The sequence below is a fragment of the Larimichthys crocea genome, chromosome XI (genome assembly GCF_000972845.2).
Source record: "Larimichthys crocea isolate SSNF chromosome XI, L_crocea_2.0, whole genome shotgun sequence".
Classification (NCBI taxonomy): domain Eukaryota; kingdom Metazoa; phylum Chordata; class Actinopteri; family Sciaenidae; genus Larimichthys; species Larimichthys crocea.
In genome coordinates, this window is record NC_040021.1 from 23597530 (window position 1) to 23669618 (window position 72089).

The 72089-nt window shown below is 40.0% G+C and overlaps 4 protein-coding genes across 7 annotated transcripts in view; 3 read left to right on the forward strand and 1 right to left on the reverse strand.

Annotated features, from left to right (window-relative positions):
• Window positions 1–5641: 5641 nt before the first annotated feature.
• On the reverse strand, window positions 5642–31827 carry znf16l (zinc finger protein 16 like). Of its 3 annotated transcripts, XR_002041830.2 has the most exons (5): window positions 30899–31820; window positions 30098–30307; window positions 25774–26590; window positions 8947–9096; window positions 5642–8287 (listed from the first exon to the last, which is right to left on the reverse strand). XR_002041830.2 is itself a non-coding variant. In XM_010753019.3 (3 exons), exons 1-3 carry the CDS (start codon window positions 31647–31649, stop codon window positions 25884–25886), a joined length of 1668 nt encoding a protein of 555 aa, XP_010751321.2. In that variant the 5' UTR covers window positions 31650–31820; the 3' UTR covers window positions 24299–25883. The 3 variants fall into 3 exon arrangements, 2 of the variants coding, with proteins under 2 accessions (XP_010751321.2, XP_027139685.1); XM_010753019.3 differs by lacking the exons at window positions 5642–8287; window positions 8947–9096 and having other exon boundaries at window positions 24299–26590; XM_027283884.1 differs by lacking the exons at window positions 5642–8287; window positions 8947–9096; window positions 30098–30307 and having other exon boundaries at window positions 24299–26590; window positions 30899–31827.
• On the forward strand, window positions 10137–12058 carry LOC113746890 (uncharacterized). Its single transcript, XM_027284324.1, has 3 exons — window positions 10137–10245; window positions 10398–11061; window positions 11916–12058. Exons 2-3 carry the CDS (start codon window positions 10521–10523, stop codon window positions 12056–12058), a joined length of 684 nt encoding a protein of 227 aa, XP_027140125.1. The 5' UTR covers window positions 10137–10245; window positions 10398–10520.
• A 2231-nt stretch (window positions 31828–34058) lies between the features above and the next one.
• sh3tc1 (SH3 domain and tetratricopeptide repeats 1) lies at window positions 34059–52524 on the forward strand. Of its 2 annotated transcripts, none has more exons than XM_010753020.3 (19): window positions 34059–34266; window positions 35742–35813; window positions 36762–36892; window positions 40091–40196; window positions 40537–40677; window positions 42702–42900; window positions 43021–43097; window positions 43368–43563; window positions 43660–43790; window positions 45063–45089; window positions 45195–46547; window positions 47012–47152; window positions 47233–47454; window positions 47570–47750; window positions 48055–48205; window positions 48973–49095; window positions 49788–49938; window positions 50207–50403; window positions 50756–52524. In XM_010753020.3, the coding sequence occupies exons 1-19, from the start codon at window positions 34185–34187 to the stop codon at window positions 50972–50974; spliced, it is 3900 nt and encodes a 1299-aa protein (XP_010751322.2). In that variant the 5' UTR covers window positions 34059–34184; the 3' UTR covers window positions 50975–52524. The 2 variants fall into 2 exon arrangements, with proteins under 2 accessions (XP_010751322.2, XP_019112900.1); XM_019257355.2 differs by having other exon boundaries at window positions 43491–43563.
• A 10165-nt stretch (window positions 52525–62689) lies between these two features.
• Window positions 62690–72089, forward strand: part of htra3b (HtrA serine peptidase 3b) — a 14445-nt gene continuing 5045 nt past the window's right edge. The window contains exons 1-4 of the mRNA XM_019257354.2: window positions 62690–63440; window positions 67170–67269; window positions 67386–67518; window positions 68664–68753. Of these exons, the coding sequence (XP_019112899.1) occupies window positions 63026–63440; window positions 67170–67269; window positions 67386–67518; window positions 68664–68753 (738 nt within the window). The 5' untranslated portion in view covers window positions 62690–63025. The remainder of the gene's footprint in view (window positions 63441–67169; window positions 67270–67385; window positions 67519–68663; window positions 68754–72089) is intronic.

A 72089-nucleotide genomic window follows, 5' to 3' on the forward strand; every position in this document is an offset into this window, starting at 1 on the left:
TCCTCATCACTAAATGTCAGATCAGATCCTCTCCCTGTCTCTGCAGAGCTGCAATGGGCCCATTACCAAGAGTCTGAATCAACATAGAATAATAGACAGCTGCTTCATGTCCTTTTCCATTTTCTTTAAAATTTTATCTAGGACCTCTGCATATGGGGAAACCGATGCGCGGGCCCAAACACCCCCCCAACAATGTCGGAGTTGCAGGTACCTAAAAAGTGGGAAGTAGGGATGCTGAACCGCTGCACCAACTCCCCAAAAGATTCAAAGAGCCATCAGAATACAGATCCCCCAAAATGACCACTCCCTTCTCCTGCCAATCTTCCAGTAAATGGGACATTTATCGATTCATAATTAGGATTAACCAAATATTGAAGAGACATTTAGAAAAGGGTCAATTTAAATATTCGAGCAACTGGTCCAAATTAATTTAAGATGAGCGATTATTGGATGTGTTTTTGCTTTTTTACTCAATTTAGTAGATAGGACTTGCATAGGTGACAGAGGGGCCACTACAGCTGTTCCAGACAGTACACGGAGGGCTCTTTCAGGAGGGAGGGACCAGTGGGCCAGGTGCCTTAATTAAAAGCATAATAGTAAATAACATGTTTGGTAGCCCTAAGCCCCTTTTATCAGATGGCCTTTGGTAGCTTATTGTGGCTCAAACGGGGGCGCTTACCGTTCCAAATAAATATCTTAGATATTCTGTCAAACCTTTAAAGTAATAGTGGGGAATTCTAAGGGAAGGGACTGGATAAAATAATTAAGTTTGGGAACACAGTTCATTTTCAAAACATTAACTTTACCTGCCATGGACAAATAAGAGTTGCCCATCTTTCAACATCACAAGAAATTTTTTGTAATAATGGGTCAAGATTGACTTTGACCACATCTTTAGGTGTTAGAGAAACGAATACCCAAATACATGATACCTTGCTGAGGCCACTGAAATGCCCCTGGATGGAAGGCAGTGGAGGGGCAATAAGCCGTCAAGGGGAGTGCCTCAGACTGGACCAGTTTACCTTGTACCCGGAGAATTTTGAAAATAAGTCTATATTCCAAGAAGACATGGTACAGATCTGCTAGGGTCGGACACCAGTAATAAGATGCCATCAGCGTAAAGCATCAGTTTATGTACCATCCCACCCGCCGTGACCCCCGGAAAATCAGTCGCCCCACGTATGGCTGCTGCCAGAGGCTCAATGGCTAGCAGAAGAGCAAAGGGGATAGGGGTGATCCCTCCTGGTTCCCTCCCCAACATAAAATAATCTGAAACCAGCCATTGGTCTGCACTGCTGCCTCTGGTGCTTATATAATACATGAATCCATCTTATAAAAGTATTACCAAATCCAAATTCTTCTAAAATTTTGAATAAATACCTCCATTCAACCATATCAAACGCCTTTTCGGCATCTAGAGAGACTGCAGCAACCGGGGACTGGGTGTCAGCCACCGACCACATGACATCAATAAGGCGTCTAATATTATCTGAGGAGCTCCGACCCCGTATAAATCCCACTTGGTCAGTATGAATCAGTGACGTAATTACACTATCTAATCGGTTTGCTAAAATTTTCGAAACGATCTTAACATCAATTTGCATTAATGAAATAGGACGGTAATTTTTGCATTCATCCAAATCTTTCCCTTTCTTAGGAACTAGACTTTCTTAGGAACCTGTCTCAGAGTTGGCGGGAGTATCCCCCCCTCTAGCGCCTCCTTATACACCTCCAGTAAAGGTGGAGCTAACTCTGTCGCAAAACTCTTAAAGAATTCCCCAGTAAAACCGTCAGGTCCAGGTACTTTGCTTGACGGTAGAGCCATTATTACCCCTTTAATCTCCTCAATAGTAATATCAAGGTCTAGAAAATCCCTCTGTTCATCTGTCAATTTTGGGAGTCCTAGTGGTTCTATAAATTTATGAATTTCTTCTTCAGTCGAGGTAGATGTTGAACTATAGAGGTCACTATAAAATTCTTTAAAGGCCTGATTAATATCTACAGTCGCAGTAAGCAGGTCCCCAGCCGGCGACCTAACGGCAGGAATAGTGGAAGCCATCTCCCTCTGCTTTATATACCTGGCCAGCAACTTTCCTGCTTTGTCTCCTGACTCAAAATATGTTTGTCTAGCCCTAAATAGATTAAATTCGACCTTCTGGGATAGTATGGTATTATACTGATATTTTAACTTTGTCAGTTTTCTCATGCCATCTTGTGTCATTTGTTGCTTCAACTCTGTTTCAGCCTGTTTAATTATATTTTCCAATCCTAGCAACTCCTGTGTTTTAATTTTCTCATGATATGACGTACGTTGGATGATACGTCCCCTGATCACAGCCTTCAGGGCTTCCCACACAACACCTGCTCATGACACAGATTGCCAATTGATCTCCAAGTAATTATTTAATTCTGTCCTTAGCCAGATTTGCAAATTCTCTGTAGCGTTATAGCAGCCCTTGGCACTTTACGCAACACTGCCCCGCTGTGGTCAAGCGCTGGATCCATTAATAGATTAAAATCCCCACCTAAAACAATAGCGTGATTCCCAGCAATTTGTAATTTACTTTCAAGATCAGTGAAGAAAACCGGATCATCCAGGTTAGGTGCATATATGTTAGCCAGGATCATCTTCTGAGACTGTATTTCAGCCAGCACAATAATCATCCTTTCCGAATTATCCTTAATTTGCTTGAGACATTTAAACTGTAAATGTTTACTTACTAAAGTTATAACACCCCTGCTCTTGCTAGAGCCTATACTGTAAAAAACATGAAACTTTAAGAAACACCACGTCGTAGTTTTTTTCTTAAGCATCGTCATGACCTTTTTTCTCTTAACAGGGTACCCCAGCCCATTCACATTCCAAGTGGCGAGACGCATTAAACCTATTTGTGAGGACATGCCTGCCCACATATTAATAACATACAACCATATATGAGAAACAGTATCATTACACAGTGGTGGTAACTAAACACAATCCCCATAAAACTCGCAAAACAAAGAGTGTGCAATTGAACCTGAACTTTGCACATTTCAGCCCCCACAGAAGTCCCTCCAACGGAGGTCCGACGGTCCGTGAGACTCCACTCGCCGTGACCCCTCACGCGTCGCTGCCGTGGCAAAGAGTCTACACCAGTGTCTTTAATTGAACATTTGAGAGCGTAGGATAAAGAATGAGAACAAATCCCTCGTTCATTACTTACTGCATAGCGTCTATGAAGGCCATGGCTTCCCGGGGACACTCAAACGCCCTCTCACCTTGGCCGGTCTCGATTCTCAGCTTCGCCGGGAACAGCATCCTGAAGCACACCTCACGCTCATGCAGCTTTTTCTTATACTCCTTGAACTTGTCGCGCTTCATCTGGGTGGCTCTGGAGTAGTCGGGGAAAAGCATAATAGTGGTGTTTCCCCAGCTCAGCTTGCCTTTGTTCCTCGCTGCACGCAGCACCGCATCCCGGTCCGACGATCTCAAAAATCTGGCCAATATTGGTCTGGGTCTGTCGCCTGTTGCGGGTCGCTGGCCAGCAATCCGGTGCGCTCGTTCAATCTCTCGTCTCCCTTCTATGTTCAGCAGATTTGGCAACAGCTCTACCGACGCGGTGGTGCGACGTATTTCTGCCAGTCCCCCCAGCTCCTCAGATATTTTTGTTAGTGCTGAGTAAATTTTACTGATATCTTGAGCTATATCATTAGCTTGTTGCTGGTCGGGTTCGCTAGCTTCTTGGTCTTGCATCATGGCGTCCACCCCGTGCGATCGTAGATGTCTTTTAATATCTCCACAAGCCGTGGTCTTAACAGGTTTCGACATTTTTATATACTTTTCCACCCTCTTTAATTAATAGCACATATTCTGGATGTTACTATCTCTGGTGTAAATATTTTAAAGGATAAAGGCAGCGATGCAGTGCGGAGCTCCCTACTCCGTGGCCTCTTCTCGCATCGCGTCACGTGACTCCGACAATATATTTCTTAAGCTAAAACACACACACGCATAATACTTCTGAGCTAAAATAGTCATTTTTCTGACCCCCTCAAAGGAACCCTGGACTGCAGCAGCACACAAGTTCTCTGTGCCTGTCAAAAATGGCTTGCTGGAATCTGCCATCCGCAACACAAAGATAAAATGAAATGGACAACTGTAGTATAAAATATGCTGCTTATATCCTTCTGTCTTTGTGATTGAAACCCTTAACAAATGTGAAAATGACATTATATAGTAATGATGCTGTTACATCTGCCTCTGCCACTCCTACCTCCAGGGGTTAATTGTCCTGTCCCCAGTCTTTGTGTGTGATTGTTTCAGGTGTGCTGGAGACAGAGCAGAGCAGGAACCACTAGCTGCACCCAATCCTGCAACCTACTTACACGGGACTCACACCGAACGCGGAACGGAAGCGGAACGGTACTTTGCCCGGTGTCAACTCACACCGGACGCGGATCAGCCGCGGAACGGCAGCGGAGCGAGCCGGCCGTATTCACGCGAGAATCCTGGACATACCCGAGACCCCGCGATAAACAGTGTATAAAGAAAACAACAACAACAAACAGCTGACTTTGCTTCTCCGACGTGGAGCAGATTATAAAAAGCATCTGTTGTGTCATAAATGATTGTGTGTTGTTCCACTTCAACAATTAGTCTCTCGTTGAGACCCTTTGATCGATCTTTGATCACCTGGTGCCACCGGTCATGACGTAACGTTGATGTGAAGTTGTAAAAAGCTACATGAACTGAGTATTGTGTTTTATTTTGAAAGGGGGCGGAAGTTTATTACGTTGATTCAAGGCCCGGTTTCCTGTCTGGTGCGCAGTGCTCTGTTGAAATTTACGAGGTTCAGCCGCGGCTCGCGGAAGAAATAGAAATCCTGCGGAAAGCTCGCGCCGTGGCGCGGAGAGCCGCTTCTGGGATGCTCCTGATCCGCGTCTGATCCGCGCCCGGTGTGAGTGCTCTCATTGACTAGACTGGGTTCTATTTGCTACGGTGACCGCGGCACTGCCGTTCCGCTTCCGTTCCGCGTCCGGTGTGAGTTGGCCTTTATACTAAGTCCTGCCACTACCACGGTGCCAGACCGTAGCCACTATCCGTTAGTACTGCGCATCAAGCCCTTACACGGGACTCACACCGAACGCGGAACGGAAGCGGAACGGTACTTTGCCCGGCGTCAACTCACACCGGACGCGGATCAGCCGCGGAACGGCAGCGGAGCGAGCCGGCTGTATGCACGTGAGATTCCTGGACATACCCGAGACCCCGCGATAAACAGTGTATAAAGAAAACAACAACAACAAACAGCTGACTTTGCTTCTCCGACGTGGAGCAGATTATAAAAAGCATCTGTTGTGTCATAAAGGATTGTGTGTTGTTCCACTTCAACAATTAGTCTCTCGTTGAGACCCTTTGATCGATCTTTGATCACCTGGTGCCACCGGTCATGACGTAACGTTGATGTGAAGTTGTAAAAAGCTACATGAACTGAGTATTGTGTTTTATTTTGAAAGGGGGCTTAAGTTTATTACGTTGATTCAAGGCCCGGTTTCCTGTCTGGTGCGCAGTGCTCTGTTGAAATTTACGAGGTTCAGTCGCGGCTCGCGGAAGAAATAGAAATCCTGCGGAAAGCTCGCGTCATTGACTAGACTGGATTCTATTTGCTACGGTGACCGCGGTGGTGCCGTTCCGCGTCCGGTGTGAGTTGGCCTTTAAGGCAGCTCTCCACGCCACGGCGCAAGCTTTCCGCAAATGAAAAGAATACTCCAGCTAGCCCTTAACAGATGCACATGAAAATATCACGTTCTATAAGCTCTCTTGAATACTTTATTATGTTTCAATATCATATTGACAAAATAAACAGCAAATTGTCTATATACTGTAACCATACAAATGCAGTACCAGGAATATCACTTGTACAAAGCAGGCCAATAATGCTTTGAAACATTAACATGTTTTGGATATGGAAGTGCACATGTCATACCTGCAAATGTTGTGTTGTGCAAATACATTTTACTACAAAATAAAAAGACTGTTCAATAGCTCTTTAGAATTGAGCTTTTCTCAACATTATGCTTCTCATTACACAAGACCTTGAATGTTTTTTCACAGCCTTTGCAAAAGACATGGTATATATTAACAGCTTTGGTTAGTGAGGAATCCTTCTGACACAGTTGTCATTTTTCTTATTCTGTGGCACCTAATAGAAAACATTAAAGTACTTGAAACTTACCCAACATTTCCTCATTGTGTTTGAATGTAAAAATCACTGTATTAAAAAAGGTAGCTAAATAAATTAGTACTTGTAAACCATAAACAAGAAAAGTTAAGACATATGAGTCTCCTGTAAAAGGAACATCTTAGCAGGTATGAAATCTACATCATTATTATTATTCCACAGCACATTGTATATACCACAAAAATACTGTTATTTCAAACCTCCTTAGTACACTCCTGAACTGCAGCCGCAGCCAGGTTCTTCTTGCTCGCCAAAGACCACTTGCTAGGACGTGGCATCTGTAACACAAAGTTAACACATCAAAAATGGACAAATGTAGGCTGAAAGATGTCATTATTCCCTGTGCTTGTCATTACAAATACTTAACAAATGTGAAAAACGCATACTACTGTTCTGATTACCTCAAAAACGCTTATGCTTTTCTTTCAGCTATTATTTTGAAATGGATAATTTCACCTTTTAGATTATATTGCCAGAATAAACACGAAATTAACTAAATGCAGGAACCATTATATACAGTACCACAAATTACGTTGACACAAACGTGTGTTCAATGCTTTTGCAATACAACTGTACAATTACACACCAGTATATTCTCATACAAAAATATGAGACAAACACATAGCCATGCTACAAATTTCCATCAATTTCTATCCCCAAAACTGCGAAATATACATTCTGGAAAACATGTACATCAAAAATGTACATGAACATCAAAATGCTCTTGCTCTCAAAACATTTAAAAACTGTTTAGGCAGGCATGTCAATAAGCCTGGGGGTATTTGGATTTATTTGTATTATGTCATTGTACTTTCTGTTCAAATGTGCTGCTGCTTTTGTTATTTACTTTGCATAATAGGGTATGATGTTTGGTATGATGTTTATATTTTTATCTGAGAGACACTTTGTAAGTCTTCTCTGTGAGAAGTGCTATAAAAATAAATTTTACTTCCTTACCTATTTACACTCTCACCATTGTATTAAAAAGTAATTACAATGTTCATATAATATTACAAGAATGTACACACAAATATGCTTCATCAACTGATCTACTCAACTAAATAACTAGATATTTAGTTCAAGAAAAAAAAACACAATATTGAGTATACACACACACACACACACTTGTTATTTAAATAAACACTTGTTTTGAATAGCACTCACACACTTGCACCTAAATAACTTCCCCACATACCACTGTAACTCAAAAGGACATGTACATATTTCACCACAAACAACAACAACACACCCCTATCATACAAACTATCAATACAGCAATTACACATCTTCAAACGAATAGATTTCTTCTTCCTCCTGAACTTGTCAAACGCCTGCACACTAGACATCACCTTGCGTTGCTAACATTGGGTCTGACCCCTCAGCTTGGTTGGAACATGAATCATCATAAGCCACTTTGACGTGACTGTCTGACTTGAGTCGACTTCCAACTCCACAGTTCCAGCACAGGTCAGTTTCCACGCAATGGCGTCAACGTCAGTGGGAGCACTGCCCAGCTGCTCTGACACAAACGTGCTCACTGCAACGTTTGTAAGCCCCAGCGACAACTCCTGCTCATCGTGGAATATAGAGATCTTTCCCCCATACAGCACTATGAATGTTTCCCGTCGTTGCAGCATGTCGCACTTCTCGCAACGATGCCCCTCACTCTTTTCATGTACGTTTGTTTGGCTCCCATGACATATCACACAGTAATATCGTGCAACTACATCGCACTTAATGACACGGCCACAAATCTTGGGCACATCCAGCTCGTCGTCCCATGCCTCCAAAGTGTCAGGTTCCCCAACGTCCTCAATCTCTTTTATTGTACTGGACCAAGTGCTGGTCAGCGTGTTCTTCTCCCCAAACCTCCTTGTGGTCAGACTCGTTATCTGATACGACCTGGACTCCTTGACCATCAGAATCTTATCCTCCCACAAGGTAAGCTTTGTCTGGCCGCTCCTGTCGCAAACATGAAATTGCTTGAGCTCTCGTGGCCCACCATCCCACTGCACCATTCGGCTCACCGCTCCACCAGGTAAAATCTTGACACGCACCGAGGGCACCTGTTACAAACCAGATGAGTAAAAATTTGAATTGACATCCTAATGTAACATACACACTCCTACATCTTGCACATAATCTTATCTATCTAATCAAATGTACCCCTGTGAAAACACTATCAATATCTTCTTCCTTTCCCCACAGTTTAACTGCACATATGCACACTTTCATCACAACATTATATTTCAGTACACCATATATTTGTTTACAAGAACTTGTACTAAAATGTCTTACTGTAAGAAGACACAAATATGACTATTTCAGCTCTGTACTACATTGGAACTATGCATTTACATAATGATACGCTGACTACCTTCAAGACACAGATTCAAAAAGACTTTATACTTGTGCTACAACAGTTACTTCATGACATCAGTAAACTTCATGCCTTTTACAAAACGAAATTACTTACTACTTGCTTACAATTGTAGTTACATCTTCCACTATCATGGATGAATTCCATCATTTCTACAAATGGATAACTTGCCGAAAAAACAAAACAAACAAAAAAAAACACCGCTGACTAAGTCCCTCTACATTTTAACACCAATCTACAATGTTGCCAAATGTTTCCAACACATTTGTGGTTAGGATATCTTTACTTGACAGTGACCTCAGCCTACACTACCAATACGCTTCAGGTCACATGTGCGCCACTTACTTGTTGCTTAGGGCCAAGTGCCAGAACATTTGCCACTGTCATCGGGCCAGCGTCCGGGGGGTTCTCGAGGGGAAAAAAAGCCACGTTTTGGGACACCTCCAGCCCATTGGATGCAGTGCACAAAATATCGTACCCATCTGGATCACTAACCTACACAAACACACAACAAATTTTATTTCCCAACACTCCTCACCACAACACATATCCATTCTACAATCAAATCATGAAAAGCTACTTACTGATAGTTCTTTTCACTTTTGTGAGTTTTACTGGCTTCTTGGTAATAATGGCCTGTTCAAATAACCGCCGCTTCTCCGGCATAAATACTACCACCCGGTGGTATTCCTCTCTGCCACTTTGCAACGTAGCATCAAAGTAGCGAGTATTTTTCTTGGACACCTTCACTGTGGATAAGCTGTGCAAGAACCCAGACACAGACTCAGGGTTCGTACGGTCATGAAAAACCTGGAAAAGTTTTGGAATTTTAAAATTAAATTTCCAGGCCCTGGAAAAGTTATGGAAAAAAGTATTTTGCCCGAAAGTTTTGGAAAAGTCATGGAAATTAATTTAATGTTTCGCCGATTATCTGATTTAATGTGCCCGGTAACGAAATGTTAACTAAATTGCCACGAGTTGACTTTTAAATGTCTCAAATGCAGTCCGCATATGCCCGTTGACTGCCAAACCCTGTGTTGCCAGATTGGGTAGTTTCCCTAGTTTCCGCCAGGCGGATCTTGAACATTTTGAGGGCTGGAAATCTTCAGTAATATCTGGCAACCCTGCTCGGCGCGCTTGTGCTGCAACGGCTGGATGATGGCGTGACATGATTTAGTATGCCGGGAAAGTGTAGCTTTAATAGTGCGTGGCTTTCAAAAGAAAGCTACCAACAGTGGCTGGCAAGGGATGGCGACCAAGGACGTGCCCGGTGCAAGTTTTGCATGAAAAGTTTTGATGTGTCTAATATGGGCGAGGCAGCACTTGTTAGCCACCTAAAAGGCAAGAAACACCAGGTGCTAGCCTCAGCTACGAACAGATTAGCAATAACTGACTTCATGACCACGGTCACAACAGAGAGGCCATCTACCAGTAGCGTCGTCTTGTCAGCAGCAACAAAGCAATCGACAATCAGTTCTGATTCAAAAAACGAAGTCCTGAAAGCTGAAATATTGTGGGCGCTGAAAGTAATGAATTCACACTACTCGTTTAAATCGTCCGAAGACACAAGCAAGCTTTTCGGCGCAATGTTCCCAGATAGCGAGATTGCGAAGAGATTCGCCTGTGGAGAGAGAAAGTGTGCGTACATGTGTACATTTGGGATTGCTCCTCATTTCAAAAAGCTGCTACTGTCAGAGGTGTCGAGCCAAACGACGTATGTCATGTTGTTCGACGAGAGCTTAAACCACCATTTGCAGTCTAAACAAATGGATTTGCACGTAAGGTTATGGGACGGAGCAGAGGTGAAGACAAAATACATCGGCTCGGAATTCCTGGGGCATTCCACTGCAATCGATCTTGTTGAGAAAATTAGCAACGCGCTGGCCGAGACAGGTGTGAAGAACCTCATCCAGCTGTCCATGGACGGCCCTAATGTTAATTGGAAAGCGTTTTCCCTGCTTCAAAAAGAGATGCAGAAGCAAGTGGACAGATCGCTGCTGAACATTGGCTCCTGCGGTTTGCACATACTTCACAACTCATTCAGAGAGGGATGCAAGACTACTGGCTGGGACATCGAGCACACCCTGTCATCCCTTTACTGGTTATTCCACGATTGTCCGGCCCGCCACGAAGATTTTGTCACAGCCACTGGATGCAGCACTGTGATGCTGAAATTCTGTAAGCATCGCTGGCTTGAAAACGTGACCGTGACTGACCGAGCTCTGAAGCTTTGGCCTTACGTCCAGATCTACGTAGAGAGGGTACTTCGAGGCGAACTTCCGAATCCAAAGACCAAATCTTTTGAGACAGTGAAGAACAGTACCAAGGATTGTCTGTTCATCCCAAAAGTGATGATCTTCAACAGCATCGCGAGAGAGATCACCCCTTTCCTTACACTTTACCAGACGGATAAGCCGATGCTCCCCTTCCTCAGCGAGGATATGCTTCAGCTGATGAAAGGTAGGAATCTTCATTTTTGTTGTAATCAGGGCCGGTCCTAGCTATGGGCAATGTGGGCGGCAGCCCAGGGCGCATTCTCCGTGGGGGGCGCACGAACGCCCGAAAAAGGGCGTCGGACATCCCGGGGCGCACGGCGCATCCAGGGGCGCACGGGCGGCCGTTAGGGCGCACGAGAAAATATTCGCCTCGGGGGGGGGGCAAATGTGGCCAGGACCGGCGCTGGTTGTAATGCATGCGTGCGTGTGTGGATAATTCCTGATTTAGCGATCTATCTTTGTGCTTGTGTGGATAATTCCTGATTTAGCGATCTATCTTTGTGTGTGTGGATAATTCCTGATTTAGCGATCTATCTTTGTGTGTGTGGATAATTCCTGATTTAGCGATCTATCTTTGTGTGTGTGTGTAGTTTTTATAATGTCTCAAAGTAAATCAGATGGACCAATGGGTTTACTCCTTAACACTAAATTTAATCTAGGCCTTGTTCATTGCTATGTTTTAATGTGGCTCTAAGACTAAAGTTTGTATGAATAATGTTGCTGCATAGTGTCATGCAAACTTGTTGATGGCAATGACACTTGATAAAGTCTATAGGGAGAAAAGTCTGCCTCCTAATGGACAGTAAATGTAACTGAATTGTTTTGATTTGTACTGTTTTGACTTACGTTTTAAATACTGTTATAAATGATCAGTAATTGTATTTAGCAAGGCAATGGGTTGTTGTTGTTGTTGTTATCATTCCAGTTTGTGTGTTTTAACTTTTATTGATGCCAGATGTAATTTGATTTAGTGCCATCATTTTTCTCGTCTTGTGTTAGTCGGTATATTTACTTATGTCTATTCATTTTTATTTACAGGACTAATGGGGCGATTCTGCAATGACAAATCTCTGAAGGATGTTACATCAGTCATGAAGATTCTGCATATCCCTTTCGAGGACAAAAGCCTGCATAAGGATACCATAAAACCAACCTGGGTTTCTCAGCGGAGACTGTCTTAACCAGCTGAGATCAGACAAAAAGGTGTCGGAGAGGGAAACACTGGAGCTAGAAGAAAGAATGTAAAACATTCTTGATTACCACACTCTCAAAGCTCCAGAGCAAGGCTCCTTTGAATCATCAGTTGTGAGGAGCATGCAGTGCCTTGACCCCCGCGCCATGGCGTCATCAAAAGAGGCGTGTCTGGTGCAAATGAAAAGAATGCTTCACCACCTTGTGGAGGGCCAACCACATTGGAGTCAAATATGTGATGATGTTCTCCGTGAATTCGCAAACTTCTGTGACTTCGCGGCCTTCAAGCAACTTTCAGGAATTTGACCCCAAAGACAGCAGAGTGGACACTCTGCTGTATGAGACGATGGGAACCAGCAAATCCTTTGCCAATGTGTGGCATGTCGTCCGATGCTGCTTGTCCTATCTCACGGGCAGGCCAGTGTTGAGAGAGGCTTCTCAATTAACAAAGGTTGGTGTTTGAAAACCAGAGGAGGCCTCTTTGATTGCTCAGAGACTGATCGTGGCCACGTCCGATCTTGTTTGGTGGGGTTACAAAGTGGCCATCACTAAGAGCTTTTGCTTTCTGTTGCTGGAGCCAGACAGCGATACCACAGTTTCCTTGATGACCAAAAGAGAGCCAGTGTGAAGGAAAGGATGTGGTGCGCAAAAAGAAAAGCTCTTGGAGATGAGCTGGATGAACTGAAAAAGAAAAGGAACAGAGTAAAGGAGGACCATTGGCCGTTGGAAAAGTCAGCCAACAATTTCGCTGACAAAGCTGAATCCACAGGCAATTGACATTATGCCAATAGAACAGTTTGCGTCGCACTGCGGACGAAGGACAGAGGGCTTCCCTTGAAGAAATTGAAAAGCAAATCGACCAAAAGTTGCTGAGATGTAGGACAAATGTTCTGTTCAATGCATACAAGTGTGCAAGGGCTACGAGGTACCCCCCACTCACACACTTCCACATCACACTCAACAGCAAACACCCGGCACCACATGCGCACCGCAACACAAACACATACACATCAACATGGCTTTCACAGCCGACACCAGGTACAAAACACAAAAACACACACTCACACAGATACAGGTCTCTCACCACACCATCAACATGGCATTCAACAGCAGAACACCAGGTACCACACACACACGCCCACACACACACACACAACATAGCACTTCAACATGGCACTTAACAGCAGAACAATCTCTACCATAATCTTCTCTCTCTCACACTCACACACGCGTGCCACAATTGTGATCGTACTGTGCCGTGTAGGTTTTAGGATTTGATGGGATTTTTTTGTTGTTTGAAACGCCTAGTTTGATAGGTAGCCATTTGTTATCTTGTGTTCTCTGAATTTGGATGTCTCCATTAGGTTTTGCTTAAATTTATTGGAAAGGATGGGACATTTGACTTCAGATTTTTTGCAGTCTATTTTCATTGTTGATATTCAGTGTAGGGCCCTGATGACCTTGCTGCATTTGAATGTAAATGTTGTTGAAGAAATAAATACACTTGTTCTCATGTTCTCTACACTTCATTTCCGCATTTACGATATCATGATATCATTTTAGGGGGTGCGTGTCTTAGTGCCGATGTGCACTACGACAATTATGGTTATGGATAATCTGTGAAAGGTTTTGGAAAAGTCATGGAAAAGTTATGGAAAAAAACTAGTGAAAAAGTGTATGAACCCTGAGACTCTTCACTTGTTTTTTCCACACTGCAAAGTACAACACAATACATTGGCATCACTGAGCAACACTGTACTTACATTTCTTGCTTTTTTTATTTCAACCAAACACATGCAACAACTTGACCAATAAATATGCCTGTCTTAAACAACCAGCACACACAAGAACTTATATATAAACTGTTTAAAATACCCACTCTAAATACGTCCCAAAAAACAGCAACATGCCACTTACCTGACAAAGAACTGCAGAAAAGTACTTCTTCCAATTCCTCCAAACAAATGCAGAAAACTTTCTTACTGCACCTAAGCAGACGTTCACAGTAAGGTCTCCAATAGCTCTGTAACCATACCTGGATACTGAGCACTGTTATATGCAGTAAAGTAGAGAGGCGTGGCCTCCCCACAGGAAGTACAGCCCATGAGGACAAAAGTCTGAAGGGACATCAAACAGTGAAACACATCACACCTCTATGTCAATAACATTTACATGTTCATACAGACAAAGACATAGAATATACAATGCCACACAGGATATAAAGAGACACCACCTGCTGTGCTTGTCTGCTGCCTTACTATAGCTTATTCATATAAACTTGCTACTATATGCTACAAACTTTAAAATTGTATGTTTCTGGGGCTGTCGGTAGTTTAGTGGATTAAGCGGCCGCCTCGTGTGTGGAGGCTACAGTCCTCGCTGCAGCTGGCCCCGGTTCGAATCCTGCATCGGAGAGCCATTTACTGTATGTCACTCCCCCTCTCTCTGCTTCCTGTCCATGTTTAAAGGCATAAAAGGCCAAAAAAAAAATCTTCAAAAAAAAAAAAAGTATGTCTCTGGTCTTCCATTACTGGCCTCTACACTTTCTCACAATGTCTTCCTGTTAACCATACAACCCTTTATAACTCATTTCACCACATCTTTTGTCTACATTCTGCACTGAAAAGCTTACTCAAATATCCACTAGTTGCTATTGACACCTTGGCTTTTATATCATATCAGCCATTGACAAAAACACAGCTCGACTACTTTTACACTGCTGTATGTACGACTACAAAAGACAGCCAATTCAAATTGATAACAAAACTGCCACCAACATGTCAGTGTTATAAACAGTACACTACAAGCAACAGCACTGGCCTCTCACAGGAACTACCACACGTGGAGATAAAAGTCTGGGGAGACTTCAAAGCAGCCACAGTTCGCACCTCAGTGTAAACTTAATTTACATCTCAATGTGTAGAAGTGTAAACAACTACAATGACAGCCAGGATGTCTGGCATGTACATCAAAAGGTGCACAGAAACCTCATGCTGACTTTAGCTTCCATCTAACAGGAGCTTATTTATGATCAGATTCTTGCCATATGAATACAACCTCGCACCTTTTGCCTGAGAATTTGTTGTGTCAGCACTTCCATGCCTGGTCTCATCATTTCCACACATGTTCTTTATGTTTTTCCTTAAACCCATTACAAATCACCATTTCACCACATTTTATGTCCAACTTCTGCACTGAAAAGCTTACTGACGTATCCACTACGTAGTACGGACCGCTTCTGTTTCATAGTATCAGGAACTACATTCCAACACTGTCACAGTCTGCTCTCTGCTCCTCTCTCACCTGCCTCTCAGTACTTTTCCATTCACTCTCCTCTCACCTGCCAGCCACACCCCCCTCATCAGACCAGCTCCCCTCACCTGTTTGACTCACCTGGTTCCCATCACCAATCAAGACAGTATTTAAGCCCTCTCTGCCAGATTGTTGTACATGCTCACGCTAGACTCTCCAGCACTTTTCTCAGGACTGATCTCTCGTTGCCGACTCTGCCTGCCTTGGACTAACCTGTTTCGCTGTAATCCCGGAAACCGACCCTGCCTTCTGTTCCCGACCACGAGTTCAGCTTCTGGCCCCTCTGGATTCCGCCAGCTGGTGACGGCTCGACTACCGGTGGCTCGTTCCTGGCTAGTCTGCTTCATTACCTGTTTACCTGCTTGCCGGACTGGTTTCCCCAGCCAGAGCCCCCGTACTTTCCCCGTGCCCAGAGAGACTATTTCAGTTGTTGCTTTGAACTGTGCTACTTCTCCACTACCAGCTAAGTGTAATAAAAGTGACTCATTTATTACCTTCGTCCAGTGTGCTGCATTTGGGTTCTTACTACACTTGTTACAAACACTCACCTACTTTTACAATACTATATTAAAAAAAAAAAAAAAACATGAAATTGATGACACATTTGCCACCACGTTGTGACTGTTACAAACTGTCAAATTCAAACAAACCCCTGGCCTCTCCCACGACATACACCATGCAGAACAATTACCTGGGCCAATGCCAGTAATGCAAACAAATCACACATCATTGCTACTAACATCTACATGTTAATGTGTTCAAGGTGAACAAAAGTCAATGCCAGAAAGGATGTCTGAATACATCAGCAAGTGCAGTTACACCACATGCTGCGTTTGTCTGCACTTTACCAATTGCTTAATCATCATCATCAGGTTCTTACAATAAGCGAAATGTATTGTTTGTAATCAATTACTAATCTATCAACAAGCTTCTATGCTACTGGAACAATTTCACATATGTGTCACCAAACACAAGCAAATTATAATACACTGATTCAAATACCACCACTCCTACAATACTGTTTCTTGCTGACAAAATAACCACTCAACATTACAACTGTCACACCGCGGTGAAGTCAAGCTGGGTTTTTGTTCTGTCTCCATGTCTTGTCATTCCCTGTTTTATTTTGAAAGGTAACTCTCCTCTCGTTTAGGCCAGGGCTGCAGGATGCGGTAGCCAGATGACAAGGAGGGCGGAGTCTGCTGGCAGAAAATATAGGTGAGCAATCAGAAAATCTCAGGTAACAATTTCTCTAGGAGCCTTGATGATCTACCACGATGCGGTGATAATCTGGCACAGCGCCGGTCCTGGCCACATTTGCGCCCTGGGCGCCCTGATCTGGCAGCAGCATGCAGGAGGCCAGCCTCTAAATACTGCTCGAGAAGATGATGATGATCTGCTTCAGGTGTGTGCAGTCAGCTCCACAGCAAACCACACCCATCTCTGCAAAGAGAGCACATAGAGCCCAACCCCCAGCCTAAACACACCACATGCTATGTCCATACCATCTCTGCGCCTGAGTCCTGTGTCCAAGTCTGGTTCTTGACAACAACACACATTGTAACATTAAATCCCACACAAATCCTTCTGCACAAATATTCAGACACTGAAATTTCCTGCTATATACCATTTTCACAAATCCTGCTTACACATATGAAACACCCTACACTTTACACCATTTCCAGACACACTGTTGCCAATCAATAACACATACATACAACCAACTGACGCATTACTCTGCTATGCTTACACTATACATATGACCAGCAACATTTACACACACTTCCAAATCCACATACTTCTAACAGACACATGCACAGAACACTAAAACGAATACTGCAACTTTTACAATTAATTTACCATTTTGACTCCCTCTACCATCTGATACAATTTCTCAAGAAAAAACGAAATACATTCCACCGTTAACATAATAACACAGCTTATACCCTCGCAAAACAACAGCCTCGTAGGCCCTTACAGACATAACTGTCCTCGAGCAGCCGGGAGGCTGGGTGATTGTTCGAAGGAGGCATAGCCCCAAACTGAAGCCCACGGTACACCACCAACCGCTCCAAGTTTCTAACAGATTTTCCCCGCTCAGCGACACACCCGCTGAGAGGCCAACTCTGGTCATTGGCAGCTCCATAGTCCAAAACGTGAAGTTAGCGACACCAGGGGCCATAGTTAAATGCATCCCGGGGGCCAGAGCAGGCAACATTGAATCTTTTTTGAAACTGCTGGCTGAAGATAAACATAGATACAGTAAGATTGTTATTCACGTCGGCGGTAATGACACCCGGTTATGCCAATCGGAGGTCACTAAAATTAATGTTTCATCAGTGTGTGAATATGCCAAAACAATGTCGGACTCCGTAGTTTTCTCTGGACCCCTCCCCAATGTGACCAGTGATGTGATGTAGGCCTATAGCCGCATGTTGTCACTCCACCGCTGGCTGTCGAGGTCATGTCCAGCAAACGATGTGGGCTTCATAGACAATTGGACACCTTTCTGGGGAAAACCTGGTCTGATTAGGAGAGACGGCATCCATCCCACTTTGGATGGAGCAGCTCTCATATCTAGAAATATGGCCAAGTTTATTAGTTGACCAAAACCATGTCGACAACCCAGAGTTGAGACCAGGATTTGTCCTTTAACGTCCACATAAAACAAATTTCGAGGACTGCATTCTTCCACTTACGTAACATCGCCAAAATCAGACGCATCGTGTCTCAAGCGGATGCAGAAAAACTAGTCCACGCATTTGTTACCTTAAGGCTGGACTATTGTAACTCTTTGTTATCAGGCTGCTCCAATAAGTCTCTTAGGACTTATTCTGAATTATAATAATATAATATTCTGAATGAACTACTTATTGTAGTTCATCCAGAATGCTGCTGCACGTGTTCTGACAGGAACCAAGATCAGAGATCACATCTCTCCCATTTTGGCTTCCTTGCATTGGCTGCCTATTAAATCTAGAATAGAATTTAAAATTCTTCTCCTTACTTACAAAGCTCTTCATGGTCAGGCACCATCTTATCTAAAAGAGCTCATAATACCTTACTACCCCTCTAGAACACTGCGCTCTCAGGACACTGGGTTCCTTGTGGTTCCTATAGTTTCCAAAAGTAGATTGGGAGCCAGAGCTTTCAGCTATCAGGCTCCTCTTCTGTGGAACAAACTACTTTTCTGGGTTCAGGAGGCAGACACGGTCAACACTTTTAAGAATAGACTTAAGACTTTCCTTTTTGATAAAGCCTATAGTTAGGGCTGGCTCAGGTCATCCCTTAGTTATGCTGCCATAGGATTAGACTGCCGGGGGACTCTCCTTCCCTTCCCTTCCCTTCCCTTCATACACATTCACACACCGATGGCGCAGCCTTTGGGAGCAATTTGGGGTTCGAACCACCGATCTTCTGATTAGTAGACGACCCGCTCTACCTCCAAGCCACAGCTGCCCCACACCACTTTCTAATCTGAAAAAATGTGTAAATAGCTAGATAAAAAAGTAAAGCATAATAAAATATATAAATAGCTTAAATAATGGTTAAGATGATGCCCTCAGGTCTTCAGGGAAGCTGTTCCACAAACGTGGACAGTGAGAAAATGATGCCTCACCGTGGATCTTTACTCTAACTTTTGGTATAATTAAAGGGCCACTCCCAGAAGACCTGAGGGTCCTCGAGGGTTCATAGGGTAAAAGTAAATCAGATAAATAGTCTGGACTAAGAACATTAAGAGATTTATAAACCAGTAAAAGAATCTTAAAATCGATTCTGAAGCACACAGGCAGCCAATGCAGACACTTTAAAATGGGTGTAATGTGTGCCCTCTTTCTGGTCATCGTCAACAGATGAGCAGCTGAATTTTGTAGTAACTGTAGTTGATCACGTTTTTTGTTAGTTAGACCAGAAAGTAGAGTGTTACAATAGTCAGTTCTACAAGTAATAAAAGCATGCATTAATGTCTCTGTATTGGCTTGAGAGAGAAACGGCCGTACTTTGGCAATGTTCTTAAGATGATAAAAGGCAGTTTTAGTAATTCAGTGGTCCCTCGTTTATTGCGGGGGATACGTTCTAAAAATAAGCCGCAATAGACGAAATCCGAAGTAATCAGCTTTATTTTTTACAATTATTAAACATGTTTTAAGGCCGTAAAACCCCTAACCACACACTTTTATGCACTTTTCTCAGGCATTAACATTTTCTCACATTTCTCTCTTATTTAAACACTCTCAAAGTTCAAACTTTCACGAGTCACACTGCTAGCGATTGAACATTTATGTAAATCTGGCTAGCCGAACGCATTTTGTACAGTACTCCCTTAGTTAATTAGGACGCAGAACACAATGCACGCTCATACTGTACAGTATGCTGTAAAAAAAGCATGCAAAATTACACTAAAAAAATCCACGAAACAGCGAGACCGCGAAAGGTGAACCGCTTTATAGTGAGCTCAAAGCTAAGATCACAATCAGTCATAGTTTCATAGTTAGTTTCTCTCTCTATGCTTCAGTACCGATAATTAAAACTTCGGTTTTGTCCTGGCTGAGCTGTAAAAAAGTCTCTGCCATCCATACTTTTATGTCTAAAATGCAGTTGAAAAGGGCATCTATTGGCCCTGAGTCATCAAGAGATGCAGCAATGTAAAGCTGTGTGTCATCAGCATAGCTATGGAAATTAATGCCGTGTCTCCTGATGACGTCCCCAAGTGGCAGCATGTAAAGGTTAAAAAGAGTAGGTCCTAAAATTGAGCCTTGAGGAAACCACAATAAATTTCTTAACTATTTGATGAACAGTCACCTATACTTACAAAAAATTCTCTGTCACTGAGGTCAGATTTGAGCCAGTTAAAAACAGTACCAGAGATGCCAATCAAACTATGAAGTCTACCTAAAAGAACTGAATGATCTACTGTATCAAAGGCTGCAGTTAAATCAAGTAGTACTAAGAAACAGGGTTTTTTCATATCCATATTGCATCTGAAATCATCTACAACCTTTACTAGTGCTGTCTCAGTGCTGTGTCAAAAATGTTATTAGAGTTCATAAAATCCTTTCACTGATCAAAAACAAGCTTCTCTGAAATTTTGCTCAAAAATGGCAAGTTTGATACTGGTCTGTACTTACTAATAACTGAAGAATCGAGATTGTTTCTCTTCAGAAGAGGTTTAACTATGGCGGTCTTTAGGCTAGTAGGAAAAGTACCCATCTGAAGAGAATAATTCACAATTGTGAGCAACTGTTTTTCTAAAACACCATAAACTGTTTTTAAAAAGGATGTGGGAATTAGATCTAAAATGCATGTTGAAGTTTTTAGCTGGGGAATAATCTTACCAAGCATTTCAGCATCAACCAGGACAAATTTCTCCAGTGTTTCCTCACACAAAAGCAAAGGTTCTTGGGTATTTTTATTCGTAGGCTGAAATTGACATAAATCCAATCTAATCGTGTCTATTTTGTTTCTGAAGTGGACTGCAAATTCTTTAGATCTGATGTTCGTAGACAAAGTGCTCGGCTTTATAAAAACAGATTTGGTTAAACGATCAGTAGTTGAAAAAAGGATTTTGGGGTCATTGTAGTTGTTGAATATCAATTTTGAAAAGTGTACCTGTCTTGCATGTTTAACCTTTGTGTCTGACAGGGACACTTTTGTCCAATTCTGATTTTCATTTTGTGACTTTTTCATAGGGGTTTTAGCAAGAGCCTTGAAAATTGGTAAAGGTTAATAATTTTTTTTTACATATTTTTGAATTCCAAACCCAATCCTGTATGACACCCTACAACTCTGAGAAAATCGAGTGTCCGGCATATTTACCACATAAATGTACCACATGAAAAAAGGCATATTTGAGATTTTTTTTCCAGTTTTTTTGCATGCATCTTCTAATCCACTATTGAGCTAGTCTGTGTCATGTGTGCACATTGCTATTTTATGCCATTGTCCCATAGACTTCAATTCTTTTTTTTATTTTTATAATGGACGTCTATGGGAGCCATTTCTTTAACCTGACACTACAAAAAAAAAAAAAAAAAAAACATGGATATCAATCTTGCCTTTTTATGGCATCAAACACATTGGACACTTTTCTCCAATGTGGTACTTGTGCCAGTAAAAAATATTAGGGTACAGGGTACTATTAGGGTACTATTTCATAGTTTACCATCAATTTGTTCTTTCTCCAATTTCTTTCTGCATTGCGACAGTTTCTCTTTAGTTAATTTTCAAATTTTTCCACTGAGGTATTGATTTGGAAGTAATCTTTCTTAGTCTTAGAGGAGCCACTTTGTCAATTGCTAACCTTAGTTTACTGTTAAAACTTTCTACAATAAAATCACAAGAGGAAGGTAAAATTACTGCAGTAGTTTTGCTTAAAAGATCAATAAAATTTGTAGCCACTTCAGTGTTAAGATGGCGCTTCCTCACAGTTTGTTCTGAGAAGTCCTGCTTAATAAAACCAGTGATAGTTAAAAAGAAACAGAAATGGTCAGATATTCCTCCATCAACAACTGAAGTGATATCTGCAGATAGTCCATATGTTATGACAAGATCTAAAGTGTGACCTCTGTTGTGAGTCGGTTGATTAATATGTTGATTAAAATTTATACAGTGCAGCATGTTCACAAAGTCCAAAGTAAAAGAGTCTGATTGATTGTCTACATGTAGGTTAAAATGTCCTAATACTAGAATTCGTTTGTGTAGATTTGGTGTAGATAAATAATAGTAGTTCTGAGAAATTTGAGACAAATGAACAGCAATGTTTGGGTGGCCTGTAAACTGTCATGCACAGTATGGGAGGACTGCTAAAAATGATATTCAAAAGATGTGTACTCACCAAATGATATGTCTTTAGGAGTCAATGATTGTGAGAAGATAGATACTGTACCACCACCTTTTTGTTTTTCCTGTATGAATGAGTGTTGCTGGTCCATCGGTGCTAAGCCATGTCTCAGTTAAAAACATACAATCAATATTATTGTCTAAATTAAGGTCATTAATTAGAAATATAGAGATCTAACATTTAAAAGGGCCATGTTCAGAGACAAGTGGCCTTTGGTGATCATCAACAGATGCATTTTAGACTTTTAGATGTGTGATGCATCAAATCTGCATTCATTTTTTGTCAAAGTAACTGGAGAAAATTATTTCCAAAATGTAGTAGCATGGTTTGCAAAGTGATAGAGTGTGGTTTAATGTGATTTGTAGTAAAAGTGTTAAATTATGCATGGAGCATGAAATTACAATTAATTGTTTATAATCATAATATAAGTATAATGAAATGAAAAGTACAATATTTCCCTCTGAGATATAGTGAAGTGGCATAAAATGTTATACATAGTACTGCACTTCCTCTGCAGTAGTTGAGGATATATTCAAAATTATATTCCCTGCTGTTATTTGTAAAAAAATAAATAAATGAAATAATAATAATAATAATAATAATAATAATAATAATAAATAAATAAATAAAAACATTCATTCATGACATTAAGACAACTGTTTATTAGAAAGCAGATTGTCAGTGATTGGTGTTTCACTCGTTTCACTTGCACAAGTAATTTTCTTGCTTTTACTCTTCCACACAGTGCTAAGACCTAGAAACTCATTTTACAGACTAGGTTGAGGAACAGGTCAATTTTTCCTAATGGTGACAATTGGGATGTTATTTTCCTAGTTTTTTTTTTATTTCTGTCATCACACAATGTTTAGTTTTTATGCACACAAACGTATAAAAAACCAACAGTCTGCAACATTAAATTACACTGGTTCAAAAGCATGTACCAATATTTTAGACAAAATAGGAGTCTGAAACAAAAAGTTTTTGGATATACAGGGCAATGGTGTGTTATGCTATTTAGACCAAAATCTTATCTTGGGCTTGTTTTGTTGGGGGTGTGTTGCTTTAGATACTAGTGAGCTACAGTGGTGGCCAAAATTAACACCTGGCAGATCTGAAAATATTGACATTTTTTGCCTCCAAAACATGATTTAATTTCATAATGTTCATGAAACATGCAGATGGTTACTCTGAGCACAACAAATATCAGATGAAGTGAGTCCTACTGATTTTATCCACTTAGAATAGATCTATCCAGTTTATTTTCCAACTCGCCCCAAATTTGCTCTGTGGGATTGAGGTTTGAGGGACAGATTCCTTCTGTCACACGTAGTTCTGACAATAGTTAGAAGAATGTTTATGGTCATTGTCCTCTTGGAAAATAAATCCAGGCCTAATAAGATAACTCCCAGATGCTATTTTGTGTCTTACCAGAATATTGTGGTATACTTTCTTATCCATGATGCCATGAATTTTCACTAAGTCACCTGTTCCTGAGGCTAAAATGGCACCCCACATCATCTGTGCTTATCTGTTGGCAAAAGACACTCGTTTTTATATCTCTCCCCCTCCCTCTGTCCAACATACACTCTTCACTTGTTGCCAAACTGTTCAAACTTGGACTCATCAGTCCACCACACTTTATACTAATCTTCCTTTTTTTTCCGTTTTCGTTTTTTTTTTTGTTAATTTCAGGTGTTTCACTCTACGTTTCTCTTTCAGTAATGGCTTCTTTGCTGCTATTCTGCCAACAAGTCGGTCTTCACCCAATTTCCGACACTATTGTATTATTGTAGTACTATTGTACACTACTGTTGCACCATTAGTCATTGTGGCGTTTATCTCATCACACAGTTCTTGAGAGATCTTTCTTTGGTCCTTAAGACTGAGAATTTTGAGATGCTTTACTTGTCTGTCTGAACGTTTCTTTTTTCTACCTCTCTCCTTTTGGTTCTGGTGTCTAAAGTGTACTTTACAGTGCTTGGACTGCATCTCAAGACACAGGCCTAGCTTTTTTTTAAAGTAAAAATGACTTAAATCTCCTTATGATGGCTCTATTCTATGGTTTATAGACTTAAATCTCCTTATGATGGCTCTATTCTATGGTTTATAGAACATAATGATGACATTGTAGATATTTAATTTGTTTTATTGGTATTTTAATGACCAATTCAACAAAAACAAATGAAACCTCTTAAGTATGCCAAGGGTTCTAATAATTCTGGCCACCACTAACCCTAACCCAAATGGATGGATAGATTACTAATCTGAATCTGCAAAGTAACTGGTAACTAATGTTGTCAAATAACTGTAGTGCTGTATAAAGTAGCATAAAATGAAAAATACTCAAGTAAAGTACCTCTAAGTATCTCAAAATTGTACTTAAGTACTGTACTTGAATAACTGTACTCAGTAATTTTCCACCACTGGTTCTAAGACACTAAAACTCTTTTGGTTTATAACCAGAGACAAGATTCTACGACTCAGAAAAGTTCTTTCCATCACAACCACTTAATGTTTTGTGGCAATAATTACAAAGTGAGCAGCAGCAGAAAACGCAGCATATCTGTCCTGTGTCGGTATCTTCTGCCGTGTCACTGACTTGAGTCACTGAGTCATTATTTAGATTACTGCTGAACAGAGCTGCAGTTATTGAGTGGCTATCACTTTTAAATCTGGCTGCCAAACATAACTGCATTCTTACTCTGTGCTGATCTGCCCTCTCAGCAGCAAAATTAAAAATTAAATGATGTTTACTTTAACTCATTACCTATCTCAACCAAGCTTCAAGTCTATTCAGGCTCATTTCCATCGTAATCTGAAATACGCTTCAGAAAGAGGTTAAAGGATAATTATGGTTAATTACAATTTGGGCAGCCTACAGTTTATCCAGATTAAACAAACAGGTACATTTGGAGATAAAATATAAAGTGAGACTGTGATTGTGACTGAAAATGTTATTAATAATTTTTGACTGCACATAAAACTGTAAGCTGTTTACAGACAGTCTACTCATCTTTGTTTTCTTGCTTGTGCCCCATTGGACAATACAGTACAATAATATTAGAAAGGATAGAATTAATGGGCTAGAATGCAAACCAGAATTGCAACAGGCATTATTCTTTAAGGTTTCTGCAAATTATAGTTCTCCGATGCCACCTCCCCTTAGTTTTAGTTGATCTAAAAACACAATGACCTCCTGCATGCTCCATGTGGTGATGGACTTTGATAAGCTATTTAACAAAATATTCGAACATGAAAATAATTGGTTTGTGCCGAAGCTTTCAACCACCAGTCCCCATTACTTTGCTCTGTTGTAATGTTTTCTGGTGTTTCTGTAGTTTCCAAAGTTTCCAAGGTCAACAATAAACTTCCAGGCTCAGTTTTTAAGCTAAGAGGGACAAGAAGTCCTCAAAACAATTCCATGACAACTGAGCAAACTCCAACTGCTACTATGTGATGTAGTTGGTCTAACTGTTGTGTCTAAGTTCAAAATCACGCAAGCTTGGGCAGATCAAGATCAGGATACCTGCCCTTTTCTCCACGTGAACCTACCCCAGTGTCAACAGATAGCCACATGAGGAAGACAAACGCCTCATGTCCTGTCTCTGACGTATATCTTGCCTTTCTTTTTCCCAGAAAGTATAGAAAGCGTAGCTGCTGGTTTACTGTGCTGGGGTGCAGCGGTGGCTCTTGTAGGTACCCAAATGACGGAAGCTGCGTCCACACTGCTGGCAGCAGTAGGGTGTAGCTCCGCTGTGGATCCTCTGGTGGGTGTACAGGTTCCCCAGTTCCTTAAAGCGCCGGCCACATTGTGGACAGGCATACGGGCTCTCGCCTGTGTGTACCCGTTGGTGTCTCTTGAGTCCAGAGAGCACTGAGAAACCCTTTCCACACTGGGGGCATGGGAAGGGGCTCTGGGCTCCGCTGTGAACCAGCCTGTGACTTTTTAAGCGGGCTGCATGGCGAAACCTCTCCCCACACTCTGGACACATGAAGGGCTTCTCTCCAGTGTGGATACGCTGGTGCTGCCGCAGGTTACCAAGGTAGTTAAAATGGCGCCCACAGTCCCCACACTCATAACCCCCCTCAATTTTAATCTCTTTTTTCACAGGCCCCCCTGCCCGATTGATGCCGGCACCAACACCTACTCCTGTATTGCCATTGTTCTGCACCCCTCCAGACCTTCTGGACTCACTGCTGCTGTCTCCCAGGGTGAGTGCAGCTGAGCAGGTGGACTGCAGGGCCTGGAGAACTTGGGCATCAGCAGAGTCTGAGTGTATCAGTTTGACATGTTCCTCTAGGAACGCAGAGTCAGGGCAGAAGGTTCCACAGAGAGAGCAGATATAGGTGTGGGCGGGGAACTGCTGACCTGAAACCACAAACAAATATTATTTCATCAGCTAATAATAACATTACAGCCACTACTTTGTAGTCCTAGTCAGATCACTCACACACACACACACACACACACACACACACACACACACATAAATGAGATCTATTAATTTGTCTTTTTTAATGTGTAACTATTTGGATATTTAAATTATTAAATTATAGAATAGATATTTAAGTTTACTGTTTCAGTGTACTGATGTTACTTTGGACTCTAAAGTTTCCTCACTACATATTTTTGTCACTAGTGTTTGATAACCACATTTGATAGGGGTCAGGCTCTACTGTCTTCCATAGCATCACGGAAGAGGAAGGGTGCAGGATTAGCAATGTTTGTGAATAACAGATGGTACAACCTTGGACAAACAAAGGAGCAACTCTGCACAAGAGACATTGAGCAGTTAGCCGTCGGCATTTGGCTATATTACCTGCTAAGGGAGTTTTACGTCCCACCCTGAGCCAGTTGGTGGAACGCCTTCAACTTAACAACACTAGAAAGATTTGGAAAGGACCTACAACTATCTCTGGTCACAATAACAACAGTGGGAGGAACTCAGTAACTGGAGTCAGAGAATGGGCAAATAAACTAAATTTGTTCTTCTACAGATTTGTCTCTGCTCACTCTCCCTCCCCCACCCACCAGAGTATAGACCAGACTCTTTATGGCCATTGAACGTCCCCTACCCCTTCTCCTCCCACACGACATCCAGACCATCAACACTGCCCTCCTCATGCCATACTGTTCTCCAATCCACTCCTCAACAGGGACCACCACCAACCCCCCTCTGCAGTCGCATGTTTTTTTTTTACTTTTAAAATGCTTTCAACACAATATAACCATCACTGCTGAGGTGGAAGCTAGAAGGGGCTGGAGTTGACTGCCACCTGGCTGCGTGGACCATCAACTGCCTCACAAACAGACCACACAGTATGTGAGGCTTCATGACTATGTGTCTGATGTGGTGATTTGTAGCACAGGGGCTCCACAGGGTATGGTGCACTCTCCTTTTCTCTTCAGCCTGTACACATAAAACTTCAGACACAACACTATCTTATGATCTTCACTGATAATACAGCCATCCTTGGATGGAAGGAAATGAGCAGGAGTGCAGACGGGTCATCACAGACTTTGTCAACTGGTGTGTTCTCAACTCCCTCCACATCAATGCCAGCAAAACGAAGGAGATGGTGATTGACTTCCGGAAGAAGACACCTCAGACCCTGCATGAGACTATGGTGGACTTAAGCAGCTCCTTCATCAACAGACTGCTACTCCCACCAGGTAAGAAGGAACACTAGCACAGATCCTTCATTCCAACAGCTGTCAGACTCTTCAACACCAGCATGACCATATGACTTTCTTCAGCTTTGCAATCAGCACACCTCTCTGTCATCAAGCCATCACCTCTTCCTATAAGAGTCTGCTTCCTGCTTGGAAGAGAGTTCATTTTTGCACTAGTCTAGACTTAAGTTACAGTACAGTTGAATAGTCGAATTATCTTGTATGACCTTGAAGTTAAACTTCATAAGATCAAGGAAAGATGTGAAGGAGAATTTATAAGTAATCAGGAGAAGACGACTTTGGTGTTCAGAGAATCAAACTGCACTTAGACTAGGCTACGCCATTATGCAATGGTGGATGTTAGTGTTGTGGCCCAAAACTACAAAGTTCAGAAGATGGACTACAAGTTTTCCCATTCCCATTCAGAGTATTCCCATAAGCATGGTAACCCACTGTTAACACCCAATGACAGTACACCTCAGTGGTAACCATTGTAACTCACTCAACTGAATGAAGCCAGAGCATGTGAACATGGCAGCCCCTGAGCCAGTCACCACCCTAAACAACCGCATAGACCGCTTATACCAGCCACCTAAACAGAGCCATCTTTCATTAAAAGCGAGTCCATGTTAGCTAAGCAGTTAATCTGTAGCGCATATGCTCTGTGTTTAGATCCCGCCCTGGTGTGGGTCATGCACATGCATGCTGTAAACAATACCATTGGCTGTAGAGCATCACAATCTGTCAGTATAACCATCAACCCCATTGACCACACATCGATCTCTAAATGATGGAAAATCTGTATTAACACACCTGTCTGCCTCTTTCAATCAATACGGTACAGACATATTGTATATTGTTCCTTTCTAGTCTTCTGACCATTCAAAGTGCTATTACACTACATATCTCATTCACCCATTCACACACATTCAAACACTGGTGGCATTAGCTTCAATGGAAGGTGCCAATTGGGCCAACTTTAGGAGCTAACCATTCATACACATTCAATATCTTGCCCAAGGACACTTCCAGTCTGCACACTTCGACATGCAGACTGGAGGAGCCGGGGATCAGATTGGTGGATGACCTGTTCTACCTCCTGAGCCACAGCCACTCCATGTAACATGCATACACAGCTCCTTGACTCACCAATTACAGTACATGACAGCAGTTCAATGTCATCACAGTAAATCTATTCCCATCCATGGAGTTTAAAATGTTCATATAGCAGGCTTGTGCAGGCTTGTGCCAGGGTTGATTCCAGTTTGGGCAAATGGGTTAAAAATGTGGGGGAGACGAACAAAGCCAATATTCGAGCCTTGAAGCACTGCGATTTATTATTATTGTTGTTGTTTTTAATGAGGTCGGAATGGACAAGGAGATCTTTGAGGTTTTTATTCCTTCAATAGGAGGAGATCAGCCGGCAGTCCAGCAGACGCACAACTGGAGATAGTGCCGGTTATTGAACATGAAATTGTTTCTGGTGAGAATGATATGAAGCAATTGTAGAATGTGACTGTCGGTTCTGGCTGGATTTGGATGTTTATTGAATATGTGCTGGATGGAGCTGAGGCCAAGTGGAGTTTTGATGTTTGTGTATAGAGAATCTATGTCTATGGAAAAAAGGAAGGCATGGGTGGTTACATGGTTTTTTATTTTGTTTACAAAATCATATGTGTCTTGGTGATCAGATTTCAGGAAAAAAAAGTGTGTATAAAATAAACAAATACTGATGGCTGAATGGAGTACTCATGTCTATCTCTATTGGACCCACAAATGATACCCAGACATACAACCTGGTGGTTTCATTCTGATTGTTTAATTCTGATAGTGTTTTGTTTTTGCAAGAGAGCTACAGAGATATAAAACTAAATATTCAGTTCCTCAGTTATTGGCTTCTTAACCTTAAATCCATTGAGTTTCTTAAATTACATGTCGACATCTTTAAATAAAGATGCCTCAGGGGGAGCATGGCTCAAGTCATAACCATTAAAGAAAATATGTTAGAGAACAGTGAGAAGAGTGTAGGGAGAGTCTGTCTGAGGGGGAAAACATAGACTGAGAATATTGGATTCTTCTACTTCTGCTCAGCCTAAGTGCAAATTTGAATGTCAGAGTAATGTGACAGTCATTCATCCAGCTCTATATTTGAATTTTTATTACACTTTTTGACCACCTTTCCTTCTCCCTGTTCTAACCCACCTGTTGCAGGCCTGTCTGTGTTGCCCTCCAGGGGACTCCCTCCCTCCCCTGGAGAGCTCTGGTGCTCCATGGAGAACTCAGAGGGCTGGACATGTGAAAGCGGGGCTTGGGCCTTCTCCAGTCCACCCTCCTCCCTTCTCACTGACTCATCCTCATCTTCGTCTTCTGAGTCACTGGTTGAAGTGTTCACACACTCAGGCTCCTTCATGACTAGGAAAAACATGACCATAAAAAACCTGATCCTCCGGGAAAAGTTGTACTGCAAGAATTTACTGTTTATGTTTTTCCAGTTCTATCATATACTCTTTCCTTTCTTAGGGAGAATTTCACTAGCAAAAGAGCAAAACAGGTCAAAAGTTGAAAATGATAACAATAAAGGTGCGTGTTCTCGTGAGTGGCAGCTGGTCTTATGTGTTTTGTCTATCATTCTTTCAAATGGAGATAACAGCCTCGATTTGTTTTTACTTAAGAGTCTTAAGAGAATAAATGGTGTCTAGCAGTGGGGCTGCAAATTGCAACAAACTAAATACAGCTCACCTCACCCTCCCTTCTTCATCTGTAGATATAAAAGGCTCATTCTGAGATAACAAAAACATAACAATTATTATATTCCAGTGATTATACACTAATGAAAACATAATTAAAAATCAATTATGAAGATTATATTCTATTTCTCCCCATAGATTCTACTCCCCATTTTGCTGGCTACAGTGGTCCACCATAGATTACACATAGTGCATGTCCCCAGTCTAATATAGTAGTGTAGTAGTGCAGTGTGTGTGTGTGTGTGTGTATGTTTACCTTTCAGGTCTGAAGAATACTCCATTGGTGCTATCCATTCGTAGTCATACATTCGTTTGCTGCCAGAAGGAAGCATACTGAAGATGTCATCCGTGGTGGACTCGGGGTCTCCGTGCCCAGGTCCGGTGCCAGCCATATTGCTGTCTGGCCACAGGTTAAGGGAGTGCGGGTCCGGCTCTTGGCGAACCTCCCTGTCGCCGCTGGCTGGGCCACTTTGATCTCCGTCAACTTCAGTACAACCCCTAGAGTTCTTGTCTTTCATGAGATAGTCGCAGATAGCATCTATATTCTCCTTTTTCACACCAGGCATGACGGCTTTGGCTCTCCTAGGCTCGGCACTGTTGACTTTGTTGACGGAGCAGAAGTCGAGTTTCTTCAGGCCAGCATCTGCAGACGGCTCCATGTTAGTAACGCTAAGTACAGGGTCCCTGCCATCCCTCTGGACTGTACCCAGTCTGGACTTAAGTACCTCAATTTCCTCGGTTTTCTCGCGCAGCTCCATTTTCAGGACTCGTATCCTGATGCTGACCATTTTGCGTATCTCAGACAGAGCTGTCTCAAGCACTACAGTGATGTTTCTGCCGAGGTGCTCCGTAATGTCGCTAACCGAACAGAGCAGCTCCTCGTCGGGCTCTAGCTCCAGGAAATCGCCGTCGGCTCGGCTCGCTGACCCGTGAGGCTCCATAAAGGCCCCGTGCAGTTCAGAAGACCGGTTCGTTTCAGTGAAGCTGTGGTTTCTTTTGCGACTCATAAATTAGCTTAGCCTTGAGCTCTGTTTTAACAGTTTGGCTAGCTAAAGGCTACCCAGCAAGCTAATGTTTAGATGATGCTGAAGACTATAGTCAGGTCCGTCAGTTAGCGAGAGTAATACCGGATGTACAAGAAGTCTGTCTTCAAAACAAAGGCATTATCATTATCTAACAACTGCTTGCGCTTTGCTTTATCAGCTTTACTTTTGTTTTGAAGGCAGTGAATGGAAGTATCCTTTTTGATATAATTTACTTGACAGATATACAACAGTTGAATATGGCTGAGTGTAGATGAATTTTCAAGTAGCGGCCTCTACAGTATAGAGTAGGAGACTAGCTGTGACAGTTACATCAATGTTGTGTTTTTTAATATAATAATAAATAATATACATAAACCATAATCCATTAATACAACTATTTCTAGTTGTAAGGTTGTAAAAAAAGTTTATGATATTTAATAATGCACATGAGTTTCTGAATGTCCATTATATACCATTAGGATTGCAGATGTATTTCATTGAAGACTAACTAGCTAGCTAGCTAACTAACTAACTAACGAACTAACGCACCTGCTTAACTGTGTATAATTAATCAACAATTGATTTATCAAGCATTAATACAGTCATTAGTTCTAAACTGTTGTGGCGAAATTGCTGAAGTCAAAGGTCAATGGTGAGGTCAGGAAGGAAGAACGTATTCAGGAGCCTCTGATGTCTTATGCTGTAATATTTATTGATGCTTGGCCAAGGAGAATTAGAGACACTCTCAAAGTTCATCAGAAGTGCTTGAGTCGGTCTCACATTCTGCCCAACTCATCCTGGTGGATCGACTTTAAACCCCAAGATAACACCACAAATACTACACGCCCAGAATTAGTCAGAGAGAATGTTTTTACCCATGGAGGTGTTATTGTCAGCATATTCTAGTCTGGAGACACATGTCTGTTCACGCAGATTGGAACGTCAACGGCCAGCTATCTATTATGTCTAGGAAGGCAGCAACAGGTCTCTGTGACCCTGGCCACCACAGTGTGGTGCCAAACAACTAATACTGCTGAGGACCTCAAGGCCCACACGTGACCTTGTGTAACCTAAGGATAGAAAATTCCATAACATAAACCATTATGTAAAGGGTCACAGTTAGGCTGTATTTCCATTTTGAATGAACTCATGAAAGCTTGGTTGTGTTTTCAGCTTGCTCTGTTTCCTCCAAGTGGCAAATAAATACATTTATTAAATAATAATAATAATAATAATATTAATAAAAATAAAAAAGAGGTGATGCAGCTTTAAGTAAATTATAAGCTTGTAAAATAACTGACAGGTGTCTAAAAAGTCTGGACTCAGTGACAAAAAATAAGGAGCTTTTAAAGCAGGGATCACAATTCACACCCGTATATAGACGCTTGTACTTTGCACTGCAGTGTGGAGTAAAAGTTGTAATAAAGACAATAAGCATTATATTACTCTAGACACTTTGCAGAATGTGTATTGGTGGTGAGCCATTGCATATCATGCGATTCATTCTCTGTGTTTGTCTGTTTGCTGCTGTTATAAAATCCTGAGCATTGCACCAGGTTTAGAAAAACACTGCTGCTGACAGAGGAACTGACTGGAGGAAAGGAAATGCTGAGTCGGTTCCTGGCCTGTTTGAGGGAAAATATGCACTCTGGCTTATACACTGACCCACACAACCAAAGGACACTTGTGGAGGACACTTTAAAAAGAGAGTATTGGCAAGAAAAAGTCATTTGGTTATATTTAGTATATAAGTCTAGCTGGTCTTTAGAGATTTAATCAAATGTAGGCCTGTGTCACCCCCACTCAGCCTATTTAGTGATTTGGTAATGGTAATGGTTTTATTTGTTCAGTGAGTGATCATTAACCTGAAAACAGCACACAAATTTCGAGGCGTGATTGGAGGGTTTTTCTAGCGGAATGTCACAAAAAGTTAACAATGCATCCTGTTTTTTAATTGATAGACAGACCTGCAGAATTAATATCTATACAAACACATACATAAAAGTAATAACAAAAGTCATGACAAAGTCGAATTCAGTAAAGGTAACTTGCTCAGAGTGTAATGAGTGAATTGTACTTGTAGAACATTTAAAGTATATATTTCTGTTCTGCTATGGCACACATTTTGTTAACTAGCTCTACATTCAATTTCAAAGGATATATTTATTATCATATAATATTTAAATGGCCATTATACTTTATTCAAATATGAATTACAACAATATATTAAAACGCCCTAAATAATATATAAACTTGTGAATGTTATAACATTTTGTCCCAAAGATAGAATTTTGGCTGTAATCTTAATATAATATTTATCTGATAGCTGATTTAGCTTATCAGCTGAGGTAAACGTTTACGTCAGTGAGACCTTTATTTTGAAAAGATGTAGCCGGATATTTGGTTTTAGCTTAAGACTTGTGACTCTTGTACTATGAACAGCGCAGAAACAGCCACATGCTGTGGGTGTGTTGACAGATCATCGGGGACCGGGCGTACTGTACGGTTGTATTGGTCATGTCAGCCATGAGGAAGATGTCCACAGACGGCCAGCAGCACCGGGAGATGGCGGAGAAATCAAGCCGGCACAGCAGAATTGGTATCTGCTCGAATTTTATAATACTCTAATATTTGAAATAGGAATTTCAGAGCCAGAAGGATATTTTGTATTGAAGTTGTTGGCTAATGTTAGTAAAGCATGACTCGAACATTTGTGTCTTAGCGTTTGCTCCTCTATAAGATTTTTTTTCGGTATGATAATTACTTATTTTGTTTTAATAGGGTCAGTGTAATACGAATGGTAAAGAAGCGTCTGTGTAATACACAGCACACACACACGCTCCTGCCTTTATATATAAGAAAAGCACCAAACACTTGCCCTATGATACCATTTAAATATATATTTGTAAACATATAACATAACATTTCATTTGTACCTTACAAGTGAGTGTCAATTTAGGGGTTCCTTCCAAACTTAAACCAAAACTTGTTAAATAGTGATGGATTACAATGATTTCCACTCTCTGCATAACCCTTAAAATAAAATAAAAAATGTTTATTATCAATTAAAATGTATTCAAGGTATGAATTAAAGGATGGATTTCATATGATTTGGTACATTTATCTTGACTAGACTTTGAACAATAATTTAAGTCTAATAAGTAAGATCACTTACCTTTTTTTTTTTTCCTTTTTTTTATATCTCAACTGATGGACACGGATAGATTAGCCTATACTACAATAAACATACATTAAATTTACCTATACTACAGTAAACCTATGCTAAAGTTAACCTATGAGCTGAATCTGTATTTAAATTAAACCTGTGCAAAGAAGTTAAATATGTGTACAGTAATTTGACATGTGCAAAGAAGAAATTAAGCATGTGCAGATAAATTAAACCTGTGCTAAGATCTTTACAAATCAAATTTACAAAGAAAACTAAATAAAAGAATAATAGAATAATTTTTATATAAAATAAGAAGCAGTAGACACTGACTGAAGATCACAGCATTAGCAGAGGTAGTGCAAATTAGTACATAGCTGTACCGGAGGTACCTGCTAACATGTCCTCTTGTTAAACTGAGATTTAAAGTGAGCACAGAGAAACATTTCTCTTTTAATAAATGAATATGAAAACAAGCTCATTCTCTATAGTGAAGCTCAAACATGAGTCAAAAAACAAGAAGAAAAGCACATTCTTGGATGGATGGGGACTTTAATGTATTACAATCTATCGCATTGTAACGCTATACAAATCCCATCAGAATACCTAAAATACATTTTTATTAATGGGCAAATTAGTTGAATCTTAATGCAAAAAGGTCACATCTGGAAGCTGTTCAGTGTTCAGGGATTTAAACAGGAAATCTTCTTCTGCTCTAACAGTATTAAAGAAAGAGAGGGGGGCAGTTGGTTTTGTTTGGAGGTCTTATGCTGCAGTTGTCATTTGAAGAAGATTTTCTGAGATAGTACTTAGTACTAAAAGCCACTTGTGTAAAATGTAAAAAAATAAAATAAATAGTGTATGCCTACATGTGTGACTTCAACAATGCTCCTTCACATTTCTAACAGTGCGTGGTTTCTCCAGAGATGCTGCAAGTCTGAAGGGATCTCTGCAAACATGTGAGGAAAATTTCCCAACAGGTATATTAAGAGCAGTGGTGCCTATAACACATTACATGCAGGTTTAATTGTTAAATGTTCACTGAATTTCTTTACAGTCATTAGATTTTTATATTTGTCATGTTCGAGATGAAATTACTTTGAGTTGTACTGTTTAACAAGTCACAAGAGAAAACTCATGACCTGCACAAGTGACCTTAGTAGAAAGTCATGTGAGAGAATTTAAAATGGGTTATACCTTGAACCTGTGAGTTCCTCTGAAGTCACTTATTAATCTGTGAGTCAGTTACACAGTGTCATCCTCAACTCAAATAACTGTAATCACTGGAGTTTACATGTAGCTCAGTGTCAGTTATTTTCCAATTAAATCATGTGTGCGGCTTGGTCTTGTTGAAATCCATCGCTAACATCCATCAAAGCTTTCTAATTATTCATCACACTGACCACATAACAATAATGTAATTGTTTGTTCAGAACTGTGCTAATATCATTGGTGTATATTTTCTAATGAATGATGTGAACTGCTTTAGATCATTCAGCATTATTTTACTTCCCTGTTTTAATAATGTGTTTATTTCTGGCAAGAACAACCATTTCATTAAATGTTATTATATAAAATCATTGTTTGCATTTGAACAAAATGTACCTACCATTGTAACACTTTGTGATTTTGATTTTGTGGATCTTTTTATTACACCAATTAAGAGTTTTTACCACAGCAGCAAAAGCTATCTGCTCATTCTATTTTGGCAAACATTAATAAGAAATGCAGTCTCATCTAACTGCTGTTGAAGTTAGAAGAATACCAATCTACTGCACTCATCAGAATCAAAATCGCTTGCTTAAATGCACATTTAAGCAATCGCTGATTGCTTAAATGTGGTTATTATAGAACTGTTACCAGGATATGTAGTGTATTGTAGTGACATTTCATAATGTAAAAATAGACTTGATGTGTTCTGTGTTTAGCTCTACCCATGCTGTTAGATGTGGTCAGGGGTCCTGAGCGTCTTCCTGCAGACGAGGAGTCACAGGAAATGCTGAGAGGAAAACTGCGCATTCTGCAAGCCCACAGCACTGAGGTCAACGCTCTATTCATGGTACAGCGCATGACAGGCACACACCTGGCAACAGCATACTGTTCAGCATTATAAATTATGAATCGGTCTGTATGTGAAGACTATCTGTCAACTTGTTGTGCAGCTCTAAATGTTGTGTTGAAAATGATAATGTTTAGGTTAAAATGATACAAATATATCCTTTTAATAGGCTAGTCACATGGATGCCAATAGTAACATGTTTTCACAAAAGGAAAGTGACACTCTGCCAAAGGGTCTGTGAAAAGTCTTTAGATTCTTTCATTTAAATTAATTTTAAGTTGATTAAATTGTTGTTAACAAAGGGCTTCATAGTTAAACAAACACACATCACCCATAATGGGTGACAACAATATTGTGGTCAATCAAAGATAAGTAGTTATAAAGATGGACAGATTTGTAAAACATTTGAATATGGCAACAAATACAGTAAACAAAAATAAGAAAATACGAATGCACTATTACCAGCCATATTCTGACTGCACTCCACAACTGTTTTAGTCAGTCCTGTCTAAAAGAATAAATTCTGGGCTTTATTTGAGTCTCGGGCCTGGGCTCTATCTTAGACTCGGTTGTCTCCTCTGGTTCCGAGTCTGATGCTATTGCCGAAGGTGGGGCTTGGCAGCTTGGCTGGATGGACTCTCAGTAGTGGGGATGGATGGAATAACAGTAGTAGGACTGGTTTTAGGCTTAGTTTCCTTAATGAAAAAACTTCCTCTCTTCATTTTCTCTTGTTTTGTCACGTTTATTTTTTTTTCCGTTTCAGTTAGGCTACTCTGGCGCTCAGGTCGCTCGTAATTTTTAAACACACAGAACTTAGAGAAGTGAACAGGACCACAGCCAATCAGAGGCAAAGACCCGCCCGAGCTCTGTCTCTTATTGGTTTAGACCACGATATGATCCTACCATGAGTGTGAGTTCGGTCACAGGAGAATACAGAGAGATGATGCACTTGCAAAATAAATTTATGTTTTCACCTGGGCAGCGTCAAGTGTATCAGTATGACCTAGAAAAATTATTAGTCGCACAATTCGCATGTGCGACCAAATTGGTCGCACTCCGGAGCCCTGCAAACATAGTAGTAAGGTGCCAGCATATTAAGACCTGGGAATGTACCCTGAAACCTCAGTCTATGCTAGGACACAGAGGCCGCTCCGGAGAGCTTGGGCTCCATCGTCTGTAATATATTCCAGTAAGAGGTCCCAGGTGTGAAAAAACTTAAATCTTTTGTCCTTAAGCCAGCAGCTTAGCTTCTAGGAGAAGTTACAACACTCTGAATCCAATGGCTCACGTGTGTGTGTGAAACACGCGCTAGAAAGAATGTGCATGTCCTTCTTATCTACACGTGCACACGCATGAAACACATGTCTGACCAGAGACAAAGGAGGATGTGAAGCGGGAGATTTGAACAACCACACCTATGTATGTAATTAAACAAATACACTAACAAAGTTAACAGTTTCATGCTTAGCCGTGTTAAGCTATGTAAAGCTAAATGCCCAGTAAGTTATTGGTCCATAAAGAAAAGAGTTGCGTTGGTTTGCCGCTTGGGTCCTGTGAGTCGAGCAGGAAAAGTACTGAGCCAGTGAAGTGTCCTTGCTCTGCAGCGTCCGTTTGTGCAGTGTTCGTCGGAGGAGGAAGCCGGTCGCTTCTGTAGGTCTTCTATAGATGATGCAGTGATCAGAGTCCCAAGGCTCGAGGGACAGAGCAATAGGAATCCCTGTAGGTGTAGTAAAGTGTCTGAGATATGCTAATCAAGCCAAGTTTCAGTGAGTGCTCCAGCTTCCTTCCCTCTGTGTCACTGGAAAATTCCATATAGAGTTGCTGTTCCTTCTACTAATAACTCTCTGGTTCAATGGAAACTGATAGTCTGATGTGTAAAAGTTTCTCCCTGGTGAATGTGAACAGAGAGAGAGCAGAAAACAAAACAAATAAACAAACACATAAAAAATACCACAGAGTGCAGTACCATGGAAGCCATCTTAAGATCTATGAAGTATCATGTGTTATGGAATTTTCCATCCTTGTAATAATAATAATACATTTTATTTAACAGCGCTTCTAGATACTCAAAGACACTATACATAAAAAGAACATCAAATTAGTAAGATAACATAAAACAGTACACTAAAAAACACATTAGACTGAGATAAACATTAAAAGCAATTTTTAAAAAGTGTGTTTTTGTAAGTGATTTGAAGGTGGGCAGGTCAGTACAGTCACGGATGTGTTTGGGGAGAGAGTTCCAGAGGGAGGGGGCAGCTGCAGAGAAGGCTCTGTCTCCCTGGATTCTGTGTTTGGTCCTGAGTGGTGGAGTCAGGAGGTTTGCATCAGATGAACGGAGGCTGCGGGATGGATTGTGGCGATGGAGCAAGTCAGTGAGGTAGGAAGGGGCCTGGTTATGGAGGGCTTTGTGTGTGAGGAGGAGGATTTCAACTGAATACGCTGTGGAACTGGGAGCCAGTGGAGTTTCTGGAGGACAGGAGTGATGTGGTCATGGGTGTGGGTGAGCTGACGTGCAGCGGAGTTTTGGATGTACTGTAGTTTTGGATGGTGTGCCATAGAGGATGCTGTTGCATTAGGCAACTCTGGAAGATGAAAGAAGGCAGTTCTGGTGATTTGGTTTATGTGATGTTCAAAGGAGAGGTTATTGTCAAAGATGAGGTTGCGACTGTGAGGGGATGGAGACAGGGTGGAGTTTTCAATGGTGAGGCGAAAACTGTCTGTGGTTTTGGTGAGGGATTTGGGCCGATAATGATCAGATCTGATTTGTCACAGCTGAGTTTGAGAAAGTTGGTCTGCATCCAGGATTTGATGTCGGTGAGGCAGTTGGAGAGAGTGGAGTGAGTGGCGGGTTTGATGGATTAGGTGGAGATATAGAGCTGGACGTCATCGGCATAACAGTGGAAATGGAGACTATGGTGGCGAATGATGTTGCCAAGGGGGAGCAGGTAAAGTATGAAGAGGAGAGGACCAAGCACCGAACCCTGGGGGACAGAGGAACAGTGGAGGAGGTGCAGTTATTGATATGGATGAATTGTTGTCTGTCTGTCCGTAGGTTACACTAGGTCACACGTGGGCCTTGAGGTCCTCGGCAGAAGTAGTTATTTGGCTTTGTTTAAGAACAGCACATTTCTCATCATCATCATGTATGTATTGTATATCATGTATTAAAATTTGTCTTGTTTTCTTTGCCTATAGGAATTGTCCACTCATCTGATCTCCATCAATAGTGAAGAAAAAGTTATTTTTGTGACATTCAAATCATTTGAGGAAATATGGAAGTTCACCACTTATTACACAATAGGTAGGTTTAGAGTGCAGTAGCTGTCAGTAGATCTAATCTTTAATCTGTAATTTGTATTGGCAGGGAAGCATATTTTCATCAATGATTAATTAATAATAATTCAGAATTCCATAACTCTGCAGGATGTTATGAAGTATTCAGTGTCAGAATTCACTTTTCTGACCTATAAAGTTCTTGACAGGAAAGAAAGAAAGAAAATTATAATAATAATATATTATTGCAATTACTATTGCTGCTACAGATACTGCTGCTGGTACTAAAATTATGCCATCGGATCTAGTTGAGAATATAAATGGATTAATTTATCACATCATTTTTGTCCTCACCTCTATGTCTCCAGGTTTTCTGGGTCAGTGTATGGAGAATCTGCTGTTTGACCAGAAGTTTTGGCTCAGTTCTTTGGGTGAAGACATTGCTATTGAGGTTTCCATTCAAGAGGACACTCTTAACCTTATCTACAAAGGCATCCTCATGCAGGAAGGTCAGTGATAAAATGCTGTGAAAATAGTAAAAAAGAGATATCCAGACTGCATAAAGAGACTGCATAAAGAGAGATCCATTGTTGGTTGATAATGTAACTGCAGCATATATAGCATTGTGCAGTGATCAGAATAAAAGGTGGAGAAAGCATTGCTTTCAGTATTTGACTAAAAAATAACCGTAACTCAGTGGCCCACTCACACACTTTCTCCACAGCTTTCAACAGCAGCTCATAGGATTCATCAATATTGGAACATTTGAGAAAATATAGAAAAAAAACACACACACACACATAGCAATCATAACAACAACAAACAAAGAAAAACAAACAAATTCTGTCTCCAGGTCTTTCAGTATGGATTTAAAACATTTAAATAAATCAGATCTTTGAGTTTTATAACATTCTGCAAAGATCTGATTATTGCTTCCCCAGAAATTACAATCTGGTAAAAAATTATCAGGAAAATCACAGACCTGCAGATCGCCGAAGGGCCTAGCGATCAGTGAGCCGGTCTAAAGCGACCTGCTTGCCAAACTCCCTTCAAGCTTGGTAACTTTTAGTCAGCTGTAAAATACTCTAGAAGCTGACTGGCAGGCAAAGTTCAATCTCATTATCTTTAATTCAAATAGCACAGTTGCTAATAGACTAGTTAAGACACCAAACACTTAATACTGACAGAGACAAGACAAGTGTGCTGTCTGCGGCGAAAATGATAGTCAATTCATTGATTTCAATCTCATAAATTTGACTAGAATATTAATTTGAAATTCTGATTCATAATTAATTATGACCAAAACCCGTAGCTAGTAGATTTTGGTAGAATTTGGAGTTCATCTCAGAAGAGGTTGGCATATATTTATTAACAAGATAATAACAATTACGCAATATGATATATATGCACTACTGTTCAAAAGTTTGGGGTTGCTCGATTCTTTAATTAAAGTTAAGTTTGAAGGAAACAATTATTATTTCAATTAAAAATCATTATTTCTAACCTTGTCAGTGGCTATATTTCCTATTCATCTTACAATATGTCCTATTTAAGCTAATTTGGAATAACATGGAATTTTGTAAGTGACCCCAAACTTTTGAACAGTAGTGTATGTATATATGAAGCAATCAAACATGGCTAACTAACTGACAACTGATCGACCCTAGCATATCCTATTTGGTATATATACAAACATAAAAAAGCGTTAGTTACATGGAGAAGGGTGCTGGCCACAGCTTGAGGTGACACAGACTCCTACAGGTTATGAAAAAGCATGTGTGTATGTGAAATGTCAGTTTATTTCACATACACCCATCAGCCATAAAAACTCATTGGCCATAACACCATTGACACCATCCACTGATTACTGACAAGCAGTGTGATCTGCCATTATGACAAGTAAGGTTTCACATAAAATCATATATCTATAGATATATGTACATACAGTATGTATAGAAAGTGTATAAGCATGTAAACAGTTACTGTTCGTTCTTGTTCCTGTATCAGAATGAACATATTTGATCAAAATGTCTTGACACTTAACATGATAAGATTAACTTCATAAGATCTCTGCTTGTACAGACCTCACATTACATCTATCTCTCCGTTTATTTCCTGGTGTAGCACTCATTTCTTTTTGCAGACCACACAACTGTTTCATTGGTGTAGAATGAACCTCATTGCTCAACACATACAGAACAAGACTTAGCACCATCAACAGTCTCATCTTAACAACAGATACATTTGTTTAAATTGGTAACAGTAACAATCTCCATACAATGTTTTCAGTTTTGTAAATATAGATATTATGGTTTTTGTGTGAAGATCATAACAGGCTAATGCCAAATAACTACTATATATAACTTTACTAACCTAAAATTATCTTAAGATTATCTAGAAAATAATACAACTGAAAAGAAGTCTTTGTCATCATTATATTTGTAAAACAACATAACATAATATACTGATGAAATTTTAAAGAAATGGGCATTTGAGTTGATATTTCACATACACACGCTCTATGTGTCCTCAGGTTCATTGTTTGCTAGTTGTAGTACAAACCAGATGTTTGACAGCTCCACCTCTGGAGGTGATCTGTACCTGGAGCAGGGAGATATAGCCCATTTTGAGCCTCCCTTCCTGGGCTCAGGGTGGACTGTCCTCTGCCTGGCTGATGGAGCCCGAGGCACTGCACCTAAACCTACTCTCGAGCCGGTCATCCCTTTTCATCAGTAAGTTGTGTTGCCTGACACAGTCTCATACATGATTTTGACTTGTCTCACCATATTATGATCATACTGTAGAAGATATGAGGTGTTATACTCCGTAGTCACAATCCCATTTGTCCACAGATGGTTTCTTAAATCTGGTGCAGAGAGCATTTTAGTTGGTGATGGGAAACCTGCCTGTGACTTTCCTCTGCAGTTTGGTAAGAACAGTAAAGTCTATTTGGGATAATCTTACACATAATCTTATTTCAGAAACAGTTTACCATTTTAACTTCAATTTCAACTTATTTCAGCAATTTCATTTCATCATGTTCTACGTGCAAATTTTTAAAAGGAAGCATACACATTTTTTTCAGATTTTTTTTTTTTAACTTACTTCTACTCTTACTTTTACTTTACCATAAAACCTTAATATAGGTTGTGGGGTATATAGTCTCATTTTATCCTCCTTTAATCTCATTTTTGTTCAGCCAGAGGAACCTGTCTGGCCACAATGGCATATGATGCTGAGGGACCGGATGAGTTGAGCGTGGCACCAGCTGACCGTATTATCATTGTGGGACTTCTGGTGTCTTGTCTTGATTGGTTCACAGGGAGGAAAGAGTCGACAGGAGAAGTAGGCCTGGTTAAGACAAGCATGGTAAAACCGTCCACTGACACTTACAGGTGAGTGTATCAACAACATACTGGCATTTAACAAAACAAAACAAAACACATATACAATTATTTTACAAAATACTGTGTTTTGCTGTCATCCAACAGCTTGGAAGATATTTTTTTGGATGGAAAGGAAAGGACACTCTTCAATCTGCGAGAGGACAAAGTCATTGAGGAAACAATTGCCTTATTGAAGAAGAACTCTCAAAATGATACTGGTCATAACTACAAACTGGGTGAGGCAGAAAGGCTACAGACAGACTCATCAAGTCACACTGATTTATACAGATTTTGTATGTGGTAAATGTGTAATCTACACTGTAGTTAAATGTATGTCAGCTGCTTACTAAAATCAGGATCCAATTTCATATTTTCCAGATAAAAAAACAAAAAACAAAAATGTGATTCTGTGCAGCAAAAGTGCTTAAGACTTAAAAACAACAATACAACAATTAACAATCATGATTTTATGTGTCCTATCTACTGGCAAGATGACATTGTATGTCAGTGCCTTCCAAAACAGTTACAAATTACTGTACAACTTTTATGATTATAAGTGACAAAAAAAAAAAGAAAAAGAAAAAGAATTAAATTGGTGAAGAACCTTCAGTCATGCACTGGCTCTGTGATCCTGTAGCTTAGGCAGAGCTGCTTTAAGCTAAAAGCTAATGTCATGCTCTCACTGACTACGCTAACATGCTAATGCTTAGCAGAAGTAATGTTTACAATATTCACCAACAGTTTATTTTGTTAGCATGCTAGCTTTAGCACTGAACAATACTGATGGCTGATGGTTACCTCATAGTTTTGCAGGTATTTGGTCCAAATTATTAGAATTAATCTTGTATGGGACATAAATGTATGATTTCACTAAAAAAATTCAAGGTGTCAGGTGCTAGATGAGATGTTACATGAAGGGATCACCATAGTCAGTGGGATTCATCCTGTGGGGACCATGAATGTCTGTGCACATTCTTTTGGCAATCCATCCAATAGTTGAGATATTAAATTGGATAAGTAGAAACTTTCAGTGGATCACAAATAATTAGAAACTTTCATATGACAGAATGGATATCTTTATCAAGTTTCATCACAACCACAATGGTCAATGTTAGGGAACCTTCATGTCATGATTGAAAAGACTAGAGTTGTGAGATGGGATAACAAAAAGGGTCTCCTGTGCTAGCTTTTTTGATCCAGCCATGCACCCCATTTGTTCCAGATGAGGTATTGCTTTCTTGTAACGTTACACTACTTCTGCATTTGCTCCTGGCACAACAATCTCATAATTAAATTCACTAGATGTCTTTTTTGGGTAATGGATGGTTTTGTTTTTCTTGTAAGAACAGTCTACAATTAACAGTGTTTAGATGTGCCTTAGTTAAAAATAGCATTTTAATGATTTACAGTACAGCACAAAAGGAGCTTCAATGCAAAATGTTGAACTTCTCACTTAATGCCCTAACCCTTTTAAATCATTTCATCATCTGTTTTTTGTTTAATCTCAGATACAGTCAGTTATGAAGAGACATCATGTAAGTATTGCCCCCTAGATGTTACTTTAATGGATATGTTTGTTGAATGTATCTTGTCTCCTTTGTATTTGAACAGAATGTTTTCCTTTCATCATTCTTTTTCAGTCAGCTCTTCCAAAAAAGTTGATATTCAGCAGTCTGACCTGAAGAGAGGCATTCAGAGGATTCTTGATCAAAGAAAAGACTCACATTTAGATTCTGTTGTGACCATGAATGTGACACAGGACTCAGGACTGGCTACAGAAGCCAAAAACCCAAGCCCTCCCTGTTTCACAGTTTATCCAGTTGTAGAAGGAAACAGCAACACTGAGAACTTCATTCCCCTCTTTGGTTTTTTGGAGGGACAAAGCTACAAAGAAGAGTTTGGTGTACTGTATGGACTGAGTTCTGAAGTTCTTGCCTCCTCCACCTTCACTGGTCATGCTGATGAGGGTGAGCTGATTGCCTTCCTGGGTGTTGCTAGGGAAACAGCCAGGAAGAAGCGACTCCACTGGTCACAGAGTCGATTGTGCTTTCTTTTGGGTAAGCTCTGTGCTGGGAGGTCAAAATTCAGCCAGGCACGGGTTTACTTCGAGGAAGCCCTCAGTGTGCCACAAGAATGTTTCACAGACCTCAGGCTGTTGGCCAGCATCTACTCCAACCTGGCTGCCATATATCTTTTACAGAAGAATACTGAGAATTTCTTTGCTATGACAGAGCGATTTGTTGCCTTGCTATTAGGACTCCCAGAATGCATTGACAGCTTAAAGGATAACTCTGCTCTTAAATACATCCTTAAGAAAGCTATTCTCTCTCACAACAAAATGGCAGAGGCCCAGGCTTGTCACCTATTGGCAAAGCACCACTTGACTCATGCTGAGGGGGTTCAAGCTGTTCCTTATCTTGAGAGACTGCTTGTTCTTTGTGCAGAAGCTCAAAGAACATGGACCATCTCACGAGGTCATGGATACCTGACCTTGGGTGGGCTCTACAGTGAACTGCAACTTCCCCACCTCAGTATCAGTTCAGCCAGGAAAGCTTCTCTGCAACCCTCTACTACACTATCTGTCTGCCTTAGCAGCATGGCTTTAGTTTTGGACAGTGTCAAGAGACTGTATGGGATTACAGAACAATTCTCCATCCCACCTCAAGTGGCTCCATATTTACACCAAGCCCTCTTTTTAACCAAAGTCCAAAAAGAACACAACCAATACCATGCCCTGAGCCATCACCTTACTCTTTGTCTCTGCCAACTTTTTTGCAAGCACAGAATGGTTGGACATGCTATTTGCCATATGGATACTCTGATCAACAAAAATCAACCTCAGCAGCGACTCCTCATTTCTGTCCCAGAACAAAACAGTGCCCTCATTTGGCTGGCATGGCTTCACATTGACAACAGTCAGCCAGATGTTGCCTTGGGTATCCTGGATTTGATCCTAGCTTCCATGCCAGAACACTGCACTACCCCTCAGGAAGGTGTGTGTGTTTTTTTTTTTTTTTTTTTTTTTTTTTGCCTTGGTGTGTTAAAAGATAAAGTAAATCAGAAAGTAAATAAATATTTTCCAAGAATTGAGGAACCTCATGGAGTAAAGTCAGAATGTAGGCAAGTATAATTTTTGCATCCCATCCAAGCACTGGCTCTAATTAGGACATTTCACATTTTTTGCACATTTTGCAGCCATTGTAGTTTCTCCTTCACACATGGCACAGGAGGTGAGGTTTTTATCCACAACTACACCGCTAGATGCCACAAAATGCTACACAATGGTCTTTTTAATATACAGCTGAATTGTACTTACTAAAACACAAAACATTTGTTTGACTTAGCTAGCTAGTAAACTAGCAAACTAGGCTAGTCCCAAGACTTGAGAGGGTAAAGTATTTAACATCAGGCATATTCATATAAGTAACTAAGCTTTTTTTTTTTATTCAACACAAAGGCGTCATCCACAATATGCGTGGTGTGGCACTTCGACGCATGGGTGACCTCCGGAGGGCAGCAGAGAGCTACCAGGCTGCTGTTGACATCTGTCAAGAGTACGAGGACATGCCAAATTGGGCTGTAGCTCAGGCCAACCAAGGTAAGATAGTATATTGTTCTTAATCTTCCACTGTTCTTCAGTTCTGTAAGATGACTTTGTTCTTCTTCGTCCTAATGAAGGGCTGTTATGTCTGAAGGCTGGAGCTAAAGGGTTAGCACAGAGACACTTGACTGAGGCTGTGCAGCTTTTCTCTGAGATGGATGAAGAAGGTCATAAAGCTAACTTCATCACAGTGCTGCTAGAGCTGGGACACCACTATATTAAGCAGAACCAGCTGGACTATGGGAAAGGTTGCTATGAATGGGCTTTGCTACTGGCTATGAATGCCAATTTGTTAGACTGTAAGTACTAGTCATACACTTAAACCTGTTTCGTTTTGTCTTGGTTTGTTTTAATGGTTGTTCTTTTACTTTTGTTTCTTTCAATGAACTGAATTGGACTGTCACCCATTGCTAGGCCAGCTTACTGCAACCAGACACCTGTGCCATCTGTATGGGTGTGAGAGTCAAGACCAAGCCCGGTGTATCATCTACAGCCAGCACCAGGTCCTGCTACTTAAATGCATAGGAGACAGAGGACAGGAAGGAGAGGCACTAGAAGCCCTCAGCCAGCTCTACCTCAGTCTAGGCACAGAGAGGTGTGTGTTAATGCACGGTTGCATGTGGAGCCGGAGTAAATAACAGCATGCAATGTTATTTGATTTTCTAGGTTACATAACTAGTGTAAGCATTAAAGTCACTTCTTTTTGGCGAGTTTTGTGTACAGCATTTTCTCCATTTGGGCAATTAAAATAATAATTTATTATATTTTAAACTAACGATAATTTTAAACAAATGAAACTGAAATATTACATTTTTTGATTTTCACTTTGAATATGAAAGTTACTTAAGCTGTCTGGTGTTAATTGTTAATGAGAATTTGGCGGTTTTGAATGTTTTCAGGGCATACCGGGCAGCTCTCGACTACACCAAGAGCAGTTTGGGTATTTTCATCGACCTGGGCTGTAGACAGAAGGAGGCATATGGCTGGCTGCAGGCTGGGAAGATCTACCACCTGCTCAACCAGACTGAACTGGTGGACCTTTATGTTCAGGTCTGAAAACAGCTGTGTAGACATCACATCTTGTGTTTATTAGTTGCAGCATAATCTACAACACTAAACTGTATAGCCTTAATTCTCTTGGACCTTGTTTAATTAAAGCTCAAACTTAACCTATTGTCTTAATAAATTTAATAATAATTTGTATAATGTATATATTTTCACAGCACATTCACCGCATAATTCACAACCACCAAGCTTAATGACATATCATTATTATAATTGTTATTAAATATTATTGTTAAATTGTTATAATATTATTAAATTCAATTTATATATTTGTGCACTTAAAGTTATATGACATGAAATTCACATCACCTTAGCTTATATTGTGTTCTTGGGAAATGAGAAAGCACTGTATTATCTTTATGAAAAATCGGACTAAATTTACATTCTGCATTTTTGTTGAATTAAATTTATTATTGATATTAATTAACTTTATTTTAATAACAGTCTATATTTCAAGTTAAAGTTAAGTTCAGTAAAACTCTTCCAACATACTGCCACAGCTTTTTGGGGAGAGTTAAAAAATATTCAGGTGTTTTTTGAGTTTCCAAGAATTGTACAAGAGCATTGATGTCAAATAGAGAGTAATACATTTTATCAGAAGATAAAAAGAGGACTTCATATGTGTTATTTGTGTTCTTTGGTGCCCCCTTTTGGTGAAAGGAATATAAGCAGCTGTTCAGCTGATTTCAGTTTTGCACTCCTTTGACTAAAGCTAGATTGAAAGCTTTTTTTGTTTTTTTTGCCATTGTCAGGTAGCTCAGGATGTCGCTCTGAGTACAGGAGACACCAACTTCATCCTGAATCTTTTAGAAGCTGCAGGAGACATTTTCTTTAACAGCTGTCAGGAACGAGACAAGGCTATCATCTTCTACAGGGTATGTCTTGTCCTTTTTCTTAAAAAACTGCTGTGCCAGGCCACAGGACTCTACGTCTGACTCATGTGTTTTAAATGATCAAAATAAGGATTGAGTCGCTCGTTTCTTCTTTCCATAATTAATTTTTTTTTAAAAACAAAAAAACAACAAACGCTCTTAAATTAAACATAAGGTCAAAAACTGTGTCGGTCCTCTCTCTCTTTGTGTCCACCTTTGGGTTCAAACAAAAAAGCCTCTTCTAAACACGCCTCTTTCTCTTTCCACAGCTGACCTGAGTTAATAAGTTAATCAGAAAGCTAAATACATAAGCAATTAATAAATCCAAATGATTATTCTCATACTATATAATTCATATAAATTATAGAATAATTAAACACAAAAAATTGGCCAACAGGGTACATATTTAAAAAAATATCTATGGTTACTCTTACATTATGAGGCACCCTTAATATAAGTCTAATTAAGTTTTTTGTAGATTTAAAATATTTATTATTATTTAGAAATACATTATCTATTAGCTTTTCTGCTTCCTTGAAGTTTTAGCCATTAAACCACCTCAGGCCCTCATTTTTGTGCTATAACAGTAAATATTATTATAATGATGCTAAAACTAAGCCTACATTGTAATAACCCAGAGTTATCCTTTATCCCTATTTAATAACCTGTGCATCTCTGTGTATTCCACCATGTAGGACCGTGCTCTGCCTATTGCAGGGAAGAGCAACAGCATTCGTTCCAGGCTGAGGTTGTGTAATAAGTTGACTGAACTAATGCTTAGTCTCAAGTTGTATGGGGAAGCTGTGGAGTTTGCTCAGACTGCACTGGACATCAGCATCACCCTTGGTATCGAAAACCTCCAATACAATGTTTTGTTTCTGGAAATGTGATTTTAATTTGTAATTGTATTTGCCTTTTGTCCTTTAATCTAACACAGTTACTCTAACGAACGCAGTTAGATGTGTAGTTTACTGTTAAACTAATCAGTACTATACAGACATGCACAACTTTGCAGCGATTATATATATGAATGTACCAAACTTATAGATATCCTGTAACTCATGTGCTAGGGCTGAACAACTGTGTCCACCTTTTTGTTTATTTGTACATACAGGTGAGCATCTGAATAAGCGAGTGGCTTACCACCGTCTGGCTTCTTTGTACCGCTGTCTGGACCAATATGAACTTGCTGAACACTATTACTTGAAGACTCTGACACTGTGTCCAACACCTCTTCTGTTTGATGAGGAAACAATGTACTATGTAAGGGTGTACCAGACACTGGGGGACATCATATTCTATGACCTGAAGGTAAGGGATTAAATAATATACACAGGATAGTGTTTTTTGAATCACTGAAATCATGTGAATGGAATTTTCTACTAACACAAATATAATTTGACATCCATAGATAACTTCGTCATCTTTAGTCACCATGGGTAGTGACTACATTCTTGGTTTCCCCTAGAGGTTTCCCATAAATTTGTACTTTCTGAGGGCTATGACCCTAGTCAAGTGCCAAATCATTTCAATGATCTTAAAACAAACCTCATTTGGCATTGGTATTAGCCTATAATACAGTGTAGGCAGCTATACAGGTGATGCTTGCCCTGTATTTGTATAATGACCTGAAATAAAATGAAATATAATGTTATCTCTGCAGGACCCATTTGACGCCGCAGGCTACTACCACCTGGCTCTAGCTGCAGCCATGGATCTGGGCAACAAGAAGTCTCAGCTGCAGCTGTGCACCCGCCTCGCCACCATCTACCACAACTTCCTAACAGACCGGGAACTCTCTCTCTTCTTTTACCAGAAGGCAAGAGGATTTGCCGCTGAGCTGAACATGAGGAGGATTAATATCTCACTGAATCAACATTAAAGCAGTGCCTCCCAGTCCAAGAACACTGACCAATAGGAAAAACATTTTTGGAAGAAACTAAAGTTTTGCTAAGTATACCAAAAAGGACATGTTCATGAGAAGTCTTAAATTAAAATTACAGCACAGATTTAACTATTCAAATGGAAGAGTCTATTTTTAACCTTACCTTAATGTGTGCACAAGTGTCAAAGATTCAGCTTTACTGTTCGCTGAGGTCTCTATTAATCTACATGAAATGAGTAAATAAGATATATATACTGTATATAGTTTTTAGAGTTCACCATAGGTTCTTCTACTTGCTTGAAAGAGGAGGCTGAGTGCATGGGTATTCAGTTGGATGCAACGCTATGTGAGGCAGTCAATCCTACACTCTGGACCTGTAATGTCCCTTATGATTTCTTCTTTTCAGTTTCTCTTTTTAAAATGTTTGAAAATATGAAAATAGTCCCTGTATCCCAGTATATAAGTAAAAACAGACAAAAACCTTGTATACCCATGCTGCTTCCTGTGAACGTGATTTCCATTTAATCTGTTTTACAGTTCACTGGTACTTCACTGGTGTTAACTTAAGTCTCTTAATACTTCAGAGATTATATTCATAGATTCTTTAGGAATAATCATATTGTATTTGGTTCCTGTGCTGTACCATGAGATAATGTCCATGAATATCATCCGTGATACCCGGATAATTGGAGATAGATAGATAGATAGATAGATAGATAGATAGATAGATAGATACTTTATATATTAGGCATATTGGTTGGGTTCAGAAGCTCCTCAACATGCTCTTTCGACAATATCCCCTCTTCGGGTCATTAGTTCTCCACCTTGCCTGAACACAGTCTGAGCCAAGCCCAGCAAACAGAGAATCAATTTCAAATTCAAATTAAATTTGAGTTCAACTGTGGGACCAGTTTGCCTTTGACCCGACCAGACAACACAGCAAGAACATGGCAAAAAAGTGGAAAGGGACAATTCTTCAGAGTTTGGGATGTGGGTTTTCAACTCTTAAACAGAAGCAAAGAAGTATTTATATATATATATTTGACTGAATGTTGAAACAGGAAGTAGTTCTGCAAAATCATTGTCATCAGTTTGATGTTTTGACATTAAACAATTTAACATTCAGGATTAATTAGTACAAGTTTTATCAAGAGCACCATTCACAAACCTTTGTTATCAAAATAAAGTAGTTAATAAGATTGAAGGGGGGTCCTGCTTTGCAATTTACCAGAGAAAAAATATTTAGACATTAGATGAACTGAACATTGTCTAAAACTGAATTAAGACTGATAGATTCCATTTGAAAGCAAAAGGTCACAGGAGTGTGTAACTTTGGTCCAACAATACAAATTTCTGAATCTCTAGAAAATGAATTACATCTATTCTTTGTTTAAATAAATACAACTTTAGCCCCCAGTGCATTACAGTATTCACATACCAGGCACACAAAGGATAGGAAACAGCGTATTGTATACTTGTGGAATCCTGTCGTGTACATATGAAGTGACATGGTTTTGACATAGACATGAAAATAAAAAGTAAGCAGTTACATGATATAGTGAATTTTTATGGCATAAAGAATGTTGTTTTAAATATTGATATATCCACAAGCTGATGTGTTACGGCAACAGTATAAAACACTCAGTACAACTGTTATTAATGGTGAAATAGAGATAAAAACCATTTGTTTTGTACTATCCATTCAATTTTGAGAAATGTTTAGGGTAAAGCTAAATACATACTCATTCATAGATAATTGGACACCTTTCTGGGGAAAACCTGGTCTGATTAGGAGAGACGGCATCCATCCCACTTTGGATGGAGCAGCTCTCATATCTAGAAATATGGCCAAGTTTATTAGCTGACCAAAACCATGTCGACAACCCAGAGTTGAGACCAGGAAGCAGAGCTGCAGTCTTACACGCTTCTCTGCGCCTCCATTAGAGCAGCTGCCCACCCAGTCCTTTAGTATAGAGACTGTGTCTGTCCCCCGTCCACCTACATTATTTAAAGATAAAACAAACAGAAGAGTTCATCATAAAAACTTAATAAAAATTAAATCAACATCTCCAACAGTCCAAAATAAGAGAATTAAATGTGGTCCTTGTCCTCTAAAGCTGTTTTAGTCAATTAATTAATGTCTGATTATGATATTGATTTATTTTGTCTCACTGAAACCTGGTTGCAGGAGGATGAATATGTTAGCTTAAATGAATCCACTCCTCCAGGCAGAAAGAATTGGCAGTCGCACCTCCTCCTCGCTGACCCCGAACACAGGTGCACCACAACACTGTGTGCACAGCCCTCTCCTGTATGCCCTCTTCACTAGGGCCGGTTTTTGCTATGGGTAATGTGGGTGACCGCCCAGGGCACAATCTATGTGAGGGCGCCCTGAAAAAAAAAAAAACTCTCCAGTTTTCTATACCGCTCATTTCCACGTCAAGTTAGTGGAGTGGGCGCCCTCATTGCCACGTCAACTTACTGCTGAGAGTCATACAGGTTGTGTGTGTGTCAGAAGAGCCACAAGGAGGGGGGCAAGGGATAGACTGACCCCAGGCAGCAGGCCACACAACACAAACTGCTTCCAAATAAATTGTATTTCAGGGCGTAAATGTAGCCAGGACCGCCTCTGCTCTTCGCTGCCAAGCACAGCTCAAATGTCATCTTCAATTTGGCTGACGACCATCCTGAGCCTCATTGTTGTTGATGAAGCAGCCTCCAGAGCTGAGGTGCAGACACTAACCAGCTGGTGTCAGATCAACAACCTCAACCATCACTAAAACTAAAGCACTAATTCAAATCAAATCAAATCAGATTTTATTTGTATAGCCCAAAGTCACAAAGTACATTTGCCTCGGAGGGCTTTACAAGATGTTTGACGGTACAGAACAGTTTCTACCGTCAGGCTATATTTTGAACACATAATCTGATAGGACTGTCTGCATAATATGCACCAACCATGACTGTTGCTACTGACATTCTTGAATTTTTTTTGTACAATACTTTACTCTATAGTCACTTGTTGCTGTATAAATTAATCATATCCCTATGTACACATCACTTTCTGCCACTATCAGCTTTTTGGTAGATTGTAGTATATCCTATTTATATAGTAAGATCACACCCTTATAAAGGGATACTTTCAATACTTGTATATATTCTAAAAACCATGTTACTTGTACAGTGTACACAACCCTGTGCAACAACCTTTGCCCTTTTACCTTAAATTTTATTGTATTGTTTACAAAAGATTGGTTCTCTGCTTCTCTGATTTCATGTGTATGTATGTTAGTATTGTTGTTCTTCACTCATATTTGTGTCAATTGTCTACTAGACACAGGAAAAACAGTTGGAAAATATTAATGTGCTATCTGCATTCGTCCATTGCCTTCCAAACAGTGTGTATGCCTGCTGAACAAAAAGCTCTGTGTTTTCTCAAGTGACAGACAATTTCAAACAAATACACCCACGGCTGGGTGAAATAAATATCTCTCTGTCGACACCCATTTTGTCTGTCCAAACAAACCTGGACTGTCGTTGATCCATGTATATGAGCAATCTACAGCCAGTTTCCCATCTGCAGCCATCAGTCTGTCAGAGGAAAGCAATAATAATAATTAAAAACAGCCTCACATCTGTGTGTGAGAGTGCACATGTGTTTGTTGGGTGGGATGGTTCTTATAGTAGTGAGAAGCAGATTAAAGAGCATGAGAGAGACAATATTTTTGCTAAGTGAGGTCATTCTGAACCAAGGAAAATTACGCTTTTAAAACCTGAATCTTGATTTTGTCATTTTGAACATTGTTCCTAGAAAAACACCAGTTTAATTTATATGGGGACACAGTAACTCTGGCAGACAGAATGTAGCAATAACACAAATGAGTATTAGCCCTGTTATCCAAACCATCCTAAAGAGAGAATATGTGACTTTGAAAAGTTATATAATAAAAATTAACACAATCATCCTCTGTTGGGTTTAAAAGCAATAACACACACTTTAACTAAATTCTAAACAGTCTGGATTTGCTTAAAGGGTTTTAGGTATGGTAACGTCTGCACATATGATCAGCAGTAAAAATACTTTGTCCAGGCCCGGTCATTGTTCTCCAGTGGAAAGAACATGAAGTGCTTCATCTTTGGCCAGGTGTGCTGCTTGAAATTGCCACCAAGCACTGCACTCAAAGTTCAAGCTATTTCAACTTTGACCTTGCATGCTGTTAACCTTTCAAAGCACCAACAATAAGATAATAGCTATATGTGATGTAGAACATACATAAATATAACTTGACAAAGAAAGCCGCTATGTCTTTTCTTTAACAAAAAAACTTGTGAGGAATTCATCATAAATGTTAAAGATCTGCAGTGAATGTTAAGTTACATTGACAGAACTTAAAATGGTAAGTTTATTTAAAAAAAGACAAAGGCAGAGTAATACGTACTGTATGGCATGACCCTAATTGTTTCACCAACCTCCATTAGAGTCTGGCCTTATTTGTTCGTGCTGGCCACCTTCATGATGTAAATATTCAAATAGTCTTAATACATACTACATACTAACTCTTCTTGTTTGCAGTTAGAGGTGTCCTGTCTCTTTTACAAAAAATGTCTACCGAGAAATTCTTTTTGGGCCCAAGAGGACTTTTTTTCACCAAGCACCCATGGCTAGCCCTGTTAGGATGGCCGTGTAGTGGCTTGAGGCATAGGTTAGATGAACACCAACCAGGTGTTTATTTCACAGACACTAAAACAGTCATTATACTGACATGAAAAAAAATTCTGTGGACAACAGGCAAAAAGTGTTTCTAACAGCAGCCGCCTTGGTGGAAAGTGACAGCCTTTTACTGGTAATGCCCTATAGACCCTGACACAGTACAGGGGAACCTGAACTTCACCTGACATCAAAACATAACAAAATAGAAGAAAAATCAAATACATTTATACGGTATACTGTTTATTAGACTGTATGATCTTGTATGATCTTATTGTGTGAAACATTACAAAAGGCAATCCTTAAATTCACCTTCATAAACTGATGACTCATGAACTCCCTGCTACACTAATGTGTATGTAACCCGCTAGCTGCTACAGAGTTTGGACCAGAGACTACTGTAGGTTCGTGGAGGAGGGTTTAAAGAGGAAATGACAGACACAATAACTAAATAGAGCCACAAGGTATGTTGAAAGCAGTTAACTGTATTTACCATATGGAAAATAAAATTCATTGCAATGGCATCTGATCACTCAGTAGTTCACAGTCTCTTTTTTAATACAAAACCAAATAAAAGTGTCCCAATGGAACAATAACGTTCCTTTAATTGTTCCTGGAATATTCCTTTAATGTCTTTAAGGTTCTTGAATGTTCCTTTAATGTCTTGCCGTTGTTAGTCAGCGCGCTTTGTGTGTATGTCAAGTCAGGGGAAAGTTAAAAAAAGTCAGGGGGGTCACACGTCAGGTGTGTGTGGTGGTCCTACCACAGACACTATCAGTTAAGGTGAAGAAGGGGTTGGATGTCCTCTTCCGGCTCAGGTGCTGGTTCCCTACTCCTTTGGGCAAGGAGAATTTCACTGGCTTGCCATCTCCCTCAACCAGGAGAATCCAGATCCACCTCTAAAGGTTTCTGAGGGGTCTCAAAAAACCTAGCCAAGTCTCTGCCGAAAATAATAAACCACAGGTCCTCCACCACCTCTCTGCTGCAGGTAGGTGCACTTTCACGGGTTATTCTGTGTTGGTAAGTAAGTTAACAACCGCTGTTTTCTTATTGATTTTCTCTTCCGTGATTTCCCTCTGCACGTACTGCTGCTCTGACTCTGCACTGCACTGTAACTATCGCGAGAAGAGGGTGGGACAACTTTCTCTGACAACCCACGTAAATAATACAACAAATAAGAATTGAGAGTGTGCAAAATTAATATTATTGACAAAATAATAAGCTAAAGAGGGTTAATTGATAAAAATATATATATTTTAAGGGGAACAACAATAGTAACTGTTTTCTACTGGGTTACATGTACATGGTATTTCCCTGAAACCTTTAAATAGTTCTCAGGAACCCTGGGAACTCTTTTCACCTGAACACACTGGAGAAAAGACAAACACACACACATTTCACCTATCGCAGAAATGTCACATTTAACCTTATTCTTTGGTTGCACTTCACAGCATATCTGTTCAGACTACCACACTAGCCAAACAGAATGTATGTTTCTCTTGCAGGCCCAGCCTCCAGTCAGTCACAGCTCAAAAGCATCACAAGATCTACAAAGATGCACAAACAGTGCAGAACTTTGTTACATGGTGTGAGCTAAACCACCTACAGCTCAATGTGACAAAGAACAAGGAGCTGGTAGTGGACCTGAGGAGGAAAAAAACACAGGTAACCCCTACCTCCAATCGGGCGGCTTCTGTGGACATTGTGGAGGAGTACAAGTACTTGGGAATGTACTTAAGCAACAAACTGGACTGGAATAAGAACACTGAAGCTGTCTACAGAAAGGGTCAAAGCTGCCTCTATTTCCTGAGGAGGCTGAGATCTTTTAACATCTGTGGGACGATGCTGAGGATGTTCTACGAGTTGGTTGTGGCCAGCGCTGTCTTCTTTGCCGTTGTGTGCTGGGGCAGCGATTTGAAGGTAGCTGAAGCCAACAGGTTGAAGGACAGGGACGGACTGGCAATCTGGCATACCGTGCATTTGCCCGGTGCTGGTTAGGCTACTGCGAAAAAAGTTCGCCTCGGGGAGGGAGGGGTTGTTGTGGGCTGCTCTGGTCCAAAATGCCAGGGCCGATTTTTTGTCCCAGTCCGCCCATGGGTGCAGATGGACTCGCTGACTGTGGTGTGGGAAAGGAGGATGCTGTTTAAGGTGCAGGCTATCTTGGGCAATGACTCCCACCCACTCCATGAGGTGCTGGACAGACTCAGGACCAGCTTCAGCCAGAGACTGCTGGTACCAAGATGCTCCACAGAGAGACACAAGAAGTCTTTCCTACCTGTGAGCATCAGCCTGTACAACTCCTCACTAAATTCTGTATAAGGTTTTGATTTACATATTGCACAGTTCACTGTTACTTGTTTTTTAATCTACTGTTACTGTTTTTATTTAACTGTTATTTATTTCAAAGACTAAATTTTTTATAAGGTTTAGATTTACATACTGCATATCTCACTGTTACTGTTACTGGTTCTATTTAACTGTCATTTATACATGTGTGTATTGTTAAAATAGGATATTATATAGGTGTATATTGTTAAAGTTTTGTTTTGATGCTATTGTTTTCTTGCTATCACTTACCTTTTGGGAGCTGCGGTAAGAAAAACAATTTCCCTGTGGGGATTAATAAAGTACTTCTGATTCTGATTCTGATTCTGATAAAACCTCATAGTTAGGCCGGGGGTGCGACTTATACTACGACTTATTCACACATGTACGACTTATGTGTGAAATTATTAACACATTATTATATCATGCATCATGCAACGCATGAAGAATGCGCCATGCAACTTTCCTGGAAGTTTTTGGATGGATCGACAAAGCATGGGCTTCAGTGACAACCGAAACCATCCTGTCGGGAATAACTGGAACTGCAACTGGAGTTGTTTAAAAGTGACACCGAGGATGAAGATTTCATTGGATTTAGTGATTTGCAGTGACACTGATGGTTTATGCGTCATGTAACGTTAGCATACCGTACACTTATTCAGCCTGTTGTTCTCTATTCTATTTTTATTTTAAATTGCCTTTCAAGATGACATGTCTGTTCTTGGTGTTGGATTTTATCAAATAAATTTCCCCAAAAAAACGTATACTCCAGTGCGACATATATGTTTTTTCCTTCTTTATTTTGCATTTTTTGGCTGGTGCAACTTATACTCCGGAGCGAATTATACTCCAGAAAATACGGTACCTTTCCAGATGTGTAAGCTGCTGACGACATAGGCACTAATGCAAACCCATACCATCAGAGATGAAGAGTTTTGAACTGTCCGCTGATAACAAGCTGGTTGGTCCTTCTCTTGTTTAGTCCACAGGACACAGTGCCCATGGTTTACAAAAAGAATTTACATTTTTGATTGATCTGACCTCAGAACAGTTTTCCATTTTTCCTCAGACCATTTTAAATGATCTTTGAGAAGATGAAGGCATTGGCTCATGTTCACATATGACTTCTCTGCATTTGTGGATTGCACAATGAACTGTGTTCACAGACAGTGATTTCTGGAAGTGTTCCTGAGCCTGTGCAGTGATTTCCAGTCAGGAATCATGCCTGTTTTTAATGCAGTGCCGTCTGAGGGCCCGAAGATCATAAGCTGAGATGTTTTGACCTTTGACCTTGTCCTTTGTGCACAGAGACTCCTCCTGATTCTATGATATTTTACACTGTAGATGGTTTGATCTTCAAAGTCTTTGCAATTTTACGTTACATAATTTTTAGACAGTTTATTACAGACTGGTGAACCTCTGCCCATCTTTACATCTGAGAGGCTCTGCCTCTCTGAAATGCATGATACTGACCTGTTGCCAATTAATCTAATTAACTGTCAAATGCTCCTCCAGTTGTTTTTGATTTGTGCTGTATACTTTTCCAGCCTTTTGTTGCCCCTGTCCCAACTTTTTTGAGATGTGTTGCTGCCATCAATTTCAAAATGAGCTAATATTTTCCATGAAATGGTAAAATGTCTCAGTTTTAACACGTGATATGTTGTTTATGTTCTATTGGGAATAAAATATGGGGTTGTGAGATTTGCAAATCATTGCATTCTGTTTTTATTTACATTTTCCACAGTGTCCCAACTTTTTTGGAATTGGGGTTGTAAATACCTTCAATTGGAAAAATATTGTTTCAAAATCAATGCAGCAGAACCAGAGATACAATACTCACAAAAATTTGACTTTCAGGTGAAATTTACAGAAAAGTTCATGCTACAGTGATATTATATCATGAAAGTAGAACATTTAAGTAAAAGAATACAATGGTAATTTCTATATCTCAAACAAAATTATTGAAACAAAAGTTAACAACAGTGGTGTGTATAAAGAATGACTAAGTAATTTGTCATATATCCTTGATCATCGATCACAGCTTGACTACATGTCTCATGCTGTTCATAAGTGGACTTATTCCAACCTGCTGGTAACTTCCCTTTGAGTGCTTCCTGTTTGAAGCCTCACACTGACCAGGTACTGTTGATGGATTGTTGGGTGTCGTCTTGGTGTCATGATGTCAAAATGTGAACAGCATGATGAGGAGGACTGTTTCAATACAAACTGTCGCAGAACATTTAGTGGTCCATTCATGGATCATACACTTGTTGTGATTTTTAATCACCTTGTTAGAGAACAGCATGTTATGCAATGAGTAGTGTATCTTTTTACCCTGCATTCTTCTTCCTTGTCAAAATTTGGCAGCTACATTACCCACGATGTAACCTAAGATGAGGAGCTGCTTCTCTCTCTTCTCTGGTATACCGCCCCATATTTGTAGTCCTTGGTGTTGACACTGAGGACCTAAATTAGCTTCACACAGTAAAAACACAATAATTCTCAATATTGAATGTAAGATTAATGTAATCAAATTCCATCCATCCATCCATCCATCCATCCATCCATCCATCCATCCATCCATCCATTATCTAATTGCTTATCCTCATCAGGATCACAGTGGGGTTGGAGCCTATCCCAGCTGATGTTGGGGATGTAATAAAAATCTCAAAATATATTTTTATTAGCCAACAGCCACAGTGGCTCTCAGATTCTTTTAAGTAAAAAAAATCTGAGTAAAAGAAAAATTGGAATGGATTTTACATCCAGTGTTGATTTAGTTTCCACATGTATCTGGATAAAAAGTTACACTACACCACCAACAACACCTATCTAACTAGGGCTTTACAGCTAACCAATCAGGTAAATGTATCAAAAACGTAGTTTGGACTCAGGCGAGCAGTGAAGTAATAAGTGAAGTGAAGGAATAAGTGAAGTGTGACTACATGTCTGGTCATCTTAAATTGCCCTTACAAGAGGACAGTAATGGAAGCCTGTCCTCACATCCTCAGTCTGACTTCATATTTTGGAAAGAAAGGGAAAAAACAGCAAGCATATGCAGCTAATTGGAGTCTGAACACACCACAGGTCTATCAGTCACTGCAATAGCTACATTAATTACTTCTGTCTCTGGGATTCAATGTATTGTATACTGAATAAAATGCTTACATGATTTCAAGAGCTCCTCTCTTCTTCTTCCCCTCTCTATCACAATGCATGTTACCAACTGAACTTCTAGAACACAGACAAGGTATTTCCTCACGACCGCTGTGCTCCTCCAATGAGCGCCGCCTGGCTCTGCCACATGTTCACTCAAGGCAATCCAAACTTTTTTCGTTTGTTGCTCCCCATTGGTGGAACACACTACCAGTTCCTACCAGAACAGGGGCGTCCCTCTCTACTTTTAAAAATCTCCTGAAGACCCAGCTCTTCAGGGAGTACCTTCTCTCTTAGCACTACCTACAACTGGACATGGGAAAGCTACCCGTTTATAACTTGTCATAGCACTTATTGTTGCACTAATGCTTTTTTAATCGGACTATACCATGATTGTTCCCTTCTCTGTAAGTCGCTTTGGATAAAAGCGTCTGCTAAATGTAAATGTAAGCAGATGTTGTCAGCAGTGTTTTACGGCAGTCATCTTTTTATTCTTTCAGTTTGAATCCTTTTCAAAGTGACAATGCAATGCAATCTCTCTTTAGCTTTTCCTATATAAAATATCATTTTGTTTTTGGGGTAAACAGTGGTTGCATGTCTTTAGATTAAGGAATAGTTCAACATTTTGGAAATATTACAGTATAGTAGAGATGAATATCAATCTTGATCAGCGGCTCCTCCAGTCTGCATGCCGATACTGAACCCCAAATTGCACCCAGTGGGTGTGTGAATGTGTATGAATGGATAGAAACCTAAACTGATGAGCAGTTGGCACCTTGCACCATCAGTGTACGAATGAGTGTGAATGGTTGAATGAGATATGTGCTGTAAAAGTGCTTTGAGAGGTCAGAAGACTAGAAAGGTGTTATATAAGTACAGTCCATTTACCATTTACTGGAAGCAGCTGTCAACACCTCTTAAGCTCACTGATTAAGTATTGAACCTTCTTTGTTTCATTCATATTCTTGATATAAACTGATATTAAACGGATATTGAGATCATGCCCTTATTTTCTTCTGGGAATTTAGTAATGCAGCTTTACAGTTAGAAACATACATATGGTGGGTATCTCAAAGGCTGATTCCAGTATGATTAGACTAAACATAAACAAATAAGGTAAACAAAATATCAGTGAAAAGTCAATGAAGAACTAGAAGCAGGGTTCAAATATTTAATACATATTCATTATGTGGTAAGTCTGTTTTGAGTTTACTTTCTTAATTAAAAATTCAAACTGCTCAGTATATCAATGTAAAGTTCTCCACCTAAGTAAAATATAATCTGAAGTTATTAAAAAAACATTATATTATATTATATTATATTATATTATATTATATTATATTATTCTAAGACCGGGGAATTTCCTGACTCCAGTATTTCTAAAATCTTGGCTGCAGCATCTCCTATGACCGTTAGGGAATGGAGAATATAACTTTAAAGTCTTTCAATTCTGACAACACGTCGCCAATATCTTTAACTCCGCCTGCTCCTCCTCACATCTCCTTTCTCTGTCCAAGCTCACCTCTAGGAGGCACCCACCCCTCCAACTGAGGGATAGTTTACTCGGGATTTAAGGAAACGACGGAAAACGTCACAATAAGTCTGGTTCCACTGGATATACTTCTTCTGGACGTACAATTACGCGCGTCTACAAGATCGTTACAAGCTGTCCGAGTTCAGGATCGCTTTATTCTCATGTTATTGTTTTTTTACAGTGTTCAAGCGACATTAATCGTTCTGTCTTTCGTGTATGTGGATTTCCATTTCTGAACTCCCCCGAAAGTGATGAGAAGCCAGGGAATATGATCTGCGCGTAAACTTTTCTTCTCCCAGTTTTTTCCGATTCAAATTAATTAATAATGCAAATCCTACTTTCCACAGCAATGCTATTTTACCTCAAGGTGTCTGCCACCGCAGAGCCGAAAGCCAAGTGTCCAACGCGTTGCGATGTGAGTACGTGTCCGAGCCCCAGCTGCCCCAGCGGCTACATGCCAGACCGCTGCAACTGCTGCCTGGTGTGCGCACAGGCAGAGGGAGAGCCATGCGGGCGTAAGGACGACCTGCCATGCGGGGACGGACTAGAGTGCAAACACCCGGCGGGCAAGCGGCTCTCCAAGGGCGTCTGTCAGTGCAAGTTTAGCCACGAGGTGTGTGGCAGCGACGGGAAAACATACGGCAACGTGTGCCGGCTGAGGGCGACTAGCAGGAAGGCCCTGCAGCAGGGACTGCCAGGCATCAACCAGATCCAGAAAGGACCGTGTGAGATGAGCATAGGTACGATTTACGCAATGGTGGCTTGATTTGGAAGCACTTGACAGGGCCAGACCAATTACTTTACCTTAAGATCTTAAGCAAATCTGTAATCCCCCTCCTTCCTTTTGTTAATATTAATAGTGTATTATATTATATATTACAATTAATAGTAATTTTAATATTGGTATATATATATAAAAGATATATGATAGATATATAGATGATATATATATAGAAATATATATATACAGAGTTGATAAATAGGTACAGCTGATGCATTGACCAAACTTAGTTTATTAACAGTGTGTAACAGTAGATATCTGCATCATTGCAGAGGGAGGCAGTAGTGCACTTGAAGCTGGGCTCACTTGCTAAATTCACAAAGTTCACTTACAATAACAGTTTAGCTAGCTTGTATTTGTGTGGAAGTGACTGGTGCTAATTTTAGAGGAATTTCAGTGTGACTTTTGCTGTTATTATAAGGACAAAAGAGACGCATGATGGATGTATTAAGAACATCAGACGGTGAGTGGATATTTCCACAAACTGCTTACTGATTGTTAAAATATGGGAGGAGTAAAGATTATGTACATATCTGTGAAATATCTATCTGGGAAATATTGGAAAGAAATATTCACTGTATTATACGTAAGTACCAAACCAGCAGGCAAAGCACATAAAATGAGTCCATCCATCCATTATCTGTAACCACTTATCCTCATCAGGGTCATGGTGGGCTGGAGCCTGTGAAACAATCAGGAAATAACTTTTTATTATTTCTCTGATTAACCAGCTTTATCGAGGCGGTGCTCTCTCCCAAACCGTCAGACACAAATCAAATTAAACTTTTCACTGTCACTATTTTGCAGTGTAAATTGTGAGTCAGACTCAGATTAAGAAGCTGGGTACATGAAATATACAAAGTCAGAACACACACACAGGTTAGTGGATAGTTTCACAGGAAGCAGAAAATTGCGGGTCATTAAAGTTTGTATGACCTTAAGGCATGCTTGAAGTTCAGTTAACTGATTGAATCCATCTGGCCAGATTGATAAATATAATTGGGTATCGTCAGCATAACAAATCGTTCTTAAATACAAAGTTGACATTTTGACCTAATGCTAGCACAATCTGACAAACATTCCTAAAAAAGTCTAAAACACAAAGGGTTTATTTTTGGCAGGAGCATGAATGTGAACAGTAAATTACTTGGTACTGTTCCTATTAATCAGATATCATTTGTAGCCTGTTGCTGATGCTAAAGGAATTGTCAAATATCCACACAGTAAATTTCATGTCTCTTGGGTCAGTGGAGATTTTTTCTGCCTGTCCAACATTTCCAGGGCAACATGACTCTCAGTTATGCGGATGAATGAAACAGATTGCAGTCTGTTGTGCTGATGAATGAAACAGATTGCAGGTCTACTGCTACAATCATCACCATAATCCCCCACACACATATTCCGCTCTATTTACATTTCCTTTAGATCACAAACCATTTTGCCTGGCTTTAATGTGGCTGACACTCTCTCAGTGGAGCATTACATCTTCATGGGTGTGGAAAACTAAACACCCGAAAGTCCTAACTTCCACATTAGTTTTGATAAATCATCAATCATTTTAGTTAGTAGAAGTGAGTCTGAAGAAAATTGCCCTAAAAGGCAAAAATGATTCATTTCAGTTCAATTCATCTTTTTTTTAAAAGTGACAGTAGTCCAACCTTGAAAGCTTGATCAATAAACTATAAACTGTGATAATATACTATATGCTTCAGTTTTGCCTTTGAATAATTCAAACTCCAAGCAGACCATGAAAACTTTCACATGTGCTGTTTGAAGCTCTCTCTAGGGAAAATCTTAATCCACAGAGAAAGCCATTTCTTTACCTGATCTTGTGGAATTGTGGTTGACTTCGGGAGGAAGTGACTACAGCTACACAGGTGAACATCCAGGGAATGGATGTTAGTCAGACAACACAGATGTCCTGTACAAAAAAGGGCCAAAGTTGTCTTCACAATAAAGACAGTTTTATGGTCAAATTATGGTTTATTACATCTTGGATTATATTGTTGTAGCTCCAGTCATTGGTTCTTTCAGTTAGGATATCGCTGGTGGTTCTTTAGCTGACAGATGATGGTTGTGGCTCGGAGGCGGAACAGGTCATCCACTAATCTTTATCGGTTTGATCTCCGGCTCCTCCGGTCTGCATGTCGAAGTGTCATTGGGCAAGATACTGAACCCCAAATTGCTCCTGAAGGCTGTGCCACCGGTGTATGAATGTGTATGAATGGTTAGCTCCTAAAACTGATGAGCAGTTGGCACCTTGCATGGCAGCCAATGCCATCAGTGTATGAATGAGTGTGAATGGGTGAATGAGATATGTAGTGTAAAATGCTTTGAGTGGTCGGAAGACTAGAAAGGCGCTATATAAGTACAGTCCATTTACCATTTAGCATTTAGATGTACTTTCATTACGAGCTAGTCTCTTACTGTGTCTGTCTGTTGTTTGGTGGTGGGCAGGTAGTGTACAGTGGGTGTTTAAAGGTTTTTCACTGGTTAATGAGAAATGTTGGTTTAATGTTAATTGTCAAGTATTTGTAATATAGTTTGCATATCAGAATCTTATACTTTTAATGACAGCATAAATAATGCTAATAATGCTAATAAATAAATTCACTTTAGAAATCTACCCATAATTTAGACCCAAACAATACAGTAATGACAACAAAAACTTTTACTTTTCACAAATATTTAAATTATATTTTAAAGGCTGTGTAATAAGAATGTGAATTTGTAAAGACTAGTACATTTGTGAAATTATTTTCAGTCTAAAATAACAAGCCACATTTTTCTCAAGGACTGACTTGGCTCAGCAGTGTGCGGTGCAGCTGTAGAAATGATATGTAACTTACTATTGCTGGTTGAACAGTGCAGGACGGTACATATGACCCTGGCTGATTGAACCTGGTTCTGCCAAGTTCAATCAGCCATCAGGTGGCTTTTTTTAATGTCTTGTTAGTGAAACAGAGGGGACTGATTTGTATCCTTACAGACACACTTCATATTTCAATGTGTTCACTGCATTAAAAAAAAGAAAAAAAAGAACATGTACGCTAACAACAATACCTGGATCACCTGGATGTCAAGGACATTCTAAACAGGAAGAAATGGGCATTTTAGGACAGTGACATGGACGAGCTGAAGCCTGCACAGGGGGGGACTTGAAGTCTGTCTGAGAAAGGCAAAGGAGTACAGAAGGAAGGTGGAACAGAAGCTGCAGCAGAACAACATGAGGGAGGTCTGGGATGGCATGAGCACCATCACAGGCTGCAACAAGAAGGGTAGCAGCACAGAAGAGGGGGGTGCTGGGAGAGCAAACCAGCTAAACCTGGGTCATGTTTTCAATCAATTTTATACAGATCATACCCAGTTGTGCATTTCTTTTAATCCTAACCATTTTATCAGATTGGACAAATATCCTGTAATGGAGTGTCTATAAAACTTAAATATTATTTTTGAAATTTGAAATCTGCTGTTATTCATATTGTCACACCTAATCTAGTGTATGAGGAAATTAAGATTTTGTTTTAAGTTACATCAAATGTTATGTCTCGCTTTAAATCCATCCTTTCAAATTATGACACTGAGAAAATCAACCATGCCGTTTTAACTTCCCAGTTAGATTATTATGTTAGTCTTGATTTAATTGAATTATTAAGTGCTGACTGCATAATTTTTCTTGCCAGTATAGGTCCTTCACATCCTGCCAGTCCGCGTTACAAGTTCAACTTCATAGCCGACGTGGTGGAGAAAATCGCTCCTGCTGTGGTCCACATTGAACTCTTCCTCAGGTACTGACTGTGTGTTTATGTTTGTAGGGGTCACTTTGGACGTTTTGAATCCATTATCTATCCTTTGGATACTATAGCTTATTAAAGTGCTGTTATCTTTTTTATTCACACCACAGGCATCCTCTCTTTGGTCGGAATATCCCTCTGTCTAGTGGATCAGGATTTGTGATGTCAGAGAATGGGCTGATTGTTACCAATGCACATGTAGTCTCCAGCACCACACCTGTGTCTGGTCAACAGCACCTCAAGGTACATAAAAGCTGATTCTCCACAGTGATCATTTATGTTGCAATTTAAATAGTCACAGCTTTGTCATCTATATCAAGTTAATTTGGCATATTTCATTCTTAGTCCCCTGACTGTTAGATAAATACAGTAAGTCCTTTGCTGCATCCTTCTCTGCCCCCACTTTCCTGTCTGTCTACAGCTCCTACCATCTAATAAAAAAACTGACACATCATTGGCTCAAAAACGACTTAATTTGGTTCTTTAGAACATGGGTTCTCAAACTTTTTGGAGCCACTGGAGAGAAACCCTCTTATGATCCCCATGCAGATTAAAAATGTTTACTGCCATTTGTACTCCTAGGTGTCAACTGAAATACTTCAGACCTGTTTCCTGTCCAATTGAGTGTGGTTTCTTACTTTTTGCGATCTGTTGAGCCACCAAATACAAAACTCTCTGTTGTATTTGTTGAATGTGAGGCCAGGTTCACCATTTGTGTTATCTGGCACATCTATTCCTCACCCTTTCGCTGGAAAAATCATTTGTTTTGTCTTTAAACTCGTGACTGCTTCGTGATGAGATGACGCTTTAGCTTGGCTGGCTTCATAGCTTCAATTGCTAGTACCTGAAGACACATGACACATTTTGGTCTTCCATTGTTGTTCTCAATAAAACCATAAAACTTGAGATAACTGTCATGATATTTTTTAGGTTTAGCCGGTTAGGCCTTAGCATCACTTGAAGTCGACAGACTTAAATATATGTCCATTATCAGCATTTTTGCTTGATTTATGTGATTCTAGTTAAATTGTTTTTCTTTTTTTGTTTGTTTGTTTTTATGATAGGAAATTTGCAAGAGTGTTTTATTTTGAAAATCGACCAGATTCTCTATGCTGTATGCTTCTGAAAAAGACACTTCCGATGGGGTTTTAAACATTGAACAACTGCAATTACCTCGAGCAGCAACATCTGAATGGAATATGTTGCATCGGTTGGAATTTAGCTGTAAATTAGATAAATGAGTATTGTATACTGTACCTAATATAAAGCTGACTTTATAGAAATTGAATCAACTAAAATCTAACATATGAATTAGCTTTTATTTAGCTTTTAGGTGTTTTATTTGATTTAAACTTCTTGATATTTCACTCTTTCATTCCTTCCCGTAGGTCCAGATGCATAATGGTGATGTATATGAAGCCAGTATCAAAGACATTGACAAAAAGTCAGACATTGCTACTATCAAAATCAATCCACAGGTAAGTCCACAGCTTCTATGGAATTTTCTCAACAGGATGGAAATTGTTGTGTTCTTGTTTGTAATTAAATGTGTGGTCATGGGGAGGACTGACTTTTATTGAATCAATTACTTGTAAAGTAATGATTATATGGTTTGAGGTGAATTGTCCCAACATGTATCTTGAGATGTAATCAAATTCAAATTTTATTTGTATATCCCAAAGTCACAAAGTACATTTGCCTCAGAGGGCTTTACAATCTGTACAGGGAGTGACACCCTCTGTCCTTAGACCCTCGGTTCAAGTGAGGAAAAACTTGCCCACAAAAAACCTTTAACAGGGAAAAAAGGTGGAAGAAACCTCAGGAAAAGCCACAGAGGAGGGATCAGCCACAGCAGCAGCCACAATCCATGAGAACCTGCTGGACGATAGAGCACAGAAACTCAGGGGAAGTAGTTTAGTTAGTAACATGTATTAATGAGATATGTATGTTTACAGATGGTGGTGGTAATAGTGAGAGACAGAGAGCTCTTTTAGATATGATGGTGCCTGACCATGAAGAGCTTTGTAAGTAAGGAGAAGAATTTTAAATTCTATTCTAGATTTAACAGGTAGCCAATGCAAGGAAGCCAAAATGGGAGAGATGTGATCTCTGATCTTGGTTCCTGTCAGAACACGTGCAGCAGCATTCTGAATTAACTGCAAAGTCCTAAGAGACTTATTAGAGCAGCCTGATAACAAAGAATTACAATAGTCCAGCCTTGAAGTAACAAATGCATGGACTAGTTTTTCCGCATCCGCTTAAGACACGATGCATCTGATTTTGGCGATGTTACGTAAGTGGAAGAATGCAGTCCTTGAAATTTGTTTTATGTGGACGTTAAAGGACAAATCCTGATCAAAAACAACTCCAAGATTCTTTACAGTGGAGCTGGAGGCCAGGGTGATCCCATCTAAAGTAACTAAGTCTCTAGAAAGAGAGTTTCTGAGGTGTTTGGGTCCAATTACAAGAACTTCAGTTTTGTCTGAATTTAACATCAGAAAATTGTAGGTCATCCAACTTTTTATATCCTTAAGGCATGCTTGGACTGGCTGTTATGTTTTCCAGGTTGGGTGAGTGAGGCTAAGGACAAGACTTTCAAATGAATTATAATTTAGTTTAGGTTTAGGATTTATTAATAGACTTGAGTCAAATATGGCTCCAACTCCACCACCTCGACCAGTACTTTGAGGAATATGAGTATTACAATGACTGGGAGGAGTGGATTCATTTAAGCTAACATATTCATCCTCCTGCAGCCAGGTTTCAGTGAGACAGAACAAATCAATATCATAGTCAGATATTAATTCATTGACTAAGACAGCTTTAGATGACAAAGACCTGATATTCAATAGTCCACATTTAATTCTCTTATTGACTTTATTTGTATAGCCCAAAGTCACAAAATACATTTGCCTCAGAGGGCTTTACAATCTGTACAGGGAGTGACACCCTCTGTCCTTAGACCCTCGGTTCGAGTGAGGAAAAACTTGCCCACAAAAACCCTTTTAACAGGGAAAAAAGGTGGAAGAAACCTCAGGATATTTTTTCTCACCTCTTCTCATCCTCTGCAGTAGTCTACTTTAGCTCCTGTCTCTTTAAGGCACTCCTCCCAAAAATCTATCTATCTATCTATCTATCTATCTATCTATCTATCTATCTATCTATCTATCTATCTATCTATCTATCTATCTATCTATCTGTCTATCTGTCTGTCTGTCTGTCTGTCTGTCTGTCTTAACCTTTTATAAAACAGCCAAGCTAGCTAAGCTGGCCATCATAACAGGATGGTTGCTGGAACATCTTCTCAATGATGTTGCAGGAGTTCATCAAATGCACTTAAAAGTAAATTGGAGAGAGAACTAGGTCATTTCCCCACATTAATCACACAGTAGCAATGATTACAACTGGAGACTTCCGCACCAAAACAATGGTGATAAATGTATTGTGATCCATTCAAATCATTCACCCGGAGCCTCTTACTGACCTGATTAACAAGTCTGTAGTCTCCATCCTATACCTGTCTAACACCAGGCCGCATATACAAATTAAAACAATAAATTGCGGGGCAGTGTTTTGCTCAGTTGGTAGAGCAGCCCCATGTGTGAAGGCTCAGTCCTTGCTGCGGAAGTCCGGAGTTTGAATCTGACCTGTGTCTCTTTAAATAAATAACAATAAATTGCATCATTCTCCACTCTCCTTGCACCTCTCCAGCTACCAGTCCACCTTCCATACTTTGGTCCATACTGGACTTGAACTGGACTAATCCCTACAGACTGAGTGTGAACTGTCTTAGATGCAGACTTTTTTGCAAAGTTGTTAGTCTGTTAGTTGTGCCTACCTCCTTAGAAACTATGTGTGAACTCTAAATTAGGTCAACGCAAAACACATTCAAAAACACCTTTGCGTGTATTTTCTTTTGAGTTTCTATAACTTCATATAAAAGTTAATGTTGATCAGCACCACTGGTTTATGACTGTGTGTGAATAAATGACCTCCCTTCTGATGAGCAGTTGGCACCTTGCATGGCAGCTAATGCCATCAGTGTGTGATGATGATGATAGTGTAAAAATATTTTGAGTGGTCAGAAGACTGGAAAGGCGCTGGAAAGTAGTACAATCCATTTACCATGTTCGAACACAGTTCAGTGAAATATTGTTTAGACCAAAGACCCAATTTTTATGACTGCTACATTCCATCAAATGGAATGATGACCCTTATTTTGTATTTGTTTGGAAACTTGTTCACTAGATTTTTACTAGAAACTGAATATGTTGAGTAATACTTGGGTGGGTGATTCAGTGAAAAAATATCAACATCTGCTTTGAAAAACCTATATCTGTTGAACCTCAAGTCCCAATGTGACCTTAACTTGATATCTCAGCAGAACTGGGAGAGCTGGATCAGGACCAAAACAGGGAGGAGTGAGCAAAAGCAACACAATCCAAAACACTCCACCTACTAAAACGAGCAGTTTCAGGTTTCCCCCCCCTCTCTTTCCATCACACCATCTGCTGAGCATCTGTTTTTACTCAGCTCAATTTTTTCTCCTCCCTTTTCCCGTCACCTACTCAACCCTTCTCTTTATCATATCCCTGTTTTCCTTTTTGGATCCTTTCCCCAATGTGACTTTTTGTATATTTTTGCACACTATACAGTCCAGTACATGTCCAGCTATGTATGAGATGTTTAAGATGTTGTGGATGTTTCAGATGTCATACATTTATTTTTACCTATTAGTATTATTATTATTATTATTATTATTATTATCATGATATCATCGTCATCGTGAGGCTGCAATTTTAATTTGTGATTTC

What these genes read in the sequence shown, in the direction of transcription:
- znf16l (XM_010753019.3), bottom strand. Translation starts at nt 31,649, where the DNA reads ATGAGTCGCAAAAGAAACCACAGCTTCACTGAAACGAACCGGTCTTCT. An exon ending in GTATTCTTCAGACCTGAAAG is followed by an intron (nt 30,308 to 30,898) that starts GTAAACATACAC and finishes TGTTTTTCCTAG; the next exon opens with TCATGAAGGAGCCTGAGTGT. An exon ending in CACAGACAGGCCTGCAACAG is followed by an intron (nt 26,591 to 30,097) that starts GTGGGTTAGAAC and finishes TTGTGGTTTCAG; the next exon opens with GTCAGCAGTTCCCCGCCCAC.
- LOC113746890 (XM_027284324.1), top strand. Translation starts at nt 10,521, where the DNA reads ATGGACGGCCCTAATGTTAATTGGAAAGCGTTTTCCCTGCTTCAAAAA. An exon ending in TATGCTTCAGCTGATGAAAG is followed by an intron (nt 11,062 to 11,915) that starts GTAGGAATCTTC and finishes TTTTATTTACAG; the next exon opens with GACTAATGGGGCGATTCTGC.
- sh3tc1 (XM_010753020.3), top strand. Translation starts at nt 34,185, where the DNA reads ATGTCAGCCATGAGGAAGATGTCCACAGACGGCCAGCAGCACCGGGAG. An exon ending in AGGTCAACGCTCTATTCATG is followed by an intron (nt 36,893 to 40,090) that starts GTACAGCGCATG and finishes CTTTGCCTATAG; the next exon opens with GAATTGTCCACTCATCTGAT. An exon ending in TGACTTTCCTCTGCAGTTTG is followed by an intron (nt 43,098 to 43,367) that starts GTAAGAACAGTA and finishes ATTTTTGTTCAG; the next exon opens with CCAGAGGAACCTGTCTGGCC.